This window comes from Bos grunniens, chromosome 5, assembly GCF_055505025.1.
Source record: "Bos grunniens cultivar Pamir isolate PY7600 chromosome 5, Bosgru_T2T1.0, whole genome shotgun sequence".
In the NCBI taxonomy this organism is placed as follows: Eukaryota; Metazoa; Chordata; class Mammalia; order Artiodactyla; family Bovidae; genus Bos; species Bos grunniens.
The window spans coordinates 98,161,057-98,215,900 of NC_141169.1; the positions used below are offsets into that span (position 1 = coordinate 98,161,057).

The following is a 54,844-nucleotide window of genomic DNA, read 5'->3' on the forward strand; positions in this document are numbered from 1 at the left end:
ACAACCACTGACCCTACGTGCTGCGACTACTGAAGCCCGCACGCCTAGAGCCCACGCTCGGCAACTAGAGAAAACCATCACGCAGCCATGGGGATTCAACCAAATAATTATAGTTAGTTTTTAAAAACAGGCATTATAATCTCCGCCCCACACAAAAATGGGTAACAGAGATAATATTGGAGACATGAATCTGACACGTAATGTAAAGGTATGGTGTGGTTGGCAGGACTCTCTGAGACCTGTCTGTATTTACAAATATGCCAAAAGTAATCATATGACCAGGTCAGATCCCACATAAAGTTTTCAGAAGTATGGGAAAAAGTATATGTGGAATGTTCTCCATATTTTTCATCACAGTTGACCTGTGCAACACTCTTTTCTTCACTGCCCCACACAACCTTCTCAGAGAGTTTGCTCCTTTAGCCTTTTCTGCTAAGGGATTATATGACATTGCTCCCATTTGCTTCTTGAAGATGACCAGAGAGGGGATAGTTGGTAGCTATCTGATTTGAACTTGGCAGACCAAATCCTCTCTCCTGGAAATTCGAAACCAGGTCTCAAAAACTTCAGTTAGTAAACTGTAAGTTAGAGATGCATAAGGTAATACAGATTCAGAATTGAAAGACCAGTTTTAAGAAAGCTATCTTTGGCCCATATGTGATGGAGATGGAGATAAAGATTGCTTGCAGTGTCAGAAGAAAGAAAGGGACATTCAAAGAGAGGAGGAGGAGAGAGACTGTAGGTTTTCACATTTATTTATTTATTTTTTTATTTTATTTTATTTTTTTTTTTTTATTCTTCCAATTTTATTTTTAAACTTTACATAATTGTATTAGTTTTGCCACATATCAAAATGAATCCGCCACAGGTATACATGTGTTCCCCATCCCGAACCCTCCTCCCTCCTCCCTCCCCATACCATCCCTCTGGGCCGTCCCAGTGCACCAGCCCCAAGCATCCAGCATCATGCATCGAACCTGGACTGGCAACTCGTTTCCTACATGATATTTTACATGTTTCATTGCCATTCTCCCAAATCTTCCCACCCTCTCCCTCTCCCACAGAGTCCATAAGACTGTTCTATACATCAGTGTCTCTTTTGCTGTCTCGTACACCGGGTTATTGTTACCATCTTTCTAAATTCCATATATATGCGTTAGTATACTGTATTTATGTTTTTCCTTCTGGCTTACTTCACTCTGTATAATAGGCTCCAGTTTCATCCACCTCATTAGAACTGATTCAAATGTATTTTTTTTAATGGCTGAGTAATACTCCACTGTGTATATGTACCACAGCTTTCTTATCCATTCATCTGCTGATGGACATCTAGGTTGCTTCCATGTCTTGGCTATTATAAACAGTGCTGCGATGAACATTGGGGTACACGTGTCTCTTTCCCTTCTGGTTTCCTCAGTGTGTATGCCTAGCAGTGGGGTTGCTGGATCATAAGGCAGTTCTATTTCCAGTTTTTTAAGGAATCTCCACACTGTTCTCCATAGTGGCTGTACTAGTTTGCATTCCCACCAACAGTGTAGGAGGGTTCCCTTTTCTCCACACCCTCTCCAGCATTTATTATTTGTAGACTTTTGGATCGCAGCCATTCTGACACCATACACAAAAATAAACTCAAAATGGATTAAAGATCTAAACGTAAGACCAGAAACTATTTATTTATTCATTTGGCTGTACTGGGTCTTCATTGCGGCATGAGGGATCTTTAGTTGTGGCATGTGGGATCTAGCTCCCTGACCAAGGGTTGAACCCCGGGCTCCTTTGCATTAGCAATGCATAGTCTTAGCCACTGGCTCACCAGGGAGGTCCTGAGACCCCGGGTTTTAGAGAGACAAATAACACTGAGCACCCTAAACTCCCCATTTTCTGGATCCTGCAACTCGGGAGGTCCAACTACATGAATTTCAGTTCCGTGGGACAGCCTGTGTTTGTAAAACAATTACATTTTGCTCCAAGCTAGTTTGTTACTGGTTTCTATTAGTAGAACGGAAGACATCCCTGATTAATACTTTACATATTTGAAAGCAGCTTCTTTGATTTCATCACATTTGACCCTCATAAGACCACCATGGCAAGACAAATGCCATTATCCTCTCTTGCAGATGAGGCCCCGAGATTAAGAAGACTGAGTGTTCCGAAGCCACAGAAAGGTGCAGGCAAGGCGCTAGGACCAGTGTGCCTGCCCTTCGGAAGCTGAGTCCAGAGTCCACTGTGCTGACCCTTGTAGATGATGCAATGACTTAGTGAGTTTGTAAATTTTATCACTGAAGTTTCATTGGCTTAGTCTACCTACTGTTCATCAATAGAAGGTTCTGGAGAAAAGGAGATTCGAATTTCTAAAAAGAAAAATAGCATCTTTGAAAGAAACGACTCAAAAAAGGTTTAAAACTGAGCTAGGTCAGACTTTAGAGAAAAAAAAAATTCATGAGGTATTTTTAATTAGAGAAAAAATTCTCATTTTTAAGCAAAATATAGTAAGAAAATTCAGTATTGCTGATTTCATAAGAAGGGGAAATAGCAAACTCTGGTTTCACGACCTTAATTTCCATGATTGAAACATAAATGGACAACTTTCATGAGTAGAATATGGAATTTGGAACAAAAAACATATTCACCACCAACTCACCATTTTCTACTACATTCATTGAGAAGATATGAAGGAGAAAACCTCTCTCAATGACCATCTCAGTCTTCAGTTTGCACAAACTTACAGCTAAAAAAATACTGGAAAGTGCTCATTTTCTGTTCCTGACCACTCTCTGAATAACTGTTCACATGAATATTTGTTCATTCCTTCATTCATTAAATTTTTAATGAGCTCTTACCAGATGCCAGACCCTCTGGGGACATAGCAGAAAACAAAGACAGCCAAAGTCCTGCTTAATGGAATGGAGTTAATACTCAAGTGTGGAAGGCAGACGATACACAAATAAGTAAGCATAGGGTGTCATGCCATTAAAGGTGCTCAACTGGTGTCATTGAGGGTGCAGAGAGTAATGGAGACAGGTGCTATATTAGGAAGGACTCTCTGATTAAATGACATTTGAACAGAGACCTCAATGAAATGAGGGCATGGACTACATAATTTTCTGTGTTCCAGGCAGACGAAATAGCAAATCCAAGAGCCCCGAGGAATATGCCTGGGATGCTAAAGAACGATAAAGGGACTTGCAGGTTAGAGTATGTAGGGGCTGGGAGGTAGGAGATGAAATCAGAAAGAAACTAGAGCCCTGGATCATGTATACTTTACAAGATATGATAAAGACTTTCAATATTATTCCAATTGAGGTAAGCCATCTTTGAGTGGGGAGTTTTGATTTGACTTTGGCTAATTTTGATCACTTTGCTGTGTGGAAAGTTCTTCAAAGAAGCCTGAGAGAAGTAGGGAGACCATTGCAGTAATCCAAAGAGGTCGTGCTGATTCAGACCAGGGTGGTAGCAATGTATGTGGAAAAAAGTGTAGAGTTATGATATTTGGGTTTTAAAATTTTTATCTTATTTTTAGTTGGAGGATAATTATTTTACAATATTGTAAAATATTGTTTCTGCCATATATCAACATGAATCTGCCATAGGTATACATAGATCCTCACCCCACCCCCACCCACCTTGAGCCACCCACCCTCCTCCCTTCCTATCTCACCCCTCTAGTTTGTGACAGAGCACTGGCTTTGGGTTTCCTTCGTCATACAGCAAATTCCTACTGGCTATTTAACATATGGTGATGTATATGTTTCCATGCTATTCTCTCAAATCACTCCCCCGCTCCTTCCACCACTATGTCCAAAAGTCTGTCCTTTATGTCTTTGTCTCCTTTGCTGCCCTGCAAATAGGATGGTCAGTACCATCTTTTTAGATTCTATATATATGCGTTAATATATGATATTTGTGTTTCTCTTTCTGACTTACTTCACTCTGTATAATAGGGTCTAGGTTCATCTACCTCTTTGGAACTGATTCAAATATGTTCCTTTTTATAGCTGAGTAATATTCCATTGTGTGTATGAATCACAACTTCTTTATCCATTCATCTGTCAATGGACAGATATGTTTTTAAAGATATAGCCAGCAAACTTTGCCAAATGATTGAAAATGTAGTGTGTATGGGAAAGAAGGGTCCGTAATGACCCCAAGGCTTTTTGGCCTAAGCAACTGAAGAAGGTTTGGCCATATACTGAAGTGGGGTTGACTGAGGGAGGAACAAATTTTGCTTCGAGTGTGCTAAGTGTGAGACAGACATGGGCATCCAAGTGGAAACATTGAGTAAGCAGTTGTATATATGAGTCTGGAAGTCAGGCGAGAGAGGTTTGTGTTGGAGAAACAAATTTGGAAATTTTCAGCATTTAGATTATATTAAAGCCTTGGGACTAGATAAGATCATGAAGGGAGTGAGTTTAGATAGAGAAGAGGCCTGAGCATTACAACCTTTAGAAATCAAAATGATGGGAAGTCTCTAAACAGAAGAGAATATAAAGGAGCCACTGATGGAGTGGAGGAGAGCCAAGAGAGAGGTGACTCAGAAGCCAAGTAAAACAAAATGTTTCAAGGACGAGAGAGATCAAACGGTTCAAATGTTGCTGGTAAGTCAAGTAAGATGAGGACTGAAAACTGACCATTGGATTTGGTCATGAAGGTCATTGGTGATCTTGATAAGAATAGTTCTGGCCAAGTGGAGGATATGAAAGCCTGGCAGGAGTGGACTAAAAGGTAAGTCGTGTAATGTCCCTGCGTGCTGTATACCCACATGAACAAAATATGCACGCATATACCTCATCTAAACAGAGAGTGGCTAGGTTCTAATAGCAGGAGGCCAGTGTGGCAGCAGGCCTGGGATGGGGCCTGGGCACCGGCAGATAGGGAGCTAAGCATGTAAAGAAGGTGCCACCCACTGACCACCTCTGCTTGTTTCTCTGTATGGTTTCACATTCTATCATTCCTTCAGTGTGTTTTCTTAACTTTCCAGAGAATTGTCATGTTGATAAATTACCTTAAACCTCTTGGAAAGGAATCGCTTTTGGAGGCTGTGCTAAGAGAATTAGCACTGAATGAGCTGTGCTTGCGAATCTCATATTTCACCCGGCTAATGTTCTGCTTAGAAAACCATCGCTTTATTGTAAATTCTTAGCATAATAAAAGGACATTGAGTTGTGTTTCTGTTCTTGACAAAAAGCCTTTTCTGACGTTGTCATAATGGTATTTTTCTCCGAACCTCAGTAATCTGCTTAAGATCTTCCTGTATCAGTGAACCAATTACATCTCTAGTATCTAATGCAATTTGCAATTTGTTGCCTTTTTCCTTAACTTGGGATTTGATTTTCTGACCTAAATGTTTCAGAGTGGTTTTCCATCTGGCTTCCTTCACCAAAGAAACAGAAACATCCAGAATAGTTAGGCCCTCTGTTGCCACATGAGGACAGAAGAGGGTAAGTAATAAGAATTCCCCCGCAGAGCATTCATGAAGCAGGAATGTAACTGACCTGCTGAGCTGTTTAAACAGCACAGGAGGGCAGCACAAGGCCAGAACTCTCGGCCCCAATCTGGCAAATATTCCAGACCATAACCATACTTACAGCCTACGTTTCTAAATGCAGACAGAAAAGTTTTAAACCCCACCAAATTTAACTGAACTGTAAATCTGCATAGACTCTACCTATTGAACGTTTTCAGATCATTTTCATACATTACTCACATAGTTTGAATTTAACGTTAATGTAGTTTATCACAGCAGAGTGTTTTTAATAACTGCGTGGTCAAAGTAAGTATTATAATCCTTAACAAGTGAGTAAGTAGAAATGAAGGAAAAAGGTGGGGACTTCCCTGGTGGTCCAGTGGCTAAAACTCTGCGCTCCCAATGCAGGGGGCCCGGGGTTTAATCCCTAGTCTGGGAACTAGATCCCACATACTACAACTGAGAGTTTGCATGTTGCAACTGAAGATCTGGTGTGCAGCAACAAAGACCAAAGATACCACGTGCAGCATTTAAGACCTGGCCCAGCCAAATAAGTAAATAAATACATATTTTTAAAAAGATAAAACGTAATTTGTCTCTGGTCACATGCAATTGGTGAAAAATAATCCAAGTCTGATCCTTTTCCACTAAACTACTCTTCAGAAAGACACACCCCCATCCCTCTAAACACACATAGACATATACACTGCCTCCATGACATATTCACCTTGACTTCAGATATAAACATATGGCTTTCTTTTCCCTCAGGATTGCTTTGGCAAGTCTGGGTCTTTTATGGTTTCATGTAAATTTTGAAATTATTTGTTCTAGTTCTGTGAAAAATGTCATGGATAACTTGATAGGGAATCACATTAAATCTGCAGATTGCTTTGGCTAGTACGGCCATTCTTAACAATATTAATTCTTTCAATCCAAGAGCATGAGACACTGGAGCAGACTTTTAATTTCGATGAAACTGCTTTCAATTGGAATCAAATGTCCTCAATGACCTACATGTCCAAGGAGAAAGCACATGTCCCAGGGTTAAAGGTTCTAAAGCAGCACTGTCTGGCAGAAATATGAGAAACATGTACAATTTTAAACTTTCAAGTAGCTATATTTTCAAAAAGTAAAGTAAAAAGAAACAGGTGAACTATTTCAACATATAATCAATATAAAAATTATTAATGAGATATTCAACATTATTTTTTCATAGCAAATTTGGAAAACTCAGCAGTGGCTACAGGACTGGAAAAGGTCAGTTTTCATTCCAATCCCAAAGAAAGGCAATGCCAAAGAATGCTCAAACTACTGCACAATTGCACTCATCTCACACGCTAGTAAAGTAATGCTCAAAATTCTCCAAGCCAGGCGTCAGCAATATGTGAACCGTGAACTTCCAGATGTTCAAGCTGGTTTTAGAAAAGGCAGAGGAACCAGAGATCAAATTGCCAACATCCGCTGGATCATCAAAAAGGGAAGAGAGTTCCAGAAAAACATCTACTTCTGCTTTATTGACTATGCCAAAGCCTTTGACTGTGTGGATCACAAGAAACTGTGGAAAATTCTGAGAGAGATGGGAATACCAGACCATCTGACCTGCCTCTTGAGAAATCTGTATGCAGGTCAGGAAGCAACAGTTAGAACTGGACATGGAACAACAGACTGGTACCAAATAGTAAAAGGAGTATGTCAAAGCTGTATATTGTCACCCTGCTTATTTAACTTATATGCAGAGTACATCATGAGGAATGCTGGACTGGAAGAAGCACAAGCTGGAATCAAGATTGCCGGGAGAAATATCAATAACCTCAGATATGCAGATGACACCACCCTTATGGCAGAAAGTGAAGAGGAACTAAAAAGCCTCTTGATGAAAGTGAAAGAGGAGAGTGAAAAAGTTGGCTTAAAGCTCAACATTCAGAAAACGAAGATCATGGCATCTGGTCCCATCACTTCATGGGAAATAGATGGGGAAACAGTGGAAACAGTGTCAGACTTTATTTTTGGGGCTCCAAAATCACTGCAGATGGTGACTGCAGGCATGAAATTAAAAGACGCTTACTCCTTGGAAGGAAAGTTATGACCAACCTAGATAGCATATTGAAAAGCAGAGACATTACTTTGCCAACAAAGGTCCATCTAGTCAAGGCTATGGTTTTTCCAGTGGTCATGTATGGATGTGAGAGTTGGACTGTAAAGAAAGCTGAGTGCCAAAGAATTGATGCTTTTGAACTGTGGTGTTGGAGAAGCCTCTTGCGAGTCCCTTGGACTGCAAGGAGATCCAACCAGTCCATTCTAAAGGAGATCAGTTCTGGGTGTTCTTTGGAAGGACTGATGCTGAAGCTGAAACTCCAATATTTTGGCCACCTCATGCAAAGGGTTGGCTCATTGGAAAAGACTGATGCTGGGAGGGATTGGGGGCAGGAGGAGAAGGGGACGACAGAGGATGAGATGGCTAGATGGCATCACCGACTCGATGGATGTGAGTTTGAGTGAACTCGAGGAGTTGGTGATGGACAGGGGGGCCTGGCGCGCTCCAGTTCATGCGGTCACAGAGAGTCGGACATGGCTAACTAAAGAGCTCTTCAGTCACAGCTGAAGAGTCGTTCACAGCAACTGAACTGAACTGAAGTTTTTGAAATGTGGTGTATATCTTACACTTACATCACATCTCAATTTGGATTGGTATATTTAAATGCTCAAGAGTAGAACTTCCCTGGCGGTCCAGTGGTTAAGACTTCACTTTCCAGTACAGCAGGTGCAGGTTTGATCCCTGGTTGGAGAGGTAAGATCCCACATGCCTTGAAACCAAAAAACCAAAACATAAACAACAGAAGCAATATTATAACAAATTCACTAAAAGCTTAAAAAATGGTGCACATTAAAAAAAAAACTTAAAAATGCTCAAGAGCCTCACATAGACAAAACAGACAATATAGCTCTAAAAGATTACTGTGATGTTGAGAACACCAGAGGAGATTTAATTGTGCTGATATTTTTCATTAGCCTAGTAACTTTTATGGTCCTCAGGTAACAAAACTGCATAGGTTTTGAGTGGTCTGTTCCAAGCTTCTATTTTCTCTAAGTCCTGTTATTTCTAGTGTGCTGTTTAAAAAAAATACTTTTTTTTTACTGTATATACATACTTTCCTACCCTTCCTCCCAGCTAGAGGTAATCATATGACATAGTTCTGAGCAATGAGATGTGAGGGGAAGTCCGTTAAGTCATATGGGAAAGATTTTTCACCCTGATAAGGGAGGACACAAAGAGAAAGCATTTTCCTCTTTTTTTTCCCTCCCTCTATCCCTTCCTTTCTCTTTGAACATTTCATATGAGAACATGATGTTTGGTGCTATGGCAGCCATCCTGAGACTGTGACTGCTGCTGCTGCTGCTGCTAAGTCACTTCAGTTGTGTCCGACTCTGTGCGACCCCATAGACGGCAGCCCACCAGGCTCCCCCGTCCCTGGGATTCTCCAGGCAAGAACACTGGAGTGGATTGCCATTTCCTTCTCCATTGCATGAAAGTGAAAAAGTGAAAATGAAGTCGCTCAGTCGTGTCCGACTCTTAGCGACCCCATGGCCTGCAGCCTACCAGGCTCCTCCGTCCATGGGATTTTCCAGGCAAGAGTACTGGAGTGGGGTGCCGTTGCCTTCTCCAGAGACTGTGACAGAAGACTACTGAGTTGAGGATAGCAGAACAGAAAGGAGATGTAAATGCAAATAAAGAAGCCAGCCGGGCAAAGATGAGGATGGCAGAGAGCCTAGGGTGGAGTTCTCTAGCTGTCGCGAGAGTATTGTAGCAGAGATGTCCTTAATGGGCACTGCTAAATATTCACAACCAAAGTTCACCCTTTTTTCTCCCATATGCCCCCGCCACCCCGCCCTTGCTAATGATTCCCTTCCATCTGACTGCAATATTCTTTCTTCAGGTGTGACAAGTGTACTAGAATTACTCCCAACACTTGAAACAGTGCAGGGCTAGAAGCAGCAGCACAGTTCTCTGGCAGTCCCTTGTTCACCAATAAAGGGAACTGCAGTGCACAAACACTGCAATTTGGCTGTAACGTTTAATACTTCTAAAATCTTTAAAATTATGTCATGAAAAAAGTCCTATCACTCAGTTAATAAGATTGAAAGTGAAAGTCACTCAGTCATGTCCGACTCTTTGCGGCCCCGTGGACTCTATAGTTCATGGAATTCTCCAGGCCAGAATACTGGAGTGGGTAGCTGTTCCCTTCTCCAGGGCATCTTCCCAACCCAGGAATCAAACCCAGGTCTCCTGCATTGCAGGCAGATTCCTTACCAGCTGAGCCACAAGGGAAGCAATAAGTAAGATTATATTGTATTGATTCAACAAATTTGGGGTAATTGGGAATGCATAGAAGATTCCTTGTTCAGCAGTTCCTTATGTTGGGGTCACAATAATTCAAGAACCCACGTTTACATAAACATGTGACTACAAAAGGCAGCAGTTTTTTCACTGCCTTACAATGTCAAGGTAATTACAGGAGAGCATGCTCAGAATGCTGCTAAATAAATAATATGGATAGCTATTTTTTTCCATGGATAACGTTTTTAGCTACTGATCGTGGAAATTCTGGAAGTCTACTTCCTGAGTTGCATGACAGACTGAATGGGTAACCAATTCCTGGTGAGTTTCTTTTACTCATTAAAAGATTTTTTTTCAGTGAACAAAGATAAAAGTTTTATTTGACCAGTTACTGGTCTTACACTAACATTTTCATCACATGTAAATACACCAGTAGTCTCAAAGGATTGGTAGCTCTGTATCAACTCTTCATCCAATTTCCATTCTCTATTTCCATTAGCACCATCTCATCATGTGCAATAAAAGCATTCAGTTTCTTTTACAGTTGTTGACTGCCTTGACAAAGTAAGCAGTGTTTATGAGTCAGTCTTAATCACCTTAATAAGTGAACAAAGAATCAATTCAGCTTATCTACATTTCTTTTCCTTCACGAAAAAAAAACGTCAATTCAATCCTGCTTAGAAAACTGGCTATCACCTTACCTCAACCAAATGAGTGCAACCCTAGATAATGGAGCAGGACTTTAAGTTCCTTCTGACTTTGGCACCAATTGTTGCCTTAAAAGTAAGTATCCAAATTGCTACATTTACTGCATTTTACTATCATATCAAACATAAAGAGAAAAATCTAGAGGTTAATTTTTTAACGTTAAGGCTCTCTGAGAACCATGGTGGAAGTGCCCAGAGCATTGAAAATTTGGCCCCGTTTGCACACATGTACATACTTTTCCCTTACTTAATTTCATGTGACCTAAAAATCTCATCTTCCTTTTGTAGAAAGTTTCTTCTATTACAAATTAAAGTCTTCAAATTCATTTTTTGAAACCTAACAAATAGTCCAATAAAACGTCCAAATTGTAAACATCAAAGATACAGATACTATTATACAACTCAAAGATGCAGATCTAGGTTTAGCTGAATCTACCAGCAACTGAAGGAGTTTAGAGCACATTAAAATGCATCATTAGAAATTCTTCCATCAAAAACTTAAAAAAAAATTTAACTTGCCTTGTTTTCAAACGGATCTAGTTATATCTATAATATAATCAAAGTTTCACCAGATCTTCTCATCTTGTATCATAGCCTTCTAATCCATTTGAAACTGATTTTGAAGGGAACTTAAAGCCATTTTTAAAAATTTGCTTGTTGGTTGGTGCTTTTTCTGGCTATTGCTTCTAGAGCCACCAGTTTTTAGTTTCAAAATTTGCATGGCTGCCTTCTTGACTCTGCTGCAAGAGACATTCTTAACCATGGAGGTATTGCTCGAAATTTAAGTAAGATGGGCTTAAGCGTTAGGGTTATTTGCATCTTTTCCATTTCAGAGTCTATATTTTTAACAAGTTCCTAAATTCCACCTCCGCTTTGGGGCTTAGAGTTGCTGCTTACCACTTCTTAGTTATTTAAGAGTGGCGCTATCACCTTCATTACTTTCAGTTCGACAGATCTGACAAAACGGTTTCTGAGCGTTTAAGAGCTTTCATTACCGCTCGTATTTTCCCTGGTTTCAGGCTTACACTTAACCTGTCCTAGTATCAACCTCCCATCCGTGTCCCCGGCTTACAACTACACCCAAGAACATGCCCTTACACGCCAGCTCTTGAGGCGGGACCCAGCGGCCGTCCGAGGTAGTAAACAAAGCCTAGCGCAGGCGCAGTGGCGACAGGCGTGTAACCTGGTTTGCTAGCAGCCAATGGGATTTTTCGTACAGTAAAAAGTGGAAAAACAAGAATCTCCACACCGCTCTAAGGTGATACAGTGGTTGGCTGCTTCTGTTTTTATATACTTCTGACTTTTGTTTCTGAGGAACTTGTGGGGCCTTCGAGGCGTCGCAAGAAGCCCTTCCTAGAAGGGAAAACAGCCGCTGGCGTGTTGCCTATTTCTAGCCTCGTTTGTTCTCGCCGTGGAGTCTTGATATTTTTAACTTGATTACAACATTAAATCACTGCACCTGGTGGAGGGGAGAGGGGAAAAGCCTCACAACACCATTAAAAAAACGCTACTCTCCTGTCTGGCTCAAACATCGCGAGATTTGCCTGCGCGAACAGCAACCCCCGCCCCCCCACAACTGTGTGCGGCTGCGCGTGCGCCTGACTTTTTTTTTTTTTTTTTCTTTTAAGCGCGAAAACGTTTTGAAACTTTTTGGTAAATAACAGTCAAGCTAGTTAGGCTTGAGAGGTCGAGAAAGGTCGGAGGATAATTCACGTTGACGCGATGGATTCAAGCACACAACACTAGATTCTTCGAGATTTTGCCGCAACTACTCCACATGCTTGTACGGTCGTCCCTCTTTTCCTTACTGTGTGTCTGCCGTGAATTGTCTGAGAATTCAGCGAATCGAGTAGTAAAGGAGTGGACATGGGAGGGCCGTTCAGGCTTTAAAACCAGAGTGATGGGCTTTATGTATTTGGAAAGATAACCCTGGGAGCGACAGAAGGAATACATTTTTAAGGACCGTGAAAACAAAAATTTTTTTTCCCTTGGAGACCAAGAGGGATTGTGAAGTAAGGTAATACTGAGGGAAGGAGAAGATGGGAAATAGAAGCGGTGAAGAAAGCAGTAACTACACAGACCAGTGGAGAGGGGAAATTAGGAAAACAGGGCTCTTGGTAGTAGTATTCCCCAACACTACTTTTTTTTTTTTTTTGCACCAGGCACTAGTTTTGTGGAAGACAGTTATTCCACGGTGGGTGGGGGACAGGGGATAGTTTCAGGATGAGTCAAGGTCATTACCTTTATTGTGAACTTTATTTCTATCATGATGTTATCAGCTTCACCTGAGATCATCCGGCATTAGATCCCGAAGGTTGGGAACTCCTGCAGTAGAGAACGTTTCCCATCAGACAGTGTGAAGATGTTCGTGTTTGTAAACAGAAAGACAGAAATGCCCCCATATTTAGTTCCTCTTGAGTACGGTAGAAACTGGGGAGTCCCTAAGTGAGCGGGACAAGGAGGATTCTAAAAGCCAGAGTCCTGAGCAAGGGCTGAGGTTGGGATGAGGAAGTGGAGGAGTCAGGAATTCTGGAAGCATCTTAGGAGAACTGACTAACCTGACCTCTTTCTCTCTCAGGATACGTGGGACACCTGCACGAGCATTCAGTTTCTTCCTGCAGTGTCTGAAGGTGCTGCTGCTGCTGCTAAGTCGCTTCAGTCATGTCCGACTCTGTGCGACCCCATGGACTGCAGCCTACCAGGCTTCTCCGTCCATGGGATTCTCCAGGCAAGAACACTGAAGTGGGTTGCCATTTCCTTCTCCAGTGATAAAGTATGAAGTGAGTGAAGTGAAGTGAAGGTACTACCCGCACCTGAAGTGTCCTCGTCCTGTGGGTGCCTTCAGCCACACCTCAGGCAGATGCAGTGTGGACTTCATGGAGTGGAGTGGTGGAACTGGCTATCAAGACACCAGCTTGTTACAAAAATACATACTTTCTGCTTTTAGCCTCCCAGAGTCATTTGGTATGAGAGTCCATTTTGATATTGGCAGCAATCTTTAGTCAACTTTTGATTTTGAATATATTTTGATTTTTTATGGACTGTCTGGAGTACAAGGCAGAGGAACGATGCAATACGTGATTTTAGTCGACCAGCAAAGGAATTGCTTGTAGGTAAGCAATATAGCTTCATCTGTAAGGAAAACTCAGGATCCAGGTATCAATCAATAGAATGGAAGTGCTTCATTAAGAAAGGTCCAGTCCTGGTAGTCCCCTATTAAGAAGTTCTCCCTAGAGCAAATTCACTTCATTTTGGCAGCCTACAGTATAGCCTAAGAAATGGCAACCCCCTCCAGTATTGTTGCCTGGAGAATTCCATGGACAAAGGAGCCTGGCAGACAAAGAGACATGACTGAGCAATTAACACTAGGGTAACCTAGTAACTGGGCCACATGTGTGTCATTCATGAAAATGTTCCAGAAAAAAAAAAAAAATCCACGCATGCAATAGAATAGGGTTTCTGCATTGATGCCTTCGTATTTTGGTTTTAGGGAGTGGGATCATTCAACTGTAGGAGGTGTGATCTCTCAGTACGGTGTCACAGAAAGGGTATAGAATTGAGAATCAGACCTGGAGTTTGATGTTAAGGTATGACAGTCTCTCTGTGTGGCCTCTCTGAGCCTCGGGTTTCCTCTGTGTCAAATTAGAATAGTAGTGTCTTCTTCATAGGATGACTGTAAAGATGAAACAAGATATTGTTGACAACTGCATGAGTTACTAGCATAACTTATAGTGTATATTTAATAAATAAGAGTGTCTGCCTTGAGCTTCTCACCATTTATGCCTGCCATCTCCTCACCAAAATGTGCATGCTCAGTGTAGCATCTGTATTCAGAGAACCTTAGGCTAGATTCTTTACCTTGCCTGCACATTAGAATCATCTGGGGAGCTTTAGAAATTCCTAGTGCCCAGGCTTCACCTTCGACAATTCAATCAGAATCTCTGGAATTGGAACCCAGATATCAGTATTTTGTTAAAGCTCCTAATTTTGCTGCCAAGGTTGAGAACCACTGCTCTGACTACACAAGTGGTGTTGTCGGTACTTTCAAATGAGAATAATGAGAATCGAGGCTGTTTTTGTAGCCTTTCAGTGAGTAGATAATCACTTGGACAGGGCGGGATGGCATGTGTGGGTCACGAATTTGAATTTCTAAGAGAAAGGGTACTTTCTTGTAGGTTTCTAGGGATATAAGTAATTCAGAAGTTGAAACCACCTTACTACTGCTGTTATAGATGCCAGGATATTGTGGTTATTGGCAGGCTCGGCAGTGGAGAGTTCATGGAATTAAAAAAAAATACACACTAAGATGTCCATCATTTCTTCTGTCAGCTGCTTCCTCCCTTTCCTTGTCCTTCCTCTTTATAATATTTGCCAAATCTGTTAGAGCGTGTTGAGGGAGAAGCACAAGAACTCTGCTGCATCCCAGTGCCTCCAGCTGATTTGATCTACTTTATATCTGACTTTGTTGTTGTTTAGTCGCTCAGTCGTGTCTGACTGACTCTTTGCAACCCCATGAGCTATAGCACGCCAGGCTTCCCTGTCCTTCACTATCTCCTGGAGTTTGCTCAAACTCATGTCCATTGAGTCAGTGATGCCATCCAACCATCTCATCCTCCATCGCCACCTTCTTCTCCTTCCCTCAGTCTTTCCCAGCATCAGGGTCTTTTTCCAGTGAGTCGGCTCTTTGCATCAGGTGGCCAAAGTATTGGAGCTTCAGCATCAGTCCTTCCAATGGATGTTCAAGGTTGATTTCCTTTAGGATTGACTAGTTTGATCTCCTTGGTCTCCTTGAGCTGAGTCAAACTGACTGCCTCCTAAGAATTTGGATCAGAATATTGAGAGACTGGGTCATATGTTTTCTCCCCAGCTTTATGGAAGTATGACTGACAAATAAAAGTTGTGTATCTTTAAGGTATACAATGTGATGTGATATATGTACATTGTGATGTGCATTGTGATGACCACAGTCAAGCTAAATAATACCCCATCTCACATAGTTACCATTTTTGCATGTAACACTTGAAATCTCTCTCAGTAAACTTCAAGTATACATTGTTATTAACTGTAGTCAACATGCTGTATGTATATAAGGTCTCAAAAACTTGTTTATCTTATAATTGAAACTTCGTACCCTTGACCAGTATCTCTCTCCCTGTAGCGAAATCCCGCAGCCCTGTAACCACTATTCTACTCACTGTTACTATGAATTTAACTTTTTTAGTTTCCACATATGAATGAGATCATGCAGTATCTGTCTTCCTGTGTCTGGCTTATTTCACTTAATGTAAGGTTCATCCATGTTGTCACAAATGGCAGGATTTTCTTTTTTAAGGTTGAATAATACTCCAGTGTGTGTGGGTGTGAGGGGGAGGTATTTGTATATCACATTTCCTTTACTCATTCATCTGTCAACAGACACATTGTTTCCACATATCTTGGCTATTGTGAATGATGCTTCTATGAACATGGGAATGCAGACATCTCTTCTAGACAGTGATTTTATTTCCTTTAGGTATATACCCAAAAGTGGACTTGGAAAGGTATCTAGTAGTAAAGAATCTGCCTGCCAACACAGGAGATATCGGTTTGATCCCTGGGTTAGGAAGATCCCCTGGGGGAGGCCATGGCAGCCCACTTCAGTATTCTTTCCTGGAAAATTCCATAGACAAAGGAGACTGAGGGGTTCTAGTTCATAGAGCTGCAAAGAGTCGGACACGACTGAGCTACTAGACAACAACAGTATACCCAGAAGTAGCCTTGCTGCATCATATTGTAGTTCTGTTTTGAGACTGGTTCATTTAGACAGAAGCATTGAATTTGTAAGGTCATGTAACTTGCAGAGAGCTGAGCCCACTATTTGTGCATCAGTAATCGGAACAAGCTGATTGCAAAAGAGAAGCAGGTGAATGCTGCCAATTAAGAGAGAGAAAATGGGAGAGAATAGGTCTTGTAGCCTCAAGAGATGGAGAAGGCGATGGCACCCCACTCCAGTACTCTTGCCTGGAAAATCCCATGGGCGGAGGAGCGTGGTAGGCTGCAGTCCATGGGGTCGTGAAGAGTCGGACATGACTGAGCGACTTCCTTTCACTTTTCACTTTCATGCACTGGAGAAGGAAATGGCAACCCACTCCAGTATTCTTGCCTGGAGAATCCCAGGGATGGGGGAGCCTGGTGGGCTGCCATCTGTGGGGTCGCACAGAGTCAGACATGACTGAAGTGACTTAGCAGCAGCAGCCTCAAGAGAGAAAGAGATGGAGTCGGTGGCTATCTCAGCTCTGACAGCTTTCTGTCCGTTACTTCAGTCCCATTTTTGGTCTCACTGCCACTTCCTGTTCTTGAGTTCCCTGCAGTTCTTCTTCAGAATCTTTATAATAAATCCACCTCCACCCCAGTGGCTTTCTTTTTTCCCCTTAGATAGCTCTCTAACGTGGCTAGTTGTGTTCTCCCTTTCCTCCTGCCCTTGGGATTAATAAAACCACAGTTTACCACAACAGGAACACACACATATGCAGCAGGGACACTTACTTAACTCACTACTGCTCAAATATGTCAAGAAAAAGTAGTTCTCTTCGTTGTTTTCTAGAGTTTTCATGTGGGTAGGTTATCTATTATTGCATAACAAAATTCCCCCAAACTTAGGAACTTAATAATAAGCATTATCTTATCATTTTTGTGGGTGAGGAATTTGGGAACAGTTTAACCAGGTAGTTCTGGCCTGGGATCTCACAAAGTTGCAGTCAGGATGTTGTCTGTGACTTCCCTAGTGGTACAGTGGATAAGAATCCACCTGCCAATGCAGGGGACGTGAGTTCAATCCCTGGTCCAGGAAGATTTCACAACGTAGAATACGTGCATGCTCAGTCACTTCAGTCGTGTCCAACTCTCTGTGACCCCATGGACTATGACCAGCCAGCCTCCTCTGTCCATGGGATTCTCCAGGCAAGAGTACTGGAGTGGGTTGCCATTGCCTTCTCCACTGCAACGTAGAGTAACTAAGCCTGTATGCCTCAACTACTACTGAAGTCCGCACACCCTAGAGCCTGTGCTCTGCATAAGAGAAGCCACCGCGAAGAGAAGCCTTTGCATTACAACTGGAAATGAGCCCTCCCTTGCTGCAACTAGGGAAAGCCCATGCGCAGCAGTGAAGACCCAGCAGAACAACAACAAAAGATGTCCTGTGGACTGCAGTCACTTGACTAGGGCTGGAGGATCTGATATCGGGGTGGCTCACTGCCCTGTTGCTAGTTGGTGCTGGTTGGTGAGAGGCCTCAGTTTTCCATGCGTGGACCTCTACAGCATTAGTGTCCTAATGACATGGTGGCTGGCTTCCCCAAGAATGAGTAATCCAATAGGGAGAGAGCCAGGCAGAAACTGTCCTTGCGATGATCTAGCCACAGGAACTACAGAGAATCACTTCTCCCACATCATTTTAACTGGAAACGGGTTGTAAGGATGGCCCATGTTCAAGAGAAATATTAGGTGTCATCATTTGAAGGGAGGCATATCAAAGAATTTGTGGACACATTTTAAAGCCACCCCAACTGTTTGATTACAGAAAAACCAACTACGTGTCCAGTTCAGTCTCAAATATAGTTCAATCAATTTCATTATTTAAGTGGTTCCTTTAAGTAGCATAAGTCTTTTTTGGATAAAAATGTGTCCTATTTCATAATGTTTCCCAAGGAGGTCCTGACATCTCTGACAATAACGTCCATTTGTATGAAGGGTGGGGAGGGTAACAGATACATCCTTGTGGACTCATGAGTAAGGGGTATTCCCTGGCTTCATTCTGGACCTAGTGTGTGCACTGGCAGGGTTCTCGCATGATGCCCCTTGCTGGCATGATCACTGGGGAACCTGCTGGCCTGTGATGCTGAAGCCTGGATCTCACGAATTCATGGCCCATTTTTGGCTTCAGGCAAATCTCCCAGGGAGGAACAGCCTCTCCCCTTTAGAGACTGCTTCTCCTTGGCTCTTGCTATCGAGTCACTTCACCTGACCACAGCAGGCCCTATGGCTGTTAGTTCAGCATCCATGCTTCAAAGGAACAGGAAACACTTGGGATGGTCAGCTGCTCTGTATGCCTGTGTACACTGTAGAAAATTTGCCATTGGCCCAAATGGCCGTGCGAAGTTCAGGATGAGGTGTGAGGGGCCTTGGCAGCTGTCTCCAGAGGGGAGCAAAAGCAGAGATCTTTTGCCCTGAGTGCTCCTCTCAACCTGGAGGTAACTTACTGTGGTATGCAGAGTTAGGACACCTATAGATATTCACCTTAGTACTCAGACCCTGTGAATATATTACCTTCCAGGGTAAAAGGGACTTTGTAGATATGACTAAGTTAAGGCCTTGAGAGAGGAGATTATCCTGGATTATCTCGTGGATCCAACCTAGTGACTTTCCAATCTGAGGTCGGAGTCACAGGGAGTGACTCTGGAATGGCTAAAGTTACCATTACTCTGTGACTGGAGTAATAGTTAAAGAGATACAAGATGGTTGGTTTTGAAGATGGAGTAAGGGAATTACGAGCCAAAGGATGGAAACAGATTCTCTCTCTGTAGTCTCCAGAAGAGAACACAGCCTTGCTGTCACCATAATCTGAGCCCTAAGACCCATGTTGGATTTCTGACCTACAATACCATAAGACAATAGATTTGTGTTTTTTGAAGCCATTGTTTGCAGTAATTTGAAAGAGTCACCAAGAGAAAATGAATACTTTCATATCCTTCTTTGGTCTAGAAGGAGTCATGTCCAGTGACTGGCTGCTTTATTCTCCTTTATCTCTTTGTCTCTGAACCTGAGATCTAGAGGGAAAGACTCTTACTCTCTGTGTGGCGTGTCCTTGTCCACCACAGAGCAGAATTTATTACTTTCCATTTTCATTCAGACGACAGAGTTGAAAGTACGGTACAGTAAACACCCACAGACTCCTCAGCTAGATTCGCCCGTTGTTACTTTCCCTTTCTGATTTTTTATGTACGTGTTTTTTCTTGTTTAACCACATGTGGGTAACTTGAATTCATCTTGACCTTTCATCCTTACTTCTTCAACGTCTCCTAAGAATAAGAAAATCCACTGGTTAACTACAATTCCTTTCTCACACCTAATAGAAATAGTGATTTCATGACACCATCTAATACAAATCACAAGACAAATTTCCCCAACTGTCCCCAAAATATTTTAGAGCTACTTTATATATTTTTTTATATATATATATATATAAACTATTTATATATTTTAACTATGTATTTTAACTCTCCCTCCTCAGTCAGCATCTCATCAAATTATGTGCTTTGCAATTGGTTTTCTTTAGTCTCTTTAATCTGTCAAAGCTCACCCTTCTTATTTTAAAACAATGACCTTCTGATAAGTCCAGACTAGTTCTTTTGCAGAATATTCTATATTCTCAATTTGGTTGATTTTTTTCTTATAATGTCTTTGATTTGTTTTTCCAACTACTACTTTCCCCACCCCTCTCCCCTCCCTGAGAGGCACACTGTATAGAGGTTTGATTATATTCAGATAAATGTTTTTAGAAAGAACATTAGTAATGTTGGGTAGGTTATATTGCTTTACATTAGGCACTAATTTCAGGTTGTCCCGTTTTAAGTGTGCTCAGTCACGTTCGACTCTGCGCATCTATGGACTGTGACCCACCATTGCTAGTGATGCTAAATTTGGTCACTTGGTTAAGACGATGACCCCCTCTCCCAGTCTCACCATTGAAAGTTTATAAATAATCTACAAACAACCTGTTCCCAACAACTTTTCATCTCATAGTTTGAATATCTGTTGTGGTCCTTGCCTGAATCATTTATTACACTGGGGCTTGCAAAAATGGTGTTCAAAATATTATATTCTGCATTTATTAGCTGGCATTCTTTTGTAAATAGAGCTTTCCTTTAAGAGAACTTGTTTTAATGAATCTCTCAGTGGACAATTGGATAGTGGTTTGCTTTCAGTTTGTTTAAAGTAGTTGGAGAGCTCTTGTTTTTTAAAAGGATGTGTTAACTCAAGTTAACTAATATCTCAATAGCATCCTCAGTGTTTCCAGTTGTTTCCTTGCTTGGTTCCCAGGGGCTTTTTAAAATCCAAGCAATTCACCATGGTAGGATTTGAGGTAAGGTGGGTGAGAGGTTCACCAGTCTGTGGTAAAAGGGAAGAAAAACTTCTAGATGGGAATCAAGAACCAGCATGATATTTCGACTGCAGCAGTTCACAGGAAGATCAGTTTGTAGAAGTTAAGGATCTAAAAATTATTACCCATAGAACTGGCTACAGACTCTGGGACCCTTTGGAAAATGTTTGCCTGCCCCAGTCTGAAGGCCTATTCTATGGTACCAGACAATCTGAGTAAAGTCTTCTATATTTGGTTGATGACAAATAAAGGAATTTTGAGAATGGCTTTCAAAACAGTAGCTTGGATTTCAAGCCTATTGTCTTGCTGTACACTCCTGTTTTAAATTTTGGAAGCTGAATATTTATTCCTTCTTTTTTTCCCATCACTTTGGTAACTCTGAAGAGTGCCACATTCTCTATCCCCAAGGCCAACTGATTCCCCAGGCAGGCAGAGGAGAAAAAAAAAATCACGTAAGTTATTTTCAAAATATGACCCCAGTTACACAAATAGTATGGATTTGTGGGATTTTATGGGTTTGGATGGAAGACAACTGTTTTTTCAAAAAGGCTGGGAATAAGTTTGGTGATTATAAATATATTTTTAATAGAATTAGTATATTACATAGCATTTTATAGTATTAATATTTCAGATTATGATTCCTTATGAAATAATTTTTATTATTTTATCATTAAGCTATGATGTACATGTGTGGTCATTCTAAAAAGAATGAATAATTTGGTCTTTTTTTGCTCTCAAATGATTTAAAGCGGTCTTTCTGATTTCTTTTGTCAAAGGCCTATAGTACTGAATCACATCAGTCATATTAAATTAATAAGTTATTTTAAATGAATCCATTATTTATGATATAGAATAGTATAGTGTACCTGCTCTGGGGTCAGACTAAATAGTCCCAAGTCCTAGCTCCTATGCTAACTAGTGGTGTGATTGTGGGCATATTACTTCTCCCTAAGTTTCCTTGTCTGTAAAGCAGGAATGTTAATAACAGTACCTGTCTTATGGTTGGATGTGCTCAGTCGTGTCCAACTGTTTGCGACCCCATGGATTGTAGCCCGCCAGGCTCCTCTGTCCATGGGGATTCTCCAGGAAAGAATACTGGAGTGGGTTGCCATGCCCTCCTCCAGGGGATCTTCTTGACCGAGGGATCCAACCCAGGTCTCCTGCACTGCAGGTGGAATCTTTACCGTCTGAGCCACCATAATTTGCTGAGAAACATAATACATCACACCCCACTCCCAATATTTTTTTTTTACCAGTGTGATGAATGTTTTATTAAAAATACAATAATTTCTTTTACCAAGTCAGGCTAAACCTCCAAGGAGTCTATTAAATAAATGAGAAAAATACAGTTAAGTTTTTCTCTGGTTGGATAGGAGGGTTAAATGAGATCATGGCTCATGATAAATAATTAGCTGGTTCTGTTGTTGCTGTTATTATTATTATTATTATTCACTAAGAAAAGAGAGATGATATTAAGTCACCATCTGACTAATTCTCTTAAGAATTTCTTCAAATACATGTCCAACTTTCCTGATAAACTAATTTTCTGAAAGGGGCCAGTGTTAGAATTAACAGAGTTGAATTTCTCTGAGCCTTACATGGAAAAACTAGAATTAACTTGATTCTTATCCTAGAATAAAAGAAGTAAACATGTCTTAAGCTGTGGACATTAGGCCAGGAAAGAGCTTCAATTTCATGGAATTATACTGGAGCTTCTCTATGCTACCTCTTTTCTTAACAGAATTTGCATTACTGCACATTGAAAGTCAGTATTTCTACCTGAACCCCCCCATAGAAATACAGTATTCAGAATTGCTATGCTTAGAATTCTGAGTTAGAAATAAACAGGTTATGTGTATGCCTAAAGAGACAAATGTATAGATTCAGTTCCTAACTTGGGATAGTCCAAATGTTATACAAGGGATTGACCTTATTATTCAAATTGTTCTTTATTTAAAATAATCCAGCAAGTCACATTAAACAATATTTATCTTTTCTCCTGTAAACTCATAAAGCATTCACAATTGTTCCTAGTTCAGGTGTAGGTCTAGTGTATCTCCCACTTAAGACTAGATAAATGGCCTCACAAAAGCCAGAAGCCGCAATCCAAGAAGTATGTTTCCTGTGTTCTTCCACCCCCCCACCCCCTCACCCCAACCCTGCTTTCTGATGGCACACCACAGTCGTTCTGTGAAGCTGGCATTTTCATTGTGTTGCACCTAAATAGATTTTTAAGGAAAGAAGCAGTGAAGGATGGAGGGAGTCACCATCACAGTGTCCATACTAATTCCTAGAATCCTTTCAAGATTTAGGGTCAGCAACAATTCAGTAAAGAAGGGGCCCATTAGGTAAATTTGGCTCTGAAAATGCTCATTGAAAGTCCTCCTCTGCAATTCAGTTCTGTTCCCTCTTCCTTTCTTTAGTCAGCAGGGTCCCATGGTGACTGGTTCTGAACGCAGTCATCCCCTTCAGCGGTTACCTAGCACCATGGCAACCGGGACGTCAGCAAAGCAGGAAAGACCCTGCACAAAACAGCTCCTACCAGACTCGCTCTCTGCCTCTTAACTCAGCCCTGCCTGAGGCCTAGGGATGGGGCTAAAGACATCTGAACATGCACACTCAAGAAACCTACATATTTCTGTGGTTGTGCCTGTGAGCATAGATATATGGGCATATGGTAAACTGTGTAATGAGAATTTCCTCTCCACCCCCAAAACATGGAGCATGTTTAAAGGGTGTGGATGGATGGTGGGATGGGGGTGGGAAGGTAGACATTTGATGATATGTAAAAATTATATTTGTGTTTATAAATAACAGTAAGTTGACATTAGAGGAAGTTGGAGTCCTACTTATATGTGGCCAGGTGTATATTTAGACACAGAACCTCAGGGAAATATTTTTTAAATGGTTTTATTTACCCGAGAGTGAAATAGACAAATGAGCGCTGAGGGGGTATAATGCTGTCCGTGGTGCTGAACACTTGATTTTTGTCAGATATGCCAAGGTGGCTCCGGAGGGAACTTAGGGAACACCTTGCCAATTTAAAGTACAGACAACAAGGAAGAAAGGGAGGGCCTGGGGAGAAAGCATCCTTTCCTTCCCTTCCAAGCAATTCTGCATGTCCAGGATAAAATGTTCAGATGAGAAATAAAAAAGAACGTGGAGAAGGCTAGAGGTTTGGATGGTTGAATCTTCCCCTTTTCATATGGAGATTTTTGGTTAGAGCCAATCAGGTCGGAGATTTCTGCCTCTGTGCTCCTGAAAGGAAAAGTGAGGGGGAAGGGAGAGAGAAGCTGGCCACATTCTCCTCGTGAGCCACATGATCCATTTCCCATGTGACACATTCCAGAGCCCAGGAAAGGAGAAGGGAGGGGCACCAGAAGAGTGGGGCTGGGGGCGGGAAGATGGTTTAACAGTCAACCCTGCACAGCGTCATCTTGTCTTCCTACCAGGAAGCAGGCTGTGAGCCAAGGGGAAGGCAGAGGACAGATATGACTGTGTTTCCAAGCTTCTGTGGTGGTTTATGGCATCCTCCAAACTCCTCTGCAAGGGCTGATCCTGACCAAGACGACCCAAGGAGACCGTCTCTGAAATCAAGTCCAGATGAAGGTATGTGCTAGAGACCCCGCGGTTTCGTGGCTGAAATTTGGCTCAGAGGATATGATACCTTCTGTTTTCCAGGCCATTCAGAGATTTTGTCTTGGCTTACATGCTGGTTAAGGGCTTTTGATTTGTCACAGGTCCAGAAAAGATGCCTAGGTAGTTCTGTAAAATGCATAATTCACCACAGTAACTGCCTATTGAAGAAAAATGAGATGGACATTGTATACAGTGATAATGAATAAAACAAAGCACTCCCTGCTGAAACAGATTTTTTTTTCTTTGAATCCTGGAAAGAGGGAAAAAATAATATTACTGACACTAGCCAGATTTCATATGTCACTACAATCAAATCCTGCTTCATGCTTTTCAGCTGCTTATTCTGTGTCCATGTTCACAAAGGTAATTGGCTGTGGCTGAGGGAGCCTGAGTGGGCTAGCATGCTGTTTCTTTGTGCTGTGTGATCGTCTTCCTTCTCATGTCCCTGATACCAGGAGTGCTTGTGATTGTTTTCAGCTTTCTGTTAGGGATGGTAGGCTGTCCACCAAATCTCGTATCTTTCAGAATAGCTACCAAGAAGGCTCCCAGGAAGTTCTCAAAGGAATCTTCCAGAGTTATAGGCTAAAAGAATCTGCCATGCACTCAAATCTTGATCCTTTTGGTTATTTCTACCCAGCACAAAGAGAGGAACTAGCAAATTTACATTTTATTTTGTCTTTATTTAACAAATACTTATAAAGTTCTTGCTATGTGTAAGGCATCATTCTAAGCACACTCAGTTATTTAATCTGTATAATAACCTTCTGTGGGAGTTATTATTAGTACCCACATTTTGGAGGTGAAGAAACTAAGGCACAGAGAAGTTAAGGAACTTTCCCAAGGTCACACAGCTATCAAATAGGAGAAATGGGGTTTAGACTGAAAAAACTTGACATCAGAGTCCATGCTGTTAATCACTGAACTATGTTGCTTCCCTGCTTTCATTATTTTAAATGATGTCAACAGTTGATTTGGCTACAAATTGTGTTCAGCTGACACTACTAGAACATTTAATTGGCTTGCCTGGCTAAAACAGATCCCCAGTGTAGTCTGTATTTAATTTTGAATTATCCCACTAGTCACATTCTGTACCCCCAAATAACTCAGTAAGTAATTGCCTGTTCTTCTCTTCCCTTGTGCTGTGTAGATATGTGGTAGTAAAACACTGTGTTGCTATGGTGACCAAATGATATCTAAAAGGAAAAAAGAAATCTAAAATTACATCATGGTTGATTTTTTTTTTTTTTAATCAAACCCAGAAACATTCTTCCATCCTCAGGACCTAGTAACAAGACCAGCCTAACCATATTATCTTTAACAGTACTTACCTGGTTTTCAAAATAAAATAAATAAATTAAAAACTTATAAAATTATAAACATAAACTATGTTTTATCAAACTGACTAGAGTTATTGCTTTAAAATAACATTATCATACTTTAAAATAGGGAATAGACCTCTCTTTTACAAATTATCTTAGGTTTTATGGGAAAAAGAGGGATTTTTTAAATTTCTGGTTTACTTCCTCTTGGTCTTTGTCATTTCTCTTCTGGCCCCTGACAAGAAAAGATGACATCTCATTCTTATATGCTGTGGGAAAACTTACAGAAGTTACTGGATGGGTCAAAGATACAGAGAGAAAGAAAAGGGGGGAAGGAATTCAAAATTTCTGAAATTCCTTACGGTATAAGGTGTTTCCCTTCAGGCTTTCACTGAAAAACGCTTTGAGAGGAGCGTGTCTCCCTGACACCTTGAATTTTATTGAACTTTAGTTCTTAGATTAAGCCTTTGATCCTTGCTGAAATCTACATTTCCCTGGAACAAGTACACTTAAGACTATCATAGTCATCTGAAGTCAGCTTCTGGACAGAAGGGACCCACTTCTTCCATCTCTGGATTTCTAGCACTTAGCACCTAGCTTGTTTATAGTATCATCTCAATATGCACTTGTGAATGAAGAATGGGAAGACTGAAGACTCTGACAGCGTTCTGGGGTCCCATATCTATTTTGTTTTGCATGCTTTTATGGGGAAGGGTATTAAGGAGGTTAAAGTGTAGTAGGAGAGAACTTGGCAACAGTTAAAGTTATGTCTGAAATTTACATATGCTAGTCAGACCAACCTTGGAGCAGACTAGAGTTCAAGAAAGATCCATAAATTTTTTTCCTGGTGATTACCAAGCCCCCTGACATTTTATTTATATTTAGAATGTAGTTCTCCTGATACTTGTATTTGCATCTAGGTGGAGGCACCCTGAACAGTCTCATTTTCCTCTGATGTTTTTTTGGCCTGGCATCATTGAGATAGTTCACCTTGGGCCAAGAGAGAATGCCTTGAGAAGATCAGTTCCTGCCCCAGGCCGTCCTGTCCTAACCAACCATCCCTCCCATTCCCTAGGACATTGCACCAAGATCCCATCCCACTGGACTACAGGACTCCTCCCTAGAGAACCATGGGATCTTCAGAGTCAGAATGGATTGAGCCAGATTGCCGTTTCCATACTGTGGTGACTAGGAGCTGAGTACAAGAGATTGTCTCGGAGTATCTTTAAAGGTTGCTTGGGATTTGAATTTAAGTTATCAGGTTAATAACTAGGCTTAAAATAGTTACCCCTCCTGATAGCATAAACAAATATAACCCGTTCTATTCTTTTTCCCGGCTTTGCTAGTGGCTCAGTGGCAAAGAATCTGCCTTCCAATGCAGAAGCCACAAGTTCAATCCCTGGGTTGGGGAGACCCCTGAAGAAGGAACTGCAACCCAAGCCAGTATTCTTGCCTGGGAAATCCCATGGACAGAGGAGCCTGGCAGGCTACCATCCATTGGGTCGCAAAAGAGTCAGACATGACTTAGGATTAAACTACAATTCTTTTTCCATCTGATTAAGGATCGTTAAGAACATGAAGAGTGGGGTTTGTGGATAAGGTGTGTGTCCTTTAATCCTGTCTACTCATCCTTCCAGCCTTCAGTGTGGCCTGGAGTGAATGAGTTGTGGAAGAGAAACAGCCCTGCTGGAAACACTGTGCAGCTGGGCCGGTGCTGCTTGCCCACTGCACGCTTGCTGGCCTCCTCAGATGAGCAGGGCTGTGCACACAAGAGGCTTGGATCTAGAAGCCTCTCTGGGTTTCCACTCATCCCTCTCAAATCTAAAAGGGGACAGTCCTCTCAACCAGCTGAACAGGAGAGAAAGTGGAGAGGCTCCCCTGGAGGAGAGACCTTGCTAAGAACACTTTCAGCTTGGAGGCTGGAGATGAAAGAAGAAATACGAAGAGGAATAGTGAGGGTGCGTGAAGCTTGTGAAAGTGACACCTGGGTCCTGCCTTTCCCTCACAGTAACTTCCGGCTGTTAGTCTGCCCTGCCCACCAGATTATCAGATCCTTTCCTAGGATGTGTATGTGGGGAGGTAGAAGGAATAGAGACAAGGATCAGTGTATGGGTGCAATTTCTGCTCTGAGTCCAGACAAACAGTGGGTTGAGATGAGAGGACAGTTTAAAAACCAAAAGGGCAGTCACCATCATGAATATATTTCCCTGTTTGTAGCATCATTTTTCCTGGGCCCAACTTGGAAAGTGCTCATCTCTCAGAGCCTGTCATTCAGTATATTTCCAAGGCACTGAATGACTGTCATGTTTAATCTTGATGGAAGCTCTCTGATATGCGTTACTAGACCCAATTTCTGATCAGGAAGCTGAAGCTCAGGATAACTAATTTGCCCAAAGCCACACACAGCAAATAAAGCCAGCATCTGAATCCAGGTCTTTCTGGTTCCACTATGTCCCAAAGGAAAATTCTTTCCTCTAGAGTAATAATAAATACAATTCTAGAAAATTTGGAAAATATAAAGACATATAAAAGAATAATGAAAATAAAAATCAGTTGTGGTCTGGCCACCTAGAAACAACTTATTTTTAATTTTTGGTGTTTTTCTTCTCAGTCTTTTTCAATGCATATAGTGATAACAAAAGTAAACATTTGTTAAGCTCTGGCTTTGTTCTGGACATTGTTCTTAGCTCCTTTTTGTGTCATTTTTTTCTCACAATAAATAAAGTGCAGAGACTGTTACTGTTCTAATTTAACTGGTCAAGACAATAAGCACGGAGTGCCGCTGGGACCGTTGGCGAGTGAGGCGGTTTGGTTGGTTTTGTGTTGATCGTTCTCTGGGCGCTGCGAGCTGAAAGAGCCCAGCTCGCAGGCCAAAGAAAAAAAAAAAAAAACAATAAGCACGTAGATGTTAAGTAACTTACACAAGTCACAGGTGATTTGAAACCCAGGCAGGTTGGCTTGAGAACAAGGTTTCTCAGCCTCAGCACCATTGGCATCTTGGATCAGACAGTTCTGTGTTGGGAATGGAGCATTTGTCCTCTTTACTGTAGTATGTTTAGCAGCATCCCTGGCCTCTACCTATGAGATATCAACACTTTCCTCCCTGAGTTGTGAAAATCAAGAGCATCCCAGTATTGCCAAATGTCCCCTGGGAGGCAAAATGACCTCTGGACCACTAGTCTAAGAGCCTGTGCTTTGAACCATGTATGGTGGTTGAGATAACATAGCCTCTTCATATTTTAAATGTGTTTCGAGTATTTTCTTCTACATGTCAAGAAAGAAATACACCTTTGAATTTGGATACAGGCTATGAAACCCGCCTGGGATGTCAGTGGCTTTAAAGAGCATAGGTAGGAAATTAGTTACTTCCAGAAAAATGCTCATTAGTGGACTTTTGTCACAGGTTTATCTTATCCCACCATTTCCCAGTGTGGAGAATGTGTTTCTCTCATTACTTTTTCCATGGTTCTGTGCACCTTTAGCCTTCAGGAATTGGGATTTCAAGCATACACTTATGGTATAGCAGGGCAATGCTTATCAACCAGTGTCAAAATACGTCCCAAACAAAGGGTGTCTGTTGCAAATAATTTCTAGCTCAATAAAATACCAAAGTTTGCTGGTTATTCATTTTTAAAAAAACTTATTATAATAAATTTAAGGATGTCAACATAATTTTTTTTTTTTTTCTACTTGACTACATGACTTCTTGGCTTGAAGACTGTGGTCTGAGTGCCAAGTGCTGCATGTAATTCTGGATGTGTCTGTAGGAGTGCATCACATGTATGGACTCAATGTCACACCTGCCTCCGAAGAGGAAGTTGAAAATTGCTGGTATTGGTGATTTCGGTCAGTCATTGCTTATATGCAGAGAGGGTTAAAATAAGCACTGAGAAGTGATAGCAGTAGCATTTTAACTGATAAAATGTCTAAAAATATATGGCACTAAGATATGTTATTAACCATGTGAAACACATGCAAATACGTGTTCAACCATATTTTTAATCACATCTGACCACAAACGTAGTTGCATAATTTGTCCATGAAAAATACATGTGCTGCACATTCAAATCTAGCTTCTCCATGAGCTTGAGGGTAGCTTTCTTGGAAAACCATGATTGAGGACAGTGGTGCAAAATTTACCCAGAGTGTTGATGTGAACTTGATGTGAGACAGCATGTAAATGCTTCTGAAAGAGAAGTTTTTGGTAACTCACTATTCAGTGCTTATACTCAGTTCTTAATGAATCCTTCACCTGCTTTTCAAAAGGCTGTAGATCGCATCCACTGTTCAGCTCTTTGCTTTGAGTGTCATGAATCTGGTCTTTGCCTCCCCACATCTCTCCTATTTCAGTCTCATGACTAAAGATGTTGGTACTGAAATCAGAGATTGGAAATGAAATTGAACATTTCTCTCCCAAACTTGAATTCAACGAGCACACAGCAGCTGTTCAAAAAATGTTTGTTGTAATAAGCTGAGTTTACTGAGGTGCAAATTCCTTGGCCAAATTATTTTCTTCAAAACTTGAAAGATCCCATTCTAGGAAGAGAGGTGGAAAAATTGGTAGAGGACAGTCAGGGTTTCTAGCAAATATTTCTCCTCCCCAAGAAGTCTGGTGTTACCCAGGATGGGAAGCAAACACAGGTGGCAGGTTTTCTTAGACCAGACCACTTCTGGTGAGGAATCTTCTCTAGGAGATTGTTGGCACATCCAGGGTAACTACTGGAGAAGGCAATGGCACCCCACTCCAGTACTCTTGCCTGGAAAATCCCATGGATGGAGGAGCCTGGTAGGCTGCAGTCCATGGGGTTGCTAAGAGTCGGACACGACTGAGCGACTTCACTTTCACTTTTCACTTTCATGCATTGGAGAAGGAAATGGCAACCCACTCCAGTGTTCTTGCCTGGAGGATCCCAGGGACGGGGGAGCCCGGTGGGCTGCCATCTATGGGGTCGCACAGAGTTGGACACGACTGAAGCGACTTAGCAGCAGCAGCAGCAGGGTAACTACTGAGGAGGGCTAGGCTGACCCCTCAGTACAATTCATCTCTCCTTTGGAGACCCAGACTAGTGACCTTGGACTGGACCCCAGCATCCCTTAACAGATTCCCTTTCCTCCCATCAGAGTGCACTTTCAGGAGGCGCTCTCCACCAGCTGAGAGTGGTGGCTTATAAGTTAAATGAATTCGTGTTGCTCGTTATGATGTCTGCCTGTCAGTTTTAGTTCATACAGTGAACATGACCTTAGAAATTATCTGGACCAACTCATTTTTGTTGCAGACATGGAAACAGAGATTCAGGGAGATTAATTTACTTGAGGTCCTTACACTGATATAAAAATAAGACCTGGGTCTCTTAATTTGCTGTTCAGTGCTTATAATCAGAATTATAGCTTGGGTTTCTCGGCCTACAGTCTAACATTAAAGGTGAAGTAGAAAGTACTACGTTCTTTAAGATTTGGAGGGTTTCTGATATCCTAGATACTGGTAGGGTAGTGGAAGGTGATAGAATGGCTGGTATGAGTTTCATTGTTCACACTTGGTTTTATAACAAATCGGTATTGAATGTTTCTGTTGCTGCTGTCACAAACGAACACAAACTTGGCCAACACAATTGCAGCCATTGATTATGTAACAGTTCTGCAGATCAGAAGTCTGGGTGGGCTTGGCCGGTTTCTCCGCTTAGAGTCTCACAGAGTTTCAAGGTGTTGACAGGACAGCACTCTTTGTAGAGGCTCCAGGGCTGATTCCCCTTCCAAGCTCCTATCTGTGGTTGGTAGAATCCCGTGCCTTATCCTTGTAGGACTAAGGGCACGTTTCCTTGATGGCTGTCAGTTGGGGGCCACCCGTAGCTCCCCAAGGCTTCCCCCTGGTTCTTGCATGTGGGTCCCTCCACCTCAGAGCCAGAGCAGCATATCAGTTCCTTCTCACTCTTAGAATCTGTCTCTGGCTTCTATTGTAGCTCTCTGCTATCAGCCGAGAAAGTTCTATCTCTGAAAGGGCTCATTAGTTTGGGCCCCCCTGGCTAATTCAAGATCATCTTCCCATTTTAAATTGCATAACCGTGATTGTATATGTAGAGTCCCTTTGCTATTTAGTGTAACATTCACAGAGGTGGAGGTATGGACGTCTTGGTGGGGGGGGTGGCATTCTGCCTGCTATACACGTCGTCTGAGCGTGTGCTAAGTCGCGTCAGTCGTTTCCAACTCTGTGTGACCCTGTGGACTGTACATGTTAGTTCCTTTAAATAATGGCAAGGCTCCATCCTACCAGGACAATGGGAAAGTTGGTGCCAAACATTAGTAGGATTCTCATCCTCTTTCTAGGACTCGGGGCTCTTACACACTACAAAAAGATAGGGTGGCCCCTCTAGGCTTGGATCCCCTCTGATTATAGCAGAGATGTATTTATGGCCTGAACTGGTGTGTGTGCTTGAAGGCTGGTGAAGCTGCTAGATCAGTATAGCCCCCCGCCCCACCCCTGACCTGGAGCAGTGGCCTCTTTTCCAGCTGGGGAACTCCATTCCTTGAACCCACCTCCCTACCTGCAAACCTCCATCACCATCTGTCCCTTACCTGGAGCACAGTGCGGAAGTGAGGCAAGGGTCCCAGGCCTGCCTTTTCTTTTTAATTGCTTTATTTACATGCCATAAAATTCATTTGTTTTAAGGGTACAATTCAGTGATTTTTGTTAACATTTACAGAATTGTACAACCATCACATAATCCAATTTCACAACCTTTTCATCATCCTCAAAAGATCCCTTGTGCCCATCCAGGACTCCCCTTTGCAGGACTCCAGGGGGCACAGCCACACTCCTGTTTCAGAGGTCCTAGTTTCTCCCTCCTCCCCTGTACAGAACTGCAGAAATTCCACCCCCTCCCCCGCCAACCAGAGAACCCAGCATCCAGAAAACAAAAGCCAAGGAAACAAACAGGCTTGTCTCAGGCCTGGTGAGAAACTCTCCTCTAAGAGAAAAGAGTGCTTAGCCCTGGGTTCATTCTCAGCAGAGGACAGGAAAAAAGTCCCAGCAAGGAGCACAGTGCACGCACATCAGTATCTCAATGACTTAACCTCTCTCTATACCAGGCAGTGGGGTCTTCCGGTTGCACTTCCCAGTGGGCAGCCACTGACCCCGTGGAGCAGTGACCTTCAGAGGGGTGTCAGACCTCTCTCCTCCCTGATTCTTTACCTCTCTTTGCTTATAGAGTACCTGATGGGCACATACTGGGGAGTAGGGAGGGAGAACGGGGAGCCCCTCTGTGGTACCAGAGTGAAAGGAGGTACCCAGAAGTACTCTGCCCCTCCAGGCCCCGCTTACTCCTTTCTGTCTTCCCTGCCCCCATGTGATGGGGCAAAGAATTCTGAGTCACCTTAAGAACAACAGCCTGTCACAAGAGCAGAAGGCCAGGCCCCAAGGAGCCTGAAACATTGTTCGGGATCTGAAAGGAAGCTGGGGATCCAGTAGTGACTGCATTTCCTTGGCCTGTGTACTGTCTGCAGCAGGAGTCCTGGCGAGTCTACTGCAGAGGACCCTGGCCTCTGTCCCTGCTTCTCCTGCCTCCATGACTTCCCCAGTCTCGAAGCCCAAGAAAGGGGCCTCCTGCCAAGCTCTTAAAATAGCTCTTTTCTTTCACACAACTTTTAACAACTTACTGTCTTTTTGGGGGATTGTGCTAGGTTTTCGTTGCTGTCTTTCTCTAGTCTTGGAGAGTGGGGGCTACTCTCTGGTTGGGGTGCACGGGCTTCTCGTTGCAGTGGTTTCCCTTGTTGGGGAGCACGGGCTTTAGGGAGTGCGGGCTTCAATAGATTTAGTGCGTGGGCTCAGTAGTTATGGTGCACGAGCTTAGCTACCTCACGGCATGTGGGATCTTCCCGTGCACGCGTGGGAAGTCGCTGCAGTCATGTCCGACTCTTGGCAATCCTATGGACTATAATCTGCCAGGCTCCTCTGTCCATGGGATTCTTCAGGCAAGGATACTGGAGTGTGTTGCTGTGCCCTCCTCCAGGGGATCTCCCCGACCCAGGGATCGAACCTGAGTCTCTTATGTCTCCTGCATTGGCAGATGGATTCTTAACCACTAGACCACCAGGGAAGCCCACAACTTACTGTCTTTATTTGTGCTTATTTCTTACTCTTCTCTCCACCCCTCCACAACTAGGCTATGACCTTCCCTGAGGGTAGGGACGCAGTTTTGTTTGCCATTGTATATCCAGTTCTTAGTACATTCTGGCGCATTGTATGATCTTACAATATGTTTATGGAACGATGAGTGAATTAATAAAAATGGGCAAAGAATCTGAAGAGACATTTCTCTAAACTTATATGTCCAGGTGCCACCTGGATAGCTCTGCTTGAATATCCAATAGGAATTTAATTCAGCCAAAATAGAATTGCTGATTTCCAGTTCCCCAAACTTTTTCTTTCTGCGTCTCAGATCCTAAACTTAAGAATCATCTCCATCCCCTACCCTGTCACACATCAGCAAATCTTGGTGGCTCTTTCTCCAATATGTTTTCATTATCCATCTACTTTTTTCCACTTACACTGCTACTGCCCTGGTCATCAGGTACCTAGGTAATTGTAAGAGCCTCTTAACTGTTCTCTCCTCTTCTACTCTGAGCTACCCACACAGCAACTAAAGTTGTATTTTTAAAACACAAATCCGGTAATACTCATATTCGTCCATTGCTTAAAGCCTGCAGTGGATTTCACTGCAATAAGAATAACACCTGTGCCCTACAGTGCTATATGTGACCTAATCCCTGCCCATTTTCTTTCTTGAGCTTGGTAAACCATCTGCCTGCAATGTAGGAGACCTGGGTTCGATTCCTGGGTGGGGAAGATCCCCTGGAGAAGGAAATGGCAACCCACTACAGTATTCTTGTCTGGAGAATCCCACGGACAGAGGAGCCTGACAGGCTACAGTCCATGGGATTGCAAGAGTTGGACATGACTTAGAGACTAAACCACCACCACCACCACCATTTTCTTCCACATTCATATACTCCAGCCTCAAAACAAGCTTGTTCTGCCCCAGGACCTTTGGACTCATTCTTCCTTCTGCCTAGAATGCGTTCTGATTTCCACATGGCTGGCTTCCTGTAAATGGGATTTAGCTCTAGTATCATTTCAGAGAATCCTTCTCTGATGACTATCTGAAATAAGATCCTGCATTTAGAGGCAAATAACAGAAAACTAGAGTCCCTTGGACTGCAAGGAGATCCAACCAGTCCATCCTAAAGGAGATCAGTCCTGGGTGTTCATTGGAAGGACCGATTTTGAAGCTGAAGCTCCAATATTTTGGCCACCTGACGCGAAGAGCTGACTCATTTGAAAAGACTGATGCCAGGAAAGATTGAAGGCAGGAGGAAAAGAGGATGACAGAGGATGAGATGGTTAGATGGCATCACCGACTTAATGGACATGAGTTTGGGTAAACTCTAGGAGTTGGTGATGGACAGGGAGGCCTGGCGTGCTGCAATTCATGGGGTCGCAAAGAGTCGGACACGACCGAGCTGCTGAACTGAACTGAACAGAAAACTCAAAAGGGCTTAAGACCTCAAGGACTACTTAATAAGTAGTCTGGAGGCAGGTGTTCTGGCAGCTCTGTAATGTCAGAGCACTGAGTGGTATCTTTGAGAGTCTTAGGACGTCCCTTAACCTCATAAGATACCACCAATTGCACTGATATCATTATGTGACAGTTTACAAAGGCAGAAAGTGAGGGATAGCCAGGCTCATAAGAAAGAACACTCCCGACATGCCCTTTTCCTTTTATTAAGAAAGATTTTTTCGCGAGCCTCCCAGCACCCTACAAGGAGGCTTTCTCTTGTCTCAGTGGCCAGAGGAGATGATGTTGATATGACCACCCCTAGCTACAAGGGTTGGTAGAAGGTGATTATCTTTCCTTGTCAGCCTCTGGAGACAAGGAAGGCAGGGGAGGTGTTGGGAATGGCCACTGGGTGACCAGCCAACCACCCACTTGCCATCCCTTTCCTGCCCATTCTGGACCTTCATTCTGCTTTGTTTTTTCCCATGGCACTAACCATTTATTAATTGTGTACTTTTTCTTATTTAGCTATGTAATATTATTTCTCCCACTAGAGGAGAGCTCTAGTTTACCTCTGTATCTCCAGCAATTAGCCCAATCCTGGCTTCTCCTAGATGATAAAAAGTATCAGATAACATGTGATTGAGGACTGCTGTGTATATATCCTGTCATAACAAAGTGGTCATTTTGTAGGGTGAAGTTTATTGCTGTTTGTTTCTTTCGCATTTTATCTGACCACAGACTTTGTGAGAACGGTAGAGAGACAGGAAGTGTTATTCAGGCTTCCACATAGATCCGTACTAAGTGGCAGCTGGGGTGGGAAATACTGGATCGTGTCGTTTATACATTCCCCCAAAGAGGAGCCGGTACGGCCTAACATTTCCTCCTGCAGCTAGGTCTACAGAGAGTCTGGGGAGGATTGCCCCTGTGATCAACGTAAACCTCCTTGTGGGTGAAGCCTGGGCTCCTTTCTGTTGGACTTCTGTGGGTCATGTATCTCTCCAGTGCCAGCCATACCCACACAAAACTGTCAAGTCGATGGCGTTTATCTTCTTCAGCTTCAACCTTTCAGCCTCCACCCATCCCTTCCCACAATGTGACACCCCACCTTCATTCTCTCCAGATCCTGACTGTTGCTTGTGGCATTGGCTTTCTGGCATCTCTTCTGTTTTCATTTTCACTAAGATCATAGCTCTCCAAGATAGAAAGGGTCTCAGATATCACCACTGTTATACTGATAATATGTTTTAAATTTTACTCTTTCAGAAGCATTTACATTTTAAGCGGCCCTTTGGTGCTCACTTAGCAGCATGTATACTAAAATGGGACTTTGACCCTAAAAGAATGTTGCTCTAATGGTGAGAGAAGCAGAGGGCATAGAAGCCCTCCTGATTTCTGGAAATCACACCAAGAATGCTGACTCTGTTTATTTCTAATATTTTCAAATTTATGTGAAAAACAAAGAAAAAGGTGAAGGTAATGAAAGAAGAATCGTGGTGGTGGTGGTTTAGTTGCTAAGCCATATCTGACTCTTGTAACCCCATGAACTGTAGCCCACCAGGCTCCTCTGTCCATGGGATTTTCCAGGTAAGAATACTGGAGTGGGTTGCCACTTCCTTCTCCAAAAGAAGAATATAGTTCCTTAACTCTAGATATCTAGAATTTCTCACCAGCAATGTCATTATTTTGGGATATTTTGTGATGTTGTGTGTGTGCTTAGTCGCTCAGTCGTATCCGACTCTTTGCAACCCCATGGACTGTAGCCCACCAGGCTCCTCTGTCCCGGGGATTCTCCAAGCAAGAATACTGGAGTGGGTTGCCATGCCCTTCTCCAGGGGATCTTGCCAACCCAGGAATCAAACCCAGGTCTCCTGCATTTGTGATGTTAGAAGAGGCTTTTTTGAAAACTCTTTCCTGTTCAAAAAAAATCATGTTCTCCTTGAAAGCAGAACAAATATTCAAACAAAGAGAAAATGTGCCACATCTGATCTCAGGAAACTGCTTGATCTCAGTTGGGAAATAGATTGAAAAGCTCAGACCTGAAAATATTATGGAGAAATACTTATATATATTATAGAACCAGAAGAAAGAGAGAGGGGCATTAGGGAAAATTTCAAGCTTATAAGTCACAATGCCAGGAGTCTCAGATGGTGGAGAAGAAACTTAATTTTCACTGGAATTATGAGGTTCTTTTGCAATTATTCAGAATTATCTAAAGGAAATAATTTAAGCAGGATAGTGTCTGTATGCTTTTGAGAAAGACACAGTCAATCTAGTTAGATTATCAATACATATTTTGGTTCAGGGTATAGGAAAAAGTTTCATCTGGCAAAAAGAAAGGGAAGTCACTCAGTCGTGTCCAACTCTTTGTGACCCTGTGGACTATAGCCTACCAGGCTCCTCTGTCCATAGGATTCTCCAGGCAAGAATACTGGAGTGGGTTGTACATTTCCTTCTCCAGGGGATCTTCCCGATCCAGGGATCAAACCCAGGTCTCCCACATTGCAGGCAGATGCTTTACCCTCTGAGCCACCAGGGAAGCCCTCATCTGGCAAATATGTCACACACACACACACACATACCCAACGTAAAGAAACTTGGAGAAAGATTATGTTTGTTTATTTGGACCTCAGTGACTTTCCCCTTAAAAGCAGTGTTGTCAATGATGAGGTATTCAGGCCCTTGACAAAAGCCATTCATCCTTAACAATCCTAAATTATATGACCAATGTTAGTAACATGACTCTAGGGTGTGATGTGTGCTGTGGTTACTAAAATTTGCTTGTCATATGGCTTAGAAGACTTTTATGGGCTAACAGTAGTGCTAATATTTTCAGCACTTGCTATGTGTCAGATACCAAGCTAGGTGTGTTTTAGAACTATCGTAGGATAACACTTACTGAGGGTGTCGTACCAGACAGATTGACTTGTAATAACTCATTTAACTCCTGAGCATATACTATCTCATTTAATCCTCATAATAATCAAATGAAATAGGGACTAATTATCCTCATTTTCTGGGCTTCCCAGGTGGCACAGTGGTAAAGAATCCACTGGCCAGTGCAGGAAATCCAAGAGATGCAGGTTCAATCCCTGGGTTGGGAAGATCCCCTGGAGTAGGAAATGGCAACCCACTCCAGTATTCTTGCCTGGAAAATTCCATTGACAGAAAACTGGTGGGCTACAGCCCATGGGATCACAAAAACAACGACCGAACAGATTCTCATTTTACAGATGAGAACACTGGAATCAAGAGGGTTAGATAACTTGTTTTGGGTCACTCAACTAGATAACGAGTGACAGAGATAGTGCTCCTACTTCAGTCTGCTTTAAAGCCTATACACATAACCACTTGGCAATAATCCTATACTGTGAGCTGAAAAAGAAGTGTGTCTCAGCAGATTATGTTCTAGGTGTGTATGTTTGTCAGATTTAGGTAATAAAAAGATAGGATGGGACATAGTTAGGTTAAAAAATTATGTTATTTATCTGAAATTCATGCTTAACTGGGCTTCCTGTGTTTCATCTGGCAACCCTGTCTGTGTGGCACATTATGAGAACATGTCTTGTCTCTTTCTGGTTTTCCTGTTCCCCCACCACAGTCATACTGGTAGCTACTTGGGCCTTACGTAGTTCTATAAAGTGCTTAGCTCAGTGTCCACACCAGAGCCATAGCTCAGAGCCAGGAAGCAAGATAGGAACTCAGGAAGCTTCCAAAGAACCTGTGTGACCTCCTTAGCCATTTGTAAATTCAGGGATGTGTGTGAGTTCAGGACTTTTGGATAGGTTGGTCTGTGAACTGCCCTACTGGAAGTGGTGGGCTGGTAACTACTGGCTCTGCAGGGAAAGAGCCTATTTGTGGTGTTTGTCAGTCTCATGGTGTGACTGTTCCTACCTTGGCTGATTCATGATGCCAACATGATGTCATTGAACTTGGAATTGGGAAGGAATGTGCTCTGAGGAGCCCCATGCAAGCTAGTCCCAGCCCATCTCTGTTCCAGTCTTATTTCATATGTAGGCAAATCAAGCCTACAAAACAGTGAAGGGTTTAAGGAAAATATCTACCACTATCATATTTCTTAAATTACAACAGTTAAAATTTAAAAGAGAATTTCCTACTTGGGGTGATACTGAATTGTTCAGACTTTTTCTACACTTCAATTCAAGCTGAAGTCTAGAGTTATGCTTTCATTCTACATTTAAAAGGCAGAAGTCAATCATCTGATAATGAATTTTCAACACTCTCACATTCTTTATTCTGAAGAAAGGCTGTGTTTCCAGACCAGCGTGTCTACTGCACTTTTGATGCTAAGCCTCCCTGCAGTATATAGTGGGAGTGATTTTCCCCCCAAATGTTCACTGTGTCACATATTTCTGAGCTAGCATATTGAACAGATGTGTCTGTGGGTTGCAAGAGTCTGTGGGGGAATTTTATATTCGTGTTTGATTGAGAAGTCTGGGTCCAGCCAGTTTGACCCTCCAAATTTAGATCAGCCCATTGTGGCTCCCCTGGGAGATGAAGTGCCAGTGGTGGTTAAAAGCATGGGCTTTGGAGCAAGGCAGTCTTGGGTGACCACTTCCAATTGTATGACCTTGGGGAAGAACTTCAGTTTTTTCATTTGAAAAATAGGGCTAATAATATTACCTCTTTCTCTGGAAGGTCTCTGCATATGAAATACCTGACAGATAAAAAGCACACCACAAAAAAAGTACTAACTCTTGGTGGTATTGATGCTACTATAACTCCTGTCTTCATTGCAGTTAATCTCACTGCTCATTAGCCACAGGCTGTGTGGCTAATTCTACAGAAAATGTTTCCATTCATTTTTTTCCCAACCAAATCATATGTAAATTTAACATAAAATTCTAATTTGCTGTAATCTTCCTGTATTATGGGAATATCTCTGAATCTGTATAATTTCAGGAGGGAAAAATAAATCAGTTATTAGGGTTTCCTGAGTCTGGAAGAAACCTCCCCAGCAATGATATACTTATCTGGGAATAGCCTCTGGCAAACTGTGAAGTTTATCGTCTGTGCCCCTCTGATTCTTTTCTGTGGTCCTCTCATTAGTATCTAATCATTCATATACCCATCAAAATACAGTTTTCCAAAGGTTAAAGTCATGGTTCTCATTCATCATGATTTTCATTCAAGCATAGAAATGAACATAATGTCAAAAATTCATTAACTTATTACTGAAGGAACAGATGAGATAATAAGGTTGCTTCCAAGAGCATTTGAATAAATGGATATTTATAGGGATTGAGGGGGGTGTTCCTATTTTTTTCTTTCTTTAAATAATGTGAGCATAAGATTGCTAGGAGGCACAAAACTGGTTATTGTCCTACAGGGCAATAAATCTATGACCTTTGGGGTTATTTTTTCTACTAAACAAATTTGCATGTTTACATGTAATATCTGGGTGCTAGTCATATTGTAAATAGCAAAATCAAGAACAGATACATTCTTCCAGAGAATTAAATAATCCTTGGGGAATCCCATGTAACAGTGTCCTAGCATGATATTAAAAAATTATGCTATGCTCTCTGTGCCTTATTTTCAAATAATGGATAATTTTTCTTAACATATCTACCCATTTATTTATTCAGTAAACCTTTATTAATATCTATGTGCTGCAGGGATATAGAAGCAAAGACACAGTCCCTGTCCTTAAGAAATTCATAACCCAACAGGGGGAGACAGCACTCAAAATAAAAATTACAATATGAAGTGACAGACATATCATTTTATATATAGACGCAAGCCCGCATCATTACAGAGGTCGCTCACTCCCTAGTTCTATATCATGTCAACTCATATCCACCATTTTCCCCACCTGTATATTAAAACACATCTCTTAGAGCCCAACAGATGGATAATTCCTCTGTTAGATAATACATAGATGAAAGTACAGCCACTATGGAGAACCGTGTGGAGATTCCTTTAAAAACTGGAAATAGAACTGCCATACAACCCAGCAATCCCACTGCTGGGCATACACACCAAGGAAACCAGAATTGAAAGAGACACGTGTACCCCAATGTTCATCGCAGCACTGTTCATAATAGCCAGGACATGGAAGCAACCTAGATGCCCATCAGCAGACGAATGGAAAAGAAAGCTGTGGTACATATACACAATGGAGTATTACTCAGCCATTAAAAAGAACACATTTGAATCAGTTCTAATGAGGTGGATGAAACTGGAGCCAGTTATATAATCAGAGTGAAGTAAGCCAGAAAGAAAAATACCAATACAGTATACTAACGCATATATGTGGAATTTAGAAAGATGGTAACAATAACCCTGTATACGAGACAGCAAAAGAGACACGGATGTCTAGAACAGTCTTTTGGACTCTGTGGGAGAGGGAGAGGGTGGGATGATTTGGGAGAATGGCATTGAAACATGTATAATATCATATAAGAAACGAATCGCCAGTCCAGGTTTGATGCAGGATACAGGATGCTTGGGGCTGGTGCACTGGGATGACCCAGAGGGATGGTATGGGGAGGGAGGTGGGAGGAGGGTTCAGGATTGGGAACACGTGTACACCTGTGGCGGATTCATGTTGATGTATGGCAAAACCAATACAATATTGTAAAGTAATTAGCCTCTAATTTAAATAAATTTAAATTAAAAAAATACATAGATAAAGGTTTATATGAATAGGGACCCTCAGTCTCAACTCAATCCGCTGTGTCATGTGGTAGTCTCAGGGCTGGTTGGGAAGAGACAGGATGAGCTGGAAAGAGGTGAAGACGGCTTTCCTGTTGTTGCTAAAATTCCTGAATATGGATGACCCAGACACAACTACTAATTACGTAGCCTCTGTATTTCAGAAATACTCCCTTAAAGATATATTTATTTCCAAATTAATGGAGCAGGGGAGAGCTTTCTTAACATTTACTTTAGAATTCTAGAATTTAGTTAGTTATAACATGGCAGACCATGTTTTCTGCGAGTGGGTACAGGAGGCTGTCTGAGGTCGCCTAAACTGCCTTTACTCGCCCTTAAACGAGAGTTGACCTGGGTGACTTCAGTTTCACCTGCCCTGCTCTTGTCAGGAGCTGTGTTTCCCCCTGTCACCATGGTCGCCAGCGTTCCAGCTCTCTGAGAACACACAGTGATTTTGTATCTCTGCTTTTAATTCTCCTAGCAGAGCCACCTAGAGTAGGAGGCCTGTATTTCAGCTCTCTGTCTTTCTGAAGTCAATTCATTCAATAGCTAATAAGCGATTATTAATGTAAAGAACTTCAGAGGAAGCTGTGGAGCATAGACAAAGAATAACGCCCTTTTCCCAGGACCCCATAGTTAATGGGAGAAGACAGAAATGTGGAAGCAATTCTAAAGCAGTGATTGTTAATCCGGGCTGCACATGGGGATCACCTGGGGAACTCTTGAAACCTCCTGATGCCCAGGCTGCACCCCAGAGCAATTAAATCTGAATCCCTAGAGAAGGACCCCAGCATCAGCATTTTGTAAAGCTCCCTGGGAACATCCAGCATGGCTCTAAAGCAAAACAAACCGGGAAGAGGAGTAACAAAATGCTCTATGAAAGAGGGAACCATAGCCATTCTGCATATGTTAATGTTCTCATCCACCGGGTGACTACATTTCAGCCCATGAATGGGGAAAATGTAATTTCTCATTGTAACCACAGGAAAAATGTAGGTCAGTTTGATTGTAGGGCATTTAGAGACTGTATGGTCTGGGCAGTATGGTCTGCAGAAAACTATACCTCTAAGAGTCTCTTGGACTAGAAGGAGATCCAACCAGTCCATCCTAAAGGAGATCAGTCCTGAGTGTTCATTGAAAGGACTGATGTTGAAGCTGAAACTCCAATACTTTGGCCACCTGATGCTAAGAGCTGACTCATTGGAAAAGACTCTGATGCTGGGAAAGATTGAAGGCAGGAGGAGAAGGGGATGACAGAGGATGAGATGGTTGGATGGCATCACTGACTCAATGGACATAAGTTTGGGTAAGCTCCGGGAGTTGATGATGGACACGGAGGCCTTGTGTGCTGCAGTCCATGGGGTCTCAAAGAGTCGGACATGACTGAGCAACTGAACTGAACTGAAGGGGAAAAGGGCCCCCAAAAGGTCAGCCCTAGAAGGATGACCCCCAAGTTATTCCACATGCTCGCTCTCTCCCTTGGAATGTTTGGGACTTTTTTTTTCTTTTTTAAACCCCTGTCTTCCTGAAGAAGGGACCTCTCCTCCAGGTCCCTGGCTTACACCTTGGTCTCCTTTGTGAAGCCTTTCCTTTTCTTCCCTTTTCCAAGCAAAATTGGGTCCCTGTTTTTCTCTGCCACTTAGCTCCTTATCTGTCAATTATAATTATTTTAGAATTTCGTTATAATATGGCAGACAGCTTATTTACACATTTACCCTTTTACTGGCCTTACTTTTCATTGGTTTTCCTAGCACCTAGCATAGTTTCTTGGTGTACTGAATGAGTAAACAGAGGTGCAGCACTTTTAGGTCCAATCAGAAAAGTCATGCCATCAATCAGGTGAGACCTAGACTCAACAACTCCTCAGGCTGTCTTATCCCATTTCTTTTTCTTATTTGGCCACACCCCACAGCTTGTGGGATCTTAGTTCCCTGGAGAGGGATCAAACATGCTTCCCCTGCAGTGGAAGTGTGGAGTCTTAACCACTGGATCACGAGGGAAGCCCCTCCCTTGTCCCCTTTCCAGGAGGGTATGTGTGTGTGTGGGTGGGGGTGTGTGTGTATGGCGGGGGTCGGACACACTTGTAAAGCTGCAGGAGGAAGGGACAGAAGAAGGCCCCCGCAGCGCATCAGTGGTGGTGGTGGTGGTAGTGGTGATTTTGAGTTTTATCTGCAGAGTTTTGCTATGAGAGGAAGAAAGAAGCAGAAGGAAGTTCAGAGGCTTCAAAGTGTGTGTGGAACTACAGAAAAGTGCCCGTGCCACCAGCTCTTGTTTTATTTAGGCCACAGGCATTCCCCAACAAATTTAGAACAGCCCTTTCCCTCTGGGAATGTTGCTTGTCTCTTGTATTTTTAAGCTTTCAGTTCAGTTCAGTCACTCAGTCGTGTCTGACTCTTTGCGACCCCATGGACTGCAGCACGCCAGGCCTCCCTGTCCATCACCAACTCCCGGAGTTCACTCAAACTCATGTCCGTTGAGTCATTGATGCCATCCAACCATCTCATCCTCTGTCATCCCCTCCTCCTCCTGCCATCAATCTTTCCCAGCATCAGGGTCTTTTCCAAAGAGTCAGTTCTTCGTATCAGGTGGCCAAAGTATTGGAGCTTCAGCTTCAGTATCAGTCCTTTTAAACTTTAAATCTTTAAAAAAAAAATTTAGTTTTTTTTTTTTTCTTTTTTCAGTGTTGCAGGTTTTACGCACATAAAGGTGAAAAGATGATTTTGATTTTGTACGGATGACACATGCATTACAGATTTTCAAGGACAGTGCTAATTTTAGATCTTACGTCCCATTTTCAGACTGTGTCCTAATTTTTTATATGGAAAGTATGGTTGCTAGTCTTACGACTTACTGTCAACCAGCCAGGCATACTTAAAAGTCTTTTAGTTATTAAAATGGCTAGTTAACCTATGTTTCTCTTTAAGAAATTAAGTAGGGCTGCTTCATGGACAAAAAAAGCCTTGAAGGGAACATGGACCTGGCCATTTGTACATCACCCTGAGCTTCAGACTTTTGTTGAATGGGGTTTCTTGGTGAGGACAATATATATTAACATCCTCTCCCTACCACAAATCACTGCAAATATCCTTCAAGGCAAAATGGGTCATTAGGAACTGTCCTTTGACCCCACAGAAACATTTCTTTGTGAGGTGTAGTGACAGCCGCTCCCGGGGAAGGGCAAGAGGCAGAGCCTGTTGCTGGGGCGCCCTCCCCTGTGCCCTAGCCCTGGTTATTATGGATTCAGTGGCTGTGCTTCCTCTTTCTGCTTACTACATTCAGACCAAATTAAACCTTAAAGATGACTGCAGCCACAGTCACCTCAATTTTAATTGAATGGCTCACAATGATACAGTGTTTTTCCCTGGTAAAAAGTGTAACTTTTTCCCCCTAACTGAATAGTAGTAAGAAAAAGTTAAAATAAAGGCTGGGTAAAGCTAGAGTAGATTACTTATAATTATCTGAATGCCATGAGGTTTCTAGCAGCCTGGTGTTACATTCTTTAGGAGACATCTTGCACATTCTCAGTCAGTGTCATTTTATGAAACAGTAGCAACAGCAGCATCAAACATGTCATCAATAGGTGGCACATCATTTGGGGAAAAATAGGCTGTGTTTTTGTGTCATTAAATGAGCTCCTCCGGCTCACGTGAAAGTGTTAGGTTTGCTCCATGTTCCCCACGATGCTTCTGTAATAGGAATTCTGCAGTAAGTGAGGACAAGGTCCTTCCCAGTAGCCAGCCAGTCTGCATTCGGATTCCTGTTAGCTGTTTCCATAGCTGACGTCTGTGTTTCCATCTGCCCAAGTTTTCCTCCCTTGCAGCCTCACTACTTTAGTGTTAGGACATTCAGGAACTTCTCATGTGCTTCCCAGAATTCCAGCAGTTCATTTGGGGGTAAACCCTAAAAGTGAGCCAGATCTGAGATCCCTACCCCTCTGCGATCCCCAGCACGTGAAGGGAACAAGGGTCAGGAGGACTGGGCTTGCTGTGCGTTCCACCACATTTGACGAAGGTCAGGAGAGAGGGGAGGCCAGGGAGACCCTGAGCTGGGCTCAGCTGAAACAGCCCTAAAATGAAAGAGAAGCAGAGCCAGAGCTTTTTCTGGGTAGTAGTCATGTTTTCCTACCAACGCACAAGTCCTCCTTGACAAATGACAACTGACCTAAGCATCCTAAATCATTGTTAGCCTTAGGAATCAATCCTTGTAACACCATTTTAACAGGAGGCCTCATTCTTCTTTCCTTATCCAGAACTAAGAGGGGAAAAATGAATATGGTTTTTGCTCACAGAATGGATAACAGCAAGCCACCTTTGGTTGTTCCTACACTGCTGGTGCCTCTTCACAACCACAGCTGCGCAGAGACGACCACCCCTCTGCCGAGCCGAGACCTGACAGAGCTCTCCCCAGAGCACAGCTGGAGGAGCAACAGAACAGATCCACAGTACGGACCGAACCCTGGGGAAGTGGCCACAGCCAGCATTTTCTTTGGGGCCCTGTGGTTGTTTTCTATCTTTGGCAATTCCCTGGTGTGTCTGGTCATCCACCGCAGCAGGAGGACTCAGTCCACCACCAATTACTTTGTGGTGTCCCTGGCATGCGCTGACCTTCTGGTCAGCGTGGCCAGCACGCCTTTTGTCCTGCTGCAGTTCTCCACCGGCCGCTGGACCCTGGGCAGCGCCATGTGCAGGGCGGTACGTTACTTTCAGTATCTCACCCCAGGTGTCCAGATCTACGTGCTCCTGTCCATCTGCATAGACCGGTTCTACACCATCGTCTACCCACTGAGCTTCAAAGTGTCCAGAGAGAAAGCCAAGAAGATGATCGCCACATCCTGGATCTTCGAGGCGACCTTTGTGACCCCTGTGTTGTTCTTCTACGGCTCCAGCTGGGACAGCCACTGCGACTATTTCCTTCCCTCCTCCTGGGAAGGAACCGCCTACACTGTCATCCATTTCTTGGTGAGCTTTGTGATTCCGTGCATCCTCATAATCTTATTTTACCAGAAGGTCATAAAATACATTTGGAGAATCGGCACTGATGGCCGGACAGTGAGGCGGACCATGAACATTGTCCCAAGGACAAAAGTGAAAACAATCAAGATGTTCCTTATTTTAAATCTGCTCTTTTTGCTCTCCTGGCTGCCTTTTCATGTCGCTCAGCTGTGGCACCCCCATGAACGAGACTATAAGAAAAGTTCCCTTGTGTTCACTGCTATCACGTGGATATCCTTTAGTTCCTCAGCCTCTAAACCTACTCTGTATTCCATTTATAATGCCAATTTTAGGAGAGGCATGAAAGAGACTTTCTGCATGTCCTCGATGAAGTGTTACCGAAGCAATGCCTATACTATCACAACCAGTTCAAGGATGGCCAAAAAAAACTATGTCGGCATCTCAGAAATCCCTCCATCGGCCAGAACTATAACCAAAGACTCGATCTATGATTCATTTGACAGGGAAGCCAAGGGAAAAAAGCTTGCTTGGCCCATTAATTCAAATCCGCCAAATACTTTTGTCTGATTTCTCAGAATTCTTTCAATTATTATTATGCACCAGAGGTTAAAAATTTAACTATAAAAACAAGCTATTTATGTATTTTTTCAATCAGTTTTCTGAGGGAAATGTTTTATTATGTAGAATGCATTCACTATTGATTTTAGTTTTTGTCTTTTTTAATTTAGTTGCTTTTTGTTTTAGAGGAAGCTTTTCACCTTGAGCTTATTTATGGTCAACAGTCCCTTTACTATATTAGTTACATGCATTAAAAAAAAAAAAAAGAATGCTTTCTGACTTTTTATTTACTATTAGGTCCAAAAAGCATAACAGTCTTTGATTGATGATTTAACCTGATTTTATTCTGTTTCCTTTTTCTCCTCCCTACTGAATTTTTGTTAACTATAGGCTTCTGTTCCAAATCAAATCTCCTGTGTGACACATTTCAGAGACTTGTATTTCTTCTGCTGAGCAACATTTAGGAAGTGTTAATATTTTATATGTTTTTACATTACCTTCTGTCCAGATCTGTTAATGGAGAGCACTCCATATGTTAGAATATACTAGAACTTGCCCAGGTAGCTTTCTGTGATTGAATTTTAATGAAGATGCTTAGGGAAAGAAAGCTTATTGGTTGGCCTATTTCTGTCTCTTTCTGTCTCTCATTCTCATTCGCTCTTAAAACCAGCTGATGATGCCTTGAGGCGTTTGAAGTCGCCGTGCTGTTTTCCTCACATCCAGGTCCATCTCAGCTGTGTCCAGGATGCCTGCCTCCCTTCTGAGTCAAATTCAAGCAATGCACAGGGAACCTGGCTGGGCAAGCCCAGAAACTGCCAAAGGGAGTCATGCAGATGCCATTTCTCTGCGCTCTGCGATTCAGGCAGACACCTTCGGCTGCCTGGTGCGGCCCCCAAACTCTGGGACAGCAAGGGCAAGGAGCAGTTTTTTCTTTTTCCTGAACATGTAGACATGAAGCCGCTTTTCCAGCCAGTACTTCCTGTCCCTCATCTCTCTCTCAGGACATATGATCATACCCTTGCCAAGCTCACACTCTTCTGTGGCCGAGGTAACTTGAGATTTTCTTCTCTGGTTGTCGGGTCTCCATTATTTCAAATCCAGGACGAGCACATTTTAAAAATATTTTGTTTAAACAATAACAGGTTTACAAACAAGATTGGTGTGCATTTTCTCACCCTAGTTAACAAGAATTGCAAATAATAATATCAGTAGTTCAGCAACTTTACCTGTATTGTCTCATGTTATCCTCTTAAAATAGTCTGTGATGTTCTTATGATCATCTCTGTTTTCTAGATGAGGAAATCGGACCTCAGCGTTATGGGACTTGCTTAAGTCAGAGCGTGGCTGAACTGGTTTTCACACTCAGTCCCCTAGCTGCAGGTCTATGGCTTTTTCCTTGAAATGACAGGTGTCTCTCTAGGGAACACTTGAGCAGTCAAGCCCATCCAGACCTCTGTGGGCCTAACAGCTGCAGCCTGGGTGGAAATCTGAGGTCTTAGGAGAGCATGATGTTCTTAACAGGAGAGCCTAGAAATTTGGTGAGCTGGCCCCCACCTTTTCCTTGGCTGTGGCTGGGTTCCTGGGCTTGTGGTGCTGAACATCTGAGATTGGAAACAAACTGGTATATCCTGTCTCGCAGACACAGGGAAACAAGACACGATTGGGCTTGGTTTTGGGGGGCAAAGAATGAGAACAATAAAATATTCTATCCACAAAACATAGAGCTGCCTTCAATCAACCAGGTCAAAAGATAAAAAGAATACCTTGTATTTTTTCTTCCTTTTCTTTCTCCTCCACATATGATATTCGAAAATGACAAAGTGAGTCAGAGCTTGATGTCACTTGGCCCTTGACTTTTATGATTCATAGTTGTTAAAAAATAGAAGAGACCCTGCAGTGCTTTTATTTATTTTTAAAAGTTAAATTGTAAAAAATAAAATTTGATTTACTTTAATTTTATTTATGTATATATTTCTGGTCTCGGTTAAACTGAAAATAACTAGATGATTACTAAACTCTATTCTGTCTTTAATGTTCTGTGAGTTACCCCAGTGGGTGGAAATTCAGTGAGAGGATCTTAGGCAAAGTCTTACTGAGATTAGTTTTTTAGAAAAAAATCCCCCCGAATAATAACAGAGTTAATCAAATCACAAAAGCAAGAGCTCTAAAGTCACAAGACCTATGATAATTCAGCTATACTTTCTCAGCATGTTGTTAATTCACTGTACTTTTTTAGTTTAATATTTAGGAATCCTGTTGTCTCACTTGATCCTGAATTTGGAGGAAACTGGATGTAATATACAGATTAATAAAGATTTTCATAAATCCCAGCAACACAAGGGCTTCCCAGGGGGCACTAGTGGTAAAGAACTCTCCTGCCAGTGCAGACTTAAGAGATGCAGGTTCGATCCCCTGGATTGGGAAGTTTCCCCTGGAGGAGGGCATGGCATCCCACTCTAGTATTCTTGCCTGGAGAATCCTATGGACAGAGGAACCTGGAGGGCTACAGTCCGTAGAGTCACACAGAGTGGGACATAAATGAAGCGACTTATCATGCATGCACTCAGCAATACAAGAAAAACATTCACCATAACTCATATTTACCTGCCAAGCACCAGTCACAGGGAGGCAGGCTATTGTGGGGAGTAAGAAAATGACTCCAGTCTCCTTACCAGGCACATGATGAGGTGCCTCATGAATATGGATTCATATGGCCTCAAAACAGGAATTCAAGAAAGCTAATGATGGGGAGTGAGAGGGCAATGGCATCCCACTCCAGTACTCTTGCCTGGAGAATCCCATGGACGGAGGAGCCTGGTAGGCTGCAGTCCATGGGGTCGTTGGGAGTCAGACACGACTGAGCGACTTCACTTTCACTTTTCACTTTCATGCATTGGAGAAGGAAATGGCAACCCACTCCAGTGTTCTTGCCTGGAGAATCCCAGGGACGGAGGAGCCTGGTGGGCTTCCGTCTATGGGGTCGCACAGAGTCGGACACGACTGAAGCGACTTAGCGTCAGCAGCAGCAGCAATGATGGGGAGCAAGGTTCCGAGGAGAGCAATTCCCTGGAGCCAATTCCAGGTGCCCATAAACTCAGAGGAAGGGGCAGGGCCGCAGCCTTTGAGGTAGGATTCGGATTTCTCCTAATCTTCAGTGAAAGCGGTAGTCCCACCAGCCTGCTGCTCCGAGTCCATCAGCTTTCTCATGGACCTTCCCTCACAGGTTTCCCCAGGGTGCCAGGAGCCGGGGCTGGAGCTCTGGCCAGTGCTCTCAGCAAGGACAATTTTACCCACTGGGCCTCCACCAAGCATGTGGGGAGCAGAGTCAGTTGCCAGATAAGGTCGGCACTTCTGCCTCTCCTGGTGGGCATAGTGCCTCCCTTCACCCTCCAGCCTTGCTGCCACCTGCCAAACTCACTTTGAAGCAACAGAAGCAAGATCTGTTAGAGCTTCTGGACCAGAGTCAGCTTCCAGGTTATGCTCCTCTATGAAAACCACATGTGAAAAAAAGCAAAGAATTAGACTTGTAGAGTAGAAGGAATGGACGCTGGGAGACCTAACCCAAACTCCCCCATTGTTTAGAAGAGAAAATTAAGTCCAAAAGAGGTCAAATTAGGGGGAAACTACAATGCCTTCTGCCAACCAGTCCAACATTCTTTAAATTCACCATCCTCCTGGCTGTGGCATGGTGCGTTCATTGGAGGAAAAAAAGTCTTCACTGTGTTGGGAAGAATATGAAGAGAATAAACAATTCCCCACTGTTCAGTGAACCTGCTGATTCTCCGGAACAGAGATGACCTTTGTGTGGTAAGTTGCTTTTGTCGTGTCCAACTCTGTGCGATCCTATGGACTGTAGCCTGCTATGCTCTTCTGTCTGTGGGGTTCTCCAGGCAAGAATACTGGAGTGGGTTGCCATGCCCTTCTCCTGGGGATCTTCCCAACCCAGGGATTGAACCCACATCTTTTAATGTTTCCTGCATTGGCAGGTGGGTTCTTTAGTACTAGCGCCAACCTTAGAGAGCTGTGATTCAGTTCAGTTCATTTGCTCAGTTGTGTCGGACTCTGCGACCCCATGGACTGCAGCACACTAGGCTTTCCTATCCATCACCAACTCCCGGAGCCTACTCTAATGTCCATCGCTTAGAGCCGTGGAAAACTTGGTCCCACCGTTTTACAGATTGACCACTTGGTGGCGCTGTGGCCAGTGGGCACACCCAGCAGCTCTTCACAGGACCCATCACTCTGGCGATTTCGGGCAAGTCCTCATCTCCTAGCAACAAGACAGTAAGAATTGCTGAGCACCCAGAAGCAGCTGCAGATTAACTAATCAGTCCGTGTGTTCAAAATACAAAGCATCTAAACACTGCAGGACATTCCAAACTAATTAATACCCTTTATAGGCGTGAAGTCTTGTCAAAATATTATTTTAAACTCATTTTACAAACTCAAAGCGGCATTTTCGAAAACCTCATTGTCTGGCAGCTGCACCACCCACGCTCATCAGGGGCCTCTCTCTTTTTTCCTTTTATCATTTGCGAATTCATGGATTCCACAGCAGTGTAACCTAGACTTTCCCTAAAAGGAAACGTTCTTGTGTTCCTGGTAAGTAGGCAGTTAAATTTATTTTAGGTTAAATTTATTTTCAGCCTGTCTCACTTCCCTTAGATCCTCTTTAATTTTTTGAGCCCCTACAATCTGGGCCATTCTGAACTTTTTGCTCAGCTGGACATTTCTGTTCAAAAGCTGTCTTCTCAGAAGACGCCTCCTTATTATTTTAATGGAAGTGTGTTGATTTACAATGCTGTGTTAGTTTCAGGTGTACAGTAAACTGGATATGTATATATTCTCTTCAAGATTCTTTTCCATTGTAGGATAAGTTATGGTAAGATATTGCATATATCTTACATATCTATCGACCATACAGTAGGTCCTTATTGTTTGTTTTATATATAGTACTGTGTATCTGTTAATCCCAAATTCCTAATTTATCCCTCCTCCTCCTTTCCCCTTTGGTAATCATGAATTTGTTTTCTATGTCTATGAATCTATTTCTGGGTTTTTTTTTTTTAACTTAAAAATTTTTATTGATAATTCCATTTCACTTATTGGATTAAAGTCAGCTTATTTAATTTTACTTATTGTTTTATTAATTTTTATTGTAGTTGCTTTACAATGTTTTTATATTGGAGTATAGTTGATTTACAGTGTTACGTTAGTTTCTGCCGTACAGCAAAGTGATTCACTTATACATATATTTATTCTGTTTCAGATTCTTTTCCCATATAGGTTATTACAGAATACTGAGTACAGTTCCCTGTGCTATACAGTAGGACCTTGTTGTTTATCTATCTTATATATAGTAGTTTGCATCTGCTAGTCCCAAACGCATTTATCCTGCCCCATCCCACCATTCCCCTTTGGTAACCATTTAAGTTTGTTGTCTGAGTCTGCTTTTCTTAGTCAATACGTTCATTTGTATCTTTTTTTAGATTCTACATATAACTGTTATATAATTGTCTTTCTCTGTCTGACTTACTAGAAGTTTATTTTTTTAGAAGTCTCTTTAAAAGTATTGCTTTAAAAACTAACCAACCCTAATGAGTCATGGAATTAGGATTCACCTATAATTTGAAGAATGTGTGATTTTAGTTCTGCAGGAAAATGACCCCCAGAAATGCTGGGCTCTGGTGACGAGTGCATGTGTAATGTATCTGGCTTCAGGATTGTGATGCCAGTCTGGAAGCTTGAGAACATCATCTGGTTTCAGCGACAGGCAGTCACTAGAGCAGTTCCAGCTATTTGCCCACAGCAGGTAGACATGAGATGAAGGGGGTTTTGAATGAATACTCTCTGTTCTGTTTCCCTGTGATCTCTCCCAAAGAACGGTCTCTTTAAGGAGACTGTGTTCTGCTAGTAGGACCCTGAGTGTGCTAGACAGACCTTGGCTAGGATAACTGGGCAGCAAAAAGGTAGATGTGAAGAGTTGTAAGGTGGAGAGACTGGAGGGGCACACTGTCGCCCTTGTGTTCTTGAGAAGAACGGATTTATGCACTGTTCATCAGCTCAGATTCATTTAAACTTCTGGGCTATCTGATTCTCCAGGCAGATGCACTGTACTTGAATGACCCTTTAAAAATTAGTAGAAATTGGGCACAGGACTCCAGCGACACCTCCAGACAGCAACATCTTCCTTAATCACAAGTATGATGGTTGTTTTCAAGGGCTCTTCAGTCAGCTTCTGTGTTGAAGTTCAGGTTCTGCTTACCACCTATTAATCAGCAAATTATTCTCAAACCCCAGCATCTCTGTTTTTAAAATGGGGGAAAATAAATGTCTACCTGTATTAGGGTTCTCCGGGAAAAACAGAACCAATAGGACATAGATGACAGATAGATGGATAGATGACAGTATTTTAAGAAATTGGCTCTTATGAGTAAGGGGGTTGGCAAGCTGGAAGTTTGTATGGTGCGCCAGCAGTCTGGAAAATCAGGTAGCTGCTGTAGTTTTAAGTTTGAAATCTGTAGGGCAGGCTATTAGGCAGAATTAATGCTACAACTTTGAGGCAGAATTTCTTCTTAGGGAAACCATTTTTTGCTCTTAAGGGCTTTAACCAATTAGATAACCATATTATCAAAGATAATCTTCTTTAAGTCAATTGATTGCAGATCAAAGGGCAATTACAAAATACCTTCACTACAACACCTAGATTACTGTTTAATTAAGTAACTGAGTGCTCCTGCCTAATAGAATTGTAGTAATAAAATGAGCCCAAATCCATGTCAATCATTCATTCAGTGCATTACTAAACACATGGGAAGCCCTCAAAAAAGGTTTTCTATTGTTATTTCAATTTAGTCATTGCTAACCCAATGGATGTTTCCATTTTCAAGTTATTTAGCACCTATTGCCATGTGCTAACTCTTGTAGAAACAGGTTTTTAATACCATTCTCAGATTGTGGCATTATTTTCCTTCTTTAGCTGTTTTTTTTTTTTTTTTCAGCCTTGCTAGGATTTTGCACACTGAAGGTGGAAAGAATTGGGAGAAGGAACTTGAATGGAAAGCAGGGAGGTGGCAGAACTACTTCTATTCACTCACCCCAAAGGGGATTTTTTCCGCCCTAGAACTATTTCTTAAGAAGGTACTTGTGTGTGCTCAGTCGTGTCTGACTTTTTGCAACCCCGTGGACTGTAGCCTTCCAGGTTCCTAAATCCATGGGATTTTTCAGGCGAGAATACTGGAGTGGGTTGCCATTTCCTCCTCCTTCTGGACCCAGGGATAAACCTGAGTATCCTGTGTCTCTTGCATTGCAGGCAGATTCTTTACCACTGAGCCACCAGGGAAGCTCTATTTCTTAGTAAGTCATGGTCTAAATTCAGGATATGAGAACACTTGAGAATGTAGACTTCCATCATCAGTCTTCAGCTGGGATTTCCACATATACAACAGAAAGAACTGATGGAGGGAAATTAGTTTCAGCTGTTATTCATTCTAGTAGAATACGAAAAA

The 54,844-nt window shown here is 42.4% G+C and overlaps 1 protein-coding gene across 19 annotated transcripts; it reads left to right on the plus strand.

Moving 5' to 3' along the window:
* Positions 1-12,033: 12,033 nt before the first annotated feature.
* On the plus strand, positions 12,034-49,295 carry GPR19 (G protein-coupled receptor 19). 19 transcript variants are annotated; one of them, XR_015164250.1, is made up of 6 exons: positions 12,034-12,290; positions 13,086-13,620; positions 24,095-24,251; positions 26,676-26,831; positions 46,076-46,267; positions 46,546-47,548. XR_015164250.1 is itself a non-coding variant. In XM_086401954.1 (6 exons), the coding sequence occupies exon 6, from the start codon at positions 46,092-46,094 to the stop codon at positions 47,343-47,345; it is 1,254 nt and encodes a 417-aa protein (XP_086258080.1). In that variant the 5' UTR covers positions 12,083-12,524; positions 13,086-13,620; positions 21,027-21,094; positions 24,095-24,251; positions 26,676-26,831; positions 46,076-46,091; the 3' UTR covers positions 47,346-49,295. The 19 variants fall into 19 exon arrangements, 11 of the variants coding, with proteins under 11 accessions (XP_086258081.1, XP_086258080.1, XP_086258079.1 ...); XR_015164247.1 differs by having other exon boundaries at positions 12,083-12,524; positions 26,676-26,861; XR_015164246.1 differs by having other exon boundaries at positions 12,083-12,524.
* The last annotated feature ends 5,549 nt before the right edge of the window (positions 49,296-54,844 follow it).

Coding starts and splice junctions, on each gene's coding strand:
- GPR19 (XM_086401955.1), top strand. CDS start 46,092: ATGAATATGGTTTTTGCTCACAGAATGGATAACAGCAAGCCACCTTTG.